Source organism: Haliotis rufescens, unplaced genomic scaffold (assembly GCF_023055435.1).
Source record: "Haliotis rufescens isolate VD_foot unplaced genomic scaffold, xgHalRufe1.0.p SCAF_1, whole genome shotgun sequence".
In the NCBI taxonomy this organism is placed as follows: domain Eukaryota; kingdom Metazoa; phylum Mollusca; class Gastropoda; order Lepetellida; family Haliotidae; genus Haliotis; species Haliotis rufescens.
The window spans coordinates 51,259,766-51,331,854 of NW_025963779.1; the positions used below are offsets into that span (position 1 = coordinate 51,259,766).

Below are 72,089 nucleotides of genomic sequence, written 5' to 3' on the forward strand. Positions count from 1 at the left end.
AGGCATTCATGTTGAAACTCCATTTCATCCTCAACAAAACACTCGAAATCCTATCATTATATGTAGCATGAAGCTGAACTTATCAACATATATGTCTATTATTTAAGCAATTGATGTGGATTTATCACATGGCTGTCCAAGGTACTGAGTTCTCGACTGTTTTCAGGAAGAAATGTCACATGTTATTTAACACCTCCGGGTGATATGTTTTTTAGTAGTCTGATCAGTCTGAACGAGCCAACGTGAATCGGAGTTATCTACCCTTGCTTAGTCATGCATTAATTGTGTGCTTTGGTTTCAACTCAAATGAGTGATGGTCGCATTGAATTGTACTTTCATCGCACGGGATATTTCACAATATCAAGACCTGACACCTGGAAAGATGTGTAATTGTAACGTGTCTGCTCATGACGTGACGATTAATGGTCTCTAATGGGATTATAGAAAAAGACATGGACGCCTGTCGATGAGTATTTGCGAATTGATTAAAACAGTATTTTATTTCCATTAATGTTCAGATTTTACATTAAATAGCATTACAAAATGGAAAAAGGATTAGCAAACAGGCCAAAAAGGCCTATATTAATGCTTCTCCTAATATTGTACATTATACATGTAGATTGTAATAAAGTCTATAGAGCAGACATTAATGAGTAACACAACATGAAATAAAATGGAAAGCAAGATACCAAATGCATTTTATATTCTTAAGTTGACACAAAACTTACGTAAAGCGGTTTGTTTCAATGATGTAATTGTGAACTGATTTTATAATGTATTCATTGTCTGAGGAAGATGAATCTTCATTGCCGTGGAGTATAGTATGTATGCTGAGCTGGTTAACAAAAAAGTATTTATCAATTCTAAACTTGGCATAGCGTGGACAAGATAGAAAAAAGTGGAAAGCATCTTCTCTATTTAGGCCACATGGACAGATGGGATTATCAATCAGAAATCTGTCAAATAAATGTGATTTTAAATCACTACAACCTAGCCTAAGTCTAGATAAAATCACCTGACATTGCCGCTGGCCATAACTAGCAAAAGGCCATTTGCGAATTAACCGTACTTTAAGCAGGTCTTGCTGGTGTTATTTGAGCCTATCCAAGTCTGTACTGAAGTCCATGGATGTTTTGTAATTATATCCTAATAATCGGCAAATCTTGACAAGCGGATACTTACTACGCCAGTTTTTATATTTTTTTAATGATAACTTCTTACCAGAGACCATATAATATCATAATAATCTATGATATGGTCTCTGTTCTTACTATTAAAATATTTTAGCATTTAAGATTTAAACAAATAATCATTTCGTTAGAGACTTGTGCAAGTCTATTTGAGCAACAACTCTCTCTCTCTCTCTCTCTCTCTCTCTCTCTCTCTCTCTCTCTCTCTCACACACACACACACACACACACACACACTCTCTCTCTCTCTGGGATTGAGAATCCAATTTTAACAACGTTTTTAACCAATCTCATTACAGCATACACTCACACTTGTCATCGCCCTCTCATTTATTCCTTTGAATCATTTATTTCTTTGATGCACAGAAACCCCGTTAGTGCATGCTAAGACGTTCAACATAAAAATGCGTTCCATACATTATATTAATTGCCAGTTTATCTGTCGACAACAAAGGCGTAAATACCGCGAAGGAAACCCGAAGTAAACGGGATATAGAAGATAATTTAACATAAGTAAACACATGCATGGGAATTGTCTGGGTGGGTACGTTGCAAGCATCACATCATTTTAAGTACGTTAGTCTATTGTCATGGCAGAGGCTACTCACCCACTTGGTAGAAATGTCCTGCATCCGTGTATATTAACGTGTTTCACACATGATATCATCACTGCTCAGTCGTGCATAGATGAGCGAGAAACATCTACATCAACTGGAGGGTGTGAACTGCAGTCTAATGGGTTCTATTGTGTGTAACTGGCTGTTCGAAAAGTGAAACTACATATGTGAATTTATGTTCACTGTACAGCTGCTATAACAACGACCCCAGTTCCACAATGCGATCGTATTGATACCATTGTCTTAACAACGACATAAACGGCGTTAAACAACAAACAAACAAACAAACAAATCAATTCGAATCCCGAGAACGTGAACATTGTGGTCCATTGGTTGTCCAGAGACAATATATTATTTCGCTCCCAAAGCCTAGTCATGGTTCTTGAACGGCTTGCCCGAAAGAGATGTAGACTAGTTTCACTATTAAACTCATGTTGCCGTCGTAATACACCAGTGTCTATAGGTAAGTTATTACCAAGAGCTATATGAACAGGTTTACTCGAGTGCAGCCTCACGCTTAAGTCGGTGTTCAAGTCCTGGGCGTCACCGTATATAACGTTATAGACTATTAGTACCAATTCGACAATGTGATATTCAGCGACGACCTTGTGGTACTCGCTTTTTCTTGAATGTATATTAAGCCCATTTTTTTAATTGCATCTAATTCTTAAAAGCTTGACAATAACAGGGACATTATGAGCAAATAGTTACAGGGCACGAGAAGACATGCATGTAGGATATATATTTTGAAAGCAATACAAGTGCAAATTAATGTTAATTTATATGTATCAAAGAGCATCATAATCATACACACAAACATCTATTTAGTTTCTGGAACAGGCAGTAGCTGAATGTTAATTTTCTTTTCACTACATCTTTCAAAATTTGCCTGTGCCATACACTGGGCGTTTCTCCGTTATATACGTGCTGTGCCTTTCACTGTTCACTGGTCCGAAACAAACCACGCATCTCTGTCGGTTCGGATTGTTTGTCTGAATCGCAAAATTTAAACAAATCCAGTCAGAGCTCAAGTACTAAAATCTGACAATTAGACTGAATTAACTTATCTTAATTAAAACTTTATATCAACAAAATTAAAAATTAGAAATATCCAAACGGATACCCGTAAAGATCCGGGGTAGAATAGGTCTTCAGCAACCCATGCTTGCCGTAAAAGGCGACTATGCTTGTCGTATCTTGATGCGTTGGCTTGATGTCGGAATGAGTGAGTGAGATTGGTTTACCGCCTCTTTGTACAGTATTTCAGTTTTTCCCGACAAGACAGCTTGATGTTGGATGAACGCTGAGGAGATACATGTCTTAAACGCCCACCGCTTAGATGAAGCCTCGGGACCCCCGACCCGTAAAGATCCGGGTTACAATAGGTCTTCAGCAACCCATGCTTGTCGTAAGAGTCGACTGACGGGATCGGGTGGTCACGCTCGCTGACTTGGTTTATCTATGTATGTCATTGTATCCCAATTGCGTGGATAGATGCTCATGATTGTTTGGTCCAGTCTTGATTTTTTACAGACTGCCATATAGCTGGAATAATGCGGCGTTAAACAACAAACAAACAAACTCAGGACCCCCAACGACTCGCGTCGGGTAGATAATGATACAAATGGTAGTCACAGCAGTGAGTCAGTATGGTTTTACGCTGCTTTTAGCAATATCCCAGCAGTCACAGCAAATACGAATACAAGAAAAACTGTAATAAGTACAATCGGTGGTTTACGCAAGCTTATTGGGTCAACACCGTAGCTAAGAAAATTTAACCGTCGTAATTACGATGTTTTCGAAAAGTCGTTACCAGAATTTAGTCGTTATTACGAGAATATTTGTAAAACTAGTAATATTAAAAACTTGTTTAAAATTACTTAAATGTGAAACTCTTGTAAACCTGGACAGTATTTCTCGAAGCAATAGTGACAGTCATTTATACATGCATGATAAATACTACTCAAAATATGTTAAGGATCACTCGATTGTCACTCGACATGACAGATTAACTATCGTGGTAGTAATATGAAAAAATCGGATAACCTTTAACTTCTTTTGAGAAATATATACCGTATTCGACGTAATAAGCGCCCAGGGCGCTCTCAAAATTAGAAATAGGGGGCTCCTATTAGAATATTATATTTGTGGAAAAACAGAGTTGAAAGATAAATTTCGTGGTTTATGCTGACAGACTAAAATGTTTATATGCGACAGATATATTTTTCCAGAATTTAATTGCCCATAATTAAGAATGCATATAACACACGAGTACGTATTATACGCGAATAAATAAGTTTTGTGTACATTGATCAATCGGAAGGGGTGCTAAATGGGATTGTTCACAAGCCAATATATTAGCAAATATCGCAGTGGGCGCTTATTAGAGCGGGGCGCTTATTACGTCGAATACGGTAACAACAGTAGCACACATTAAAATAAAACTAAATTCATGGTATACAGATCTTACAAATCTCTTTATATATGTTAGGCAACAAATGTTAATGTAGCCAAATAAACACTGATATAAGAGAAAATTTAAAAAAGCAATGAAATCATTTAATAACAGTTTAGATAAATTGAAGTATTTGAAGTAATATTTTATTCGTATTATGATTTTGGTCATACATGAGAATAACATTTACAATTTCTCTTCCTCCCACAGATAATTTAATAGGTTGTGACTGTAATTAGATTGAAAGTTATTGCAGACATAAAATATGTTGCACTTTGTTTTCAGGTTGGTCCAGATGTCACTGAAGTGATGAAAGTTTATCTCACTCCATCTCTGTGTATAATATGGTGGCTGATTAGGGCCATCGCCATATCGCCCTGAGATATCCACGCGATACCGCGACAAAGCGATAACACGACACGAAATTGCGATATTGCGATACAGCCAAAAGCGACATAGCGATAACACGCAACGACATGACGATATGGCGATAACGCGACATGGCGATATTGCGATATGGAAACGCGATATGGCGATATTGCGACGTAGAGATATCGATATGGTAACGCGATACGGCGACATGGCGATATGACGATATTTTCAGTTGTTTTATCTGCGCATGCCCAAACCGAAACCGAGGCCGAGGCGCCATTTGCAAAGAAGTGAAAAACAAATATTGCTTTGTAGGAAGATAGTGATTAGACAATGGACATGAACCAATTTAGGAACAGAATTGACAGTAAGATATAAATATTTTTTTCTGCAGATGACGTTGGAAGAATATTAGAAATGATCAACCACTGTTAACTGTTACGTATTATTGTTCTTGTATAATCCTTCTTATTTTGTTGTTCCGAAAACATTCCACAACACTTTTTTTTTTAATAGTGTTGCATTTGCTGTTAATAGGTGTATGTTTCCGGGACAGGGTGCAGTCAGGCTGTACTTTCCTGCTGGGTACGCGAATAGGGAGATCTGCTTTCTCCTCAGCCGCCATCGTGATATATACACATCAGGCGTGGTTCCTTGTTCGTTATACTAGATTGAACTTGTTACTAAAGTATAAACGAAACACAACATCTTTATATGCGATGTAACACACATGTACTGTTACTTAGTCGAATGGTAGCACTTTAAGTGAATTAATAGATGTTTTTTAAATGTTTCAGCATACGAACACTGAAGGGAACACTCAGCACACTTGACCTAAGACGTTGTTTACCCGATACAGTTCATGAAATAGTTACACACGCAATTCAGGTGAGATGGTTGTTTTCCTTAATCTATTATTCGGTTTTGCTATTCACGGTGCAATTTGCGGGTGAGTTCCCATTCACATTATTTCTTAAGAAGGTGCATGTAGTAATTAGTTCAGTGTAATGGCTCATTTCCTCACAATGTGGTGGCACGGGTGGCCCAGTCGTCAAAGGCGCTGCAATTCGCTGTCATGAGATGCATCCCTTGGGCACCTTAGAAACCTATGATTGTGGGTCCCAAACCCGGTTCGCCCCGATTATATTTTATAGGTTTGTCAGCACCATACCCATGCTTGTTGGTTTCACCGAAGTAGTAAGCGTCTGACACCCGCATTATTTCGCGATTTCCTCCCTCATTAAGCTGACACGCCGTGATATACCTGGAATACCGTTCAAAGATGCATTATATCCGGATCACTCACTCACTCCTTACAATATGACTACATTGTACGTGAAACGTTAATATAAATATCATGAAAGTTATTTTTTTCGATAGATAAACATAATTTCCCAAGTGCAATGTTAAATGCCTTCAAGTAAGTACATGTTTAATGTATGCTTGGTGATAAACATGAATCTATAATAGAAAACAGACATACTCCATATAGTATAAGCAACAGTACTAGATAATTGGGCAACTAACGAGGCCTTTCTCACATAGTAAGATATATTTCAGTGAAGGTGTCTACACATTTTAATATAATTTTTCAGTTTTCAAGACGAATACTATGGCTCAAAGTTGGTCGAAGTAACAAAGATCCATATGTCGTAGCACATTATGTCCCGGAATACGTTGAAAGTATTGGAGGTGATTCAGAGGCGATCGTCTGTATAGTAGGTAATGCATAGGAGAAAAAGGCTTAAGATTTCTGTTTCAAACGCCACAGATTTTCATACACTCAGGATATAATACCTGAAACATCTTAATTGGTATCACAATTATTTAGGATTTGAGCACCGCAGCTTGATTGTAATTGACACGAATGGTATTTTGCATCAGATCAACGTAGTAAATGTTCGACTACGGCAACAATGTTAAGTATGCAACTTGGTGGTTGTCGTTCATTACATTAATGGTGTACTGAACACGAGTTGTTTTCCATTCAGGGGTTCCTCGTTGCATAAGGATGGACCGGGGAACTGAGAACGTGTTTATTGAAGATATACAAAAGGCAACGAGGTGGTCCCACGTGGATGATATGGCAGGCGAAAACAGTGTCTTGTGTGGAAGTTCTCACAGAAATGAGGTAATAATTGATCCTTAATCCTGATCCCTTTTCCGAAGTATGACACATTACCTCACGATAATGTATAGATTTTTAACAAGGTTAATTACATTAACAATGAAATCAATTTCAAATTTCATAGAATTTTTCATATGTCTTTCAGAATTAAGGTGTATTTTCCATATGCTATATACTTAGAAGTGGTTGGACGCCTGACATTCAACACTAAATAAATATATACTATGCCAAAAATGTAGGGGATATTTTGTTTTGAGGTGAAACTAAAGGAAAAAACACCAATGTTTGGCAATGAAAGTGTGTGATTTATGCAAGTATATATCCGCAAAAATCAAGCTTCCAAACACGTGATCTCGGACCACATGCAAGGCGTAGCATGCCTGATTTACCATTGTCACTCAGACTCGGATGTGAGCAAACGCATAATTTTATTGTTTTCTTGGAACTAAACACTCGAAGACATTTCATTAAACACATTTAATCATTAAGGAAGCAACAGCGTCGATCATGCGACGTTTGCCACGGGATGGACGTTTAGGTGTCATATTCGTGTTGCAGGTAGGCACATGTCAGAATATTGTTGCCCAAACGCTGCATGTCTCTCAATCTGTCGTCAGCACATTGTGGCCTAGATACCAACAAACACGTAACGTCGATGGTCGACGCCGCCCTGGACGCCAAGGCCAAGAACTCCAGCCCGGCACACATTAGTCAGAGAGATGGCATCAAGAAATCGGTTGCAAACTGTCACTCAGATAAGGGATTGCTTGCAACAGGCAACTGGTGTAAGAGTACATGCCCTGAGGATGCGAAATCCTTTGCACAGATCGAATTTGCGTGCACGACGTCCAAGTGTCATTCCACAGCTTACTGCACTTCATCGAGTTTAGGGACGTCCTAACGAGAGTGTTATGGACGTTAACGTCGTACAGCATGATTGTTTGGGGGGGGGGGGGGGGTCTGTCCCTAATAGTATGGGGTGGTATCACAATGACTAGCCGAATTGCACTCCATATTGTCCATGGAACTGGTCAATACTATCGGGACATGTCATGCCATGGCCAGTAAGCATGGTTTATTCCTATACATACCACCATTGTTTTTAGGATGAGGTGATGTGAAATGGGGTTTAACGTCGCGTCCAACATTATTGCACTTATATAGCGACGTGCATGTACGTGTGTGTGTTTGTGTGGCTGCTTGTACTAGTCCGAACTGATGCCGATTTATAGTGCTAGCTCAATGAGATACCATGCCGCAGTTTAACATGAATACCCCACTCAGGCACAGTATACTGACTCCGAGCCGACCAGTCCTTGTTTTAGCCCCTTAATGCCAAGCGCCAGAAAGGGTAACAACAAGTACCATCTTTTAACGTCTTTTGATATGACGCGGTTTGGGGTCAAACTCCGGACCTTCCGCTCTCCGGGCGGACGCTCTACCACTAGACCACGGAGGTCTGTTTTTAGGGAGTAATATAACTGATTTAATATTTTGTAAAACAGCATATATTTTAAACTCCATGGTTGGACCAAAAAAGTTTCGTCGAATATTTAAATGTTTTAATAGGCAAATTTTGGTAGGGTGTTCAGGGTAACATTTGTCGTGCTGAATTCTTTACTAATTGCTGCTTAAATAAGTAAATAACGTACAATATATGAACTATAACAAGTGTCGAACAAGTCATGTTCACTTAAAACCCGCCTGAGAATGGCCGGACGTACATGATGAATAAGATTTTTATTTCAGGGTCATTGTAAAGCACAGAAATTGCTTCGGGTAGATATGTACAATGCCCGGTCAGTATGACATATGAGACATTAAAGTCTTTCAAATTAAAAGGAAACGCTACACGTCTGTTTATATTCAATACGGGCCAGTTTGTAATTAAAGCATAACAGACAACCCTCGCACTCTCCATGAATCGGTAATTTGTGTGAGCACGTGTTACTTGTCATAGCACAAAAAGGGGCGTTTGTCACAAAGGGCCCCGATTGGCGGAGGGGGTTGGATTGTCTAAAAGTCGGCCCGGTCGGGCCAACGTGTAATACTAAAAATGGATTGCAGAAAATTAAAACGAAACGTACATATCTGGACAAATATATCTCAAGTGTCTACAAATGTATAGTTTTGCTCAAGGAATTGAGTTATAATATATAACTATAAGTGATAACTATGACTAGATACCGTGAGCCCCCAGAAGAGCCAGTGTGTCTGGTGTGTCTTGATTCTATGTGTTTTCTTTGAGATGTGCATGTGAGAAGGTTTCTCACCGACCTCAGCATATGAGGTGTGATGTCCCGGGCAGGAAGTGCCAGTGTTTTGTCGACTTTCTTTTCTTTAATTAATTAACGTGTTTGGCATCCCTAATTAAAATTTGCTCATTCAACCAGCATTTTATGTTTTTATTCTGGAAGTGGATACCTGCGAATGTCAAACGGACTGACACGGACATTCTACATTCTACCCCGGATCTTCACGGGTTGTTACACATGTGCGACAGATATTACTACATTAACGATATGTGTAAAGCATGATTAAATCATTTGGTACCAAATTAAAATTGTCATTGTTGTAATCACCAAATTACAGCAACGAAGATGCTTAATTCACACATTGTAACCATGTGGGGATTCGAACCCGGGTCTTCGGCGTGACTAGCAAACGCTTTAACCACAAGGCCACCACACCGACCCTGATTGAAAGGAGACAACCCACAGACGGCTGCTGTAGCCAGGATATTCAATGTGTACAGGGCACCTTTGGTATCGGTACCAACACGTGGCATGGTCCATCACCGACCACGGCTGACTCGGACATTTTCATACAACGACATCATTTGCGTTAAATGATACACCACTACCGCAGCACATGTGTCGCAACCTGCGAAGATCCGGGGTAGAATAGGTCTTCATCAACCCATACTTGCCGTAAAAGGCGACAATGCTTGTGGTAAGAGGCGACTAACGGGATAGGGTGGTCAGGCTCGCTGACTCTGTTGATGCATGTCATCGTATCCCAATTGCGTGGATCGATGCTCATGACGTTAATCACTGGATTGTCTGATCCAGACTCGTTTATTTACAGACTGTCGTCATATTGCTGGAATATTGCGTTAAACAACAAACAAACAAACATGTGACGCAGAAGCCATACCAATATCTGCTATAACTCTTAATGATTATTTTTCAAACTTGTAAGACAACCTTTAGGAATATGGGCCATATTTATCAAGTAAGCTTGAGTCCAGGACATTATAGCATGTATTGCAAGTATGCACTTATAAACAGTAGTAACGCTTCCAGCACCTCAGGGGCAATGGGTTGACCCAGTGGTTAAAGCGTCCGCTCGTCTCGCCGAAGACCCGGGTTCGATTCCCTACTTTGGAACAATGTGTGAAGCCATTCTGGTGTCCGAAACGTGATATTGCGATGTAAAAACATACTCACTCATTCACTCAGCATTACATATGCGAAATAACTTGAGTAGATAAGTAGATATAATTGATTTATGCACCTTGTTTGAACATGAATGATTTCTTTCTCAGAAAACTGAGTTCGAGTACAACTGGAATGGGTCCAATCTTGGCTAAAGGATAATGGCCCTGACTTGGACCAGTTTGGGGACAGTACAAGCATTGGGTATTGTCGTGAAGGACATTAAGTAGTCAATCACCTGTATAGTGTGCCCGGCAATACAGAGCCTCTAACAGCTGAACACATTGTTCTCATACAGTACTCTCCACACGGCAAAAACTGACTTTTATTGTCATTATTTTATGATATTCCTTATTGCGACATTCATGCTATTTTCGTATTATATAATGCAAGTCTTTCAAAGACCGATGTTTCGTATCCCCTGGCAATGGTATGGGTTACTGAGTGTATGTCGAGCCCCCGATCACACCACCTGCCTGCTCGGGACTTTCTCTAAGAGTACATGGCGCTGAATTCTAAACCGATTAAACGCTGTGACCTGACGGGTACATTTAGCCATGACAGCAGTGGTTGTAATCAGATACACTGGAGTGAGTATGGTCTTAAGCCGCTTTTAGCAATATTCCAGCAACTTCCAGACCGCCTCCGTGGTCTAGTGGTAGAGCGTCTGCCCGGAGAGGTTCGATCCCCAGAAAATCCAGTCATTGATATCACGAGCATCGATCCACGCAATTGGAATTCGATGACATGCATCGACCAAGTCAGCGAGCCTGACCACCCGATCCCGTTAGTCGCCTCTTACGACAAACATTGTCGCCTTTTACGGCAAGCATGGGTTGCTGAAGACCTATTCTACCCCGGATCTTCAGGGGTCTCTTCTCATTTGAACCAACTTGTCGTGGAAGTGGATAAATACAATATTCAGAAAATACACATTGCAAAAAGCCACATACTTTGTCCGAGTTCAACGGGTATGCAATGTTTAATAAAATATCAAACTGCGGGGCAGATCGCTGGACAGTATTCATTACTATATCCCTTCCTGACTTCGTGACAGGGGTCATGAGGGCCAAATGGGATGCCGCATTCACCCGGCGAAGGGATGAGGATGTGTCGTCCTCAAAGCGTTATCCACTTAGAATCTGTACCTCATTACTCCCAACACTGACGCAATCAACTTTATCAGATGTGTTGGACCACGGATTAAATTAAATCTTGGTTGCCCCACAATTAAGGTCAGGTACCGAGTGGATGTTGAATAAATATGGCCTCTGCTTAATTGCAATTATGCATGGGAAATTAAGTCGATCATGAAAGGTGTAGAGTTAAATTAGAGAAGGGGTGATTGTGTAGTTAATACTGTCTCAACGCGATCAGTTGAATCTGTTTATGAAGCAGAAGGGCAAGCTGACTGAATCTGTTTCTGATACTCTAGGGCAAGCTGACTGAATCTGTTTTTGATACTCTAGGGCAAGCTGACTGAATCGGTTTATGATACACTAGGACAAGCTGACTGAATCTGTTTATAGTACTCTAGGGCAAGCTGACTGAATCTGTTTATGATTCTCTAGGGCAAGCTGACTGAATCTGTTTATGAGACACTAGGACAAGCCCACTGAATCTGTTTATGACGCACTAGGGCAAGCTGATTGATTATGTTTATAGTACTCTAGGGCAAGCTGACTGAATCGGTTTACGATACACTAGGCCAAGCTGACTGAATCTGTTTATGACGCACTAGGGCAAGCTGATTGAATCTGTTTATAGTACTCTAGGGCAAGCTGACTGAATCTGTTTCTGATACACTAGGCCAAGCTGACTGAATCTGTTTATAGTACTCTAGGGCAAGCTGACTGAATATGTTTATGATTCTCTAGGGCAAGCTGACTGAATCTGTTTATGAGACACTAGGGCAAGCCCACTGAATCTGTTTATGACGCACTAGGGCAAGCTGATTAACTCGTTTATAGTACTCTAGGGCAAGCTGACTGAATCGGTTTATGATACACTAGGCCAAGCTGACTGAATCTGTTTATGACGCACTAGGGCAAGCTGATTGAATCTGTTTATAGTACTCTAGGGCAAGCTGACTGAATCTGTTTCTGATACACTAGGCCAAGCTGACTGAATCGGTTTATGATACTCTAGGGCAAGCTGGCTGAATCTGTTAATGATACTCTAGGGCAAGTCCACTGAACCGTTTTATGATATACAAAGGCAAGCTGACTGAATCTGTTTATGGCAAACAATATACTGGAAAGATCTGTCCTCTTTGTTCGTTATTTCCTTCTTGATATGGAATAAATATAAATGGAGAATAGACATTCATATCACTAAGTGGTGAAAACTTGTATTTGTGTAGAAATTGACACACTTTTGTGGTATTGTGGTCTGACTGCGACACAAACATGTATAACAGTGCCTCCTCACAGGTGGGCGTTTTGACACAGGTTTAAATGTCATCACAATAAATGAGATAATAACACTTCCTAAATGGTAGATTGATGAATTCTGTTAAACAGGGTTTAACAAGAGTTTAACAATTTAACAACAAAAAGTTTCGAAGTGATTTTAAAAAAGGTTAAACAATAAAGATTATATAGAATAGAATGTTTATATCAAATATAATACACTTGAGTGAGTGCTGCTTATTGAATAATGCTGATACAGTAAACATTTATTGTATTTATGTATATGATAAGCTAGGGCATCGGCTGTAATTTGAATATTGTAGTCTGAAGCAATTTGTATATTTTGAAAACTACCTGCCATCATAACATTTGACTCAAGTACCGTACACATTACAAAATTGTGTTCCAAGTGTACAAAGTGTAAACAAGATTGTATATCACCACTTTTTGTCCTGTGTTAATAGGGACCGCGTTTAAATTTGTTAGTTGTTTAACGCATCACTCAGCAATATTCCAGCTATATGATGGCGGTCAGTAAATAATCGAATCTGGACCAGACAATCCAGTGATTGACATCATGAGCATCGATCTACGCAATTCGGATACGATGACATGCATCAACCAAGTCAGTGAGCCTGACCAATCGATCCCGTCAGTCGACTCTTACGACAAGCATGGGTTGCTGAAGACCTATTCTGACCCGGATCTTTACGGGTCGGGGGTCCCGAGGCTTCATCTAAGCGGTGGGCGTTTAAGCCATGTATCTCCTCAGCGTTCATCCAACATCAAGCTGTCTTGTCGGGAAAAAACTGAAATACTGTTCAAAGAGGCGGTAAACCAATCTCACTCACTCATTCCGACATCAAGCCAACGAATCAAGATACGACAAGCATAGTCGCCTTTTACGGCTGACCGCGTTTAAAGAGGAATTACCTTGTAAACAAACATGTTGTACTTATTCTGACACAAAGGAAAGGTGGTTATCCTCTCTGGTTAGATTTTGCACGTCATTGTACGTTCAGTTAGTGAGTTTGCACCGACCCCAAACAGTGTTTCAGTTGTGTTGCAGTGTGGGAAGGGACACGTGTTAAAAGACCTTTGCCACTCTGGTCAAACCCACAAACATGGCGTGGTGCTGACCGAGCATGGATCATAATCAGAGTGAATCTTGGAACTTTTTCCAAGATCTGCAGGTCCTGGCACTGGTAAAAGTGGCCACTTTCCACAACTAATGGCTGCACCTTAACAATTGTGGCACCTGTGTAGAGAATGGGCCTCGTTGGCTAACGGGCGACTCGTGACCTCTGCAGTGATTGTGATCTGGGCGAGTACAGGTTGCCTCTCAGCTGAAAGTGCAGCACTGCATGTTGCACCTTAACAGTGCATGAGAACACCAGGTATTTACCCTGGGACTTTTCAAGGATTCCCTTTCTGGACTGTTTTCTCAGGCATCCAAAAAAGGATGAGTGTTTACGTAAGAATTTGTGTCGCTGTGGTCTGTAATTATTCAAGTCTTGGAAAAAAGCTTCCAAATCTCCAAGATTCACATGATTTTCCAAAAGAGTTCACCTTTTTTAGCTCCCACCTGCAATTTCTGTTTTCTGCAGCCAAAAGGTTGACAGAGCAAATGGAATCAATTTTTGTTCATTCTCTGTAAACAAGGCACTACCGACTTAAATTTCTGGGAGGGAAACTGGGATTTTGGTGGGAGAAAAAATGTCCCAGGCATCCCCACCCAGTGAGAATATCAACAGGACCCTAAAAGAGTTTTTACTGTGTTGTTTTTCATATATCCCAGCAGCTGGAAACCAAATCAGTCATTGACACACTGAACGACTAATCCTCATATATTGGTCACCCTACGCTATGACAGGCATTGAGCCACGGGTGTGCAGTGGGGATATTTAGCAGTGCTACTTTAAGCTGTTACATGTCTCACATGTGCATACCTCACATTACTTCAACATGTGTTATTCAAAGGGTGACACACCTTATCTTCTTCCTGGTTCTTTTCTTCCTTTTGTGTTCAAGGTAGGCTGCATTTGAGTAGTGTAAGAAACATGAGAAGCTGGGTGTGTCTGACATAGAGGACACATCACAATAACGGTGGTAATAGCATGACCACCATGGGGTACTGGGTGTGTCTGACATAGAGGACACCCAGTACCCTATGCTGGTCATACTATTACCACCGTTATTGTGGAGTGTCCTCTATGTCAGACACACCCAGTACCCCATGCTGGTCATACTATCACCACCGTTATTGTGGAGTGTCCTCTATGTCAGACACACCCAGTACCCCATGCTGGTCATACTATTACCACCGTTATTGTGATGTGTCCTCTATGTCAGACACACCAAGCTTCTCATGTTTCTTACACTACTTAAATGCAGCCTACCTTGAACACAAAAGGAAGAAAAGAACCAGGAAGAAGATAAGGTGTGTCACCCTTTGAATAACACATGTTGAAGTAATGTGAGGTATGCACATGTGAGACATGTAACAGCTTAAAGTAGCACTGCTAAATATCCCCACTGCACACCCGTGGCTCAATGCCTGTCATAGCGTAGGGTGACCAATATATGAGGATTAGTCGTTCAGTGTGTCAATGACTGATTTGGTTTCCAGCTGCTGGGATATATGAAAAACAACACAGTAAAAACTCTTTTAGGGTCCTGTTGATATTCTCACTGGGTGGGGATGCCTGGGACATTTTTTCTCCCACCAAAATCCCAGTTTCCCTCCCAGAAATTTAAGTCGGTAGTGCCTTGTTTACAGAGAATGAACAAAATTGATTCCATTTGCTCTGTCAACCTTTTGACTACCAGTACCCTATGCTGGTCATACTATTACCACCGTTATTGTGATGTGTCCTCTATGTCAGACACACCCAGTACCCCATGCTGGTCATACTATTACCACCGTTATTGTGGAGTGTCCTCTATGGCAGACACACCCAGTACCCCATGCTGGTCGTACTATTACCTCCACAATAACGGTGGTGATAGTATGACCAGCATGGGGTACTGGGTGTGTCTGACATAGAGGACACATCACAATAACGGTGGTAATAGTACGACCAGCATGGGGTACTGGTAGTCTCTGACATAGAGGACACTCCACAATAACGGTGGTAATAGTCTGACCAGCATGGGGTACTGGTAGTCTCTGACATAGAGGACACTCCACAATAACGGTGGTAATAGTACGACCAGCATGGGGTACTGGTAGTCTCTGACATAGAGGACACTCCAGAATAACGGTGGTAATAGTAGGACCAGCATGGGGTACTGGTAGTCTCTGACATAGAGGACACTCCAGAATAACGGTGGTAATAGTACGACCAGCATAGGGTACTGGTAGTCTCTGACATAGAGGACACACCAGAATAACGGTGGTAATAGTATGACCAGCATGGGGTACTGGGTTTCTCTGACATAGAGGACACATCACAATAACGGTGGTAATAGTATGACCAGCATAGGGTACTGGTAGTCTCTGACATAGAGAACACTCCACAATAACGGTGGTAATAGTACGACCAGCATGGGGTACTGGTAGTCTCTGACATAGAGGACGCTCCACAATAACGGTGGTAATAGTAGGACCAGCATGGGGTACTGGTAGTCTCTGACATAGAGGACACTCCACAATAACGGTGGTAATAGTACGACCAGCATGGGGTACTGGTAGTCTCTGACATAGAGGACACTCCAGAATAACGGTGGTAATAGTAGGACCAGCATGGGGTACTGGTAGTCTCTGACATAGAGGACACTCCAGAATAACGGTGGTAATAGTACGACCAGCATAGGGTACTGGTAGTCTCTGACATAGAGGACACACCAGAATAACGGTGGTAATAGTATGACCAGCATGGGGTACTGGTAGTCTCTGACATAGAGGACGCTCCACAATAACGGTGGTAATAGTACGACCAGCATAGGGTACTGGTAGTCTCTGACATAGAGGACACTCCAGAATAACGGTGGTAATAGTAGGACCAGCATGGGGTACTGGTAGTCTCTGACATAGAGGACACTCCAGAATAACGGTGGTAATAGTACGACCAGCATAGGGTACTGGTAGTCTCTGACATAGAGGACACACCAGAATAACGGTGGTAATAGTATGACCAGCATGGGGTACTGGTAGTCTCTGACATAGAGGACGCTCCACAATAACGGTGGTAATAGTATGACCAGCATGGGGTACTGGTAGTCTCTGACATAGAGGACACACCAGAATAACGGTGGTAATAGTATGACCAGCATGGGGTACTGGGTTTCTCTGACATAGAGGACACATCACAATAACGGTGGTAATAGTATGACCAGCATGGGGTACTGGTAGTCTCTGACATAGAGAACACTCCACAATAACGGTGGTAATAGTACGACCAGCATGGGGTACTGGTAGTCTCTGACATAGAGGACACTCCAGAATAACGGTGGTAATAGTCTGACCAGCATGGGGTACTGGTAGTCTCTGACATAGAGGACGCTCCACAATAACGGTGGTAATAGTCTGACCAGCATGGGGTACTGGGTTTCTCTGACATAGAGGACACTCCACAATAACGGTGGTAATAGTATGACCAGCATGGGGTACTGGTAGTCTCTGACATAGAGGACACTTCACAATAACGGTGGTAATAGTACGACCAGCATGGGGTACTGGGTGTCTCTGACATAGAGAACACTCCACAAAAGTGGTGGTAATAGTAGGACCAGCATGGGGTACTGGTAGTCTCTGACATAGAGAACACTCCACAAAAGTGGTGGTAATAGTAGGACCAGCATGGGGTACTGGTAGTCTCTGACATAGAGGACACATCACAATAACGGTGGTGATAGTATGACCAGCATGGGGTATCTGGATTATCTGGATTATCATGGACACTCCACAATAATGGCAGTTTAAGCAAAAGATGATTCTATTCAGTAGAAAACAAAACTCAACAAATATCTCAAGACTTTTATTGCCAAACAATAAATTACCTATATTCGCCAGCACTCGTCTGATGTTTCTATGCAAAGAATCAGAAAAAAACTCTCATGGCTGACACCGAATTCACAAAAGTCAGTTTAGAAGAGTGAAATGTTAATTCATGCCAGACTATTTCTTTTAAAGAGTTATTTACCACAATTAATAATAATTTTGTATAAGAAAAACCTGCATTCTCAATACCTCAAGTTATATTTCTTTCCACGTGAAGTGCTACATAAAATATATCTCATGTTTCTGAGTTTACAAATTTCAAAACTAGCACAAGTTGGTTTGACATTTTGCTCACATGTATTTCAAAAACATCTTTGAAAGTGATCTGAAGTCAACTGAGGACAAAGCCAGTTGGGAAAGAGGGTCCAACATGACAATACAGTTTTCTGTCTAACCAAAGACTATTTCTGATATTCCGTAGTTTTTTTATCATTTGATAAACTCTTAACAGTCACAACGGAGTTTCCAGGACAAAAGACCATGGTACTGTGTATTTGACGCTCTGTTTGAAAGAATATTTAAAACCTATCCAACACTGCACGAGCAATCTGGTAGATCGGTCACTTACAATGTCCTAACATCTTATTAATGATCTAAAGAATGGACTCATCATTGCAGTAGCATGTGTCCAAAGATGGAAGTGACACAAGGTGAACAGCCCATGTCTTACTCTTACAAATGAAAGCCAAACTCGCCAGTTTACACGAACAGATCATATGTATGTAGGGTTGTATTCCAGCACCAAGATGACACGTGAATATCTACACTTAATGTATGAGTGAATGAGTGAGTCAGTGAGTACAGTTTTTCGCCACTTTTAGCCATATTCCAGCAATATCATGCCAGGGGAACCAGAATTGGGCTTCACACATTGTATGGAATGGAATCCGGGTCTTTGGCATGACAAGTGAACACTTTAACTAGTAGGCTACCCCAGCGCATCACTTTATCAGAGACCATATAATAGAGGGACGGCCCTCTAGCCTATGCGCGAAACCATCAGTGCTACGGCTTGTACTGCGCAGCCTGTCCGGAAGCGAGCAGAAACGCGTTAACTGCAGTCATCGCTGTCGCCTTTTTTTCCCATGCAAAAGATATATTTTACAAAACAAAATTACACTCATGTATTTCTTAACATTGTTAACATTACAACTGAGATTTGTTGGTGCCCTAAAGCATGTCGTTGTCACTGTATTTGATGACTGTGATCACGCTTTGTCTTTGTCCGAGAGAACAAAATGGCGCACATGTAAAATCGGCAAAAGTGCAGATATTGATTTTCAATAACGGCCTCTAATTCGCAATGAAAGTCCTTGGTTACCAAGGTGTATAAAAAGGATATATGTTAAAAATTGGCTTAGTGCCATTTACAAATTTAGGGCGGATGCGATATTTCAGATTTTGACTCCAGAAATGGGACTAAATCTGACTTTTCCCGAAATAATTACACCACAACTCTTAATTTCCGCATGCTTTCAGACGAATGTGTTCCTATCATCGGTCCTGAATTAAATAGTTTTACATTCATCACGATTTCCCCTTTGGCTTGGTACCAAAGTTATTTAGGTACGATCGGTAGTTTTTTTTGTATGATTTTTGGCGCAAGGCCATATTTTACGTCACATATTTTAAATTAAATTACCATATATAGCAGACGAAATAACATGCATTTTGTCTGTGATTATCATCCGCATATATCTTTTGAAACATTATACAAAGTGACATATTGTATGATATTAGAATTGTTTTTGTAAGACACGTATTTTTTTTACCTTTGCTTTCGCCATTTTTTCGTAAGTTTAACTTTGTTTCAGTTAGGCTTCTATCACATATCGCGCATATACTATATACTACAATACTACATATTTGTTATCTTCTGAAGATTTTGTCTGTATTAATCATGACTACATTTAATCAATTATTTATTTTATGCCGTGTAAATATTGATTATGAGCAAAATGATCTTGGCCTAAACCCAATCATAATAATGTAAATATGATGAAGGTACTACTTACTTTGTGTATTTACACAACAATAAAAACATCATACAAAAATAAAAACCCGTTTCATGAAATATTTGTATTATACAATTATCATTTGCTTTGTAAATGCCAAGAAAAAAGAAGGATTATATCGGCAGTCGTCGGGAGAGAAGTTCCAGACAACAAGGTCGAAGGTGTCAAACTTATCTCGCTCCGGCAAACCCTATTATCACTGCTAGCCCCAAACTGGCATTAACCAATAACATTTGATTCTTTCGAAGCCCATTGTCAGACACATCGAAAATTCATTTAACAACGCTCGTAGTTTAATGTGTATTTTTAATTCATTGGAATTATTAGCATTATAAAATAGTAGCGAATTTACATGAAATAAAAACATTAATATGGCGTCATTTTTTTCTGGCTAATAGTAAAGCATTTACACCAGTCGGTGATCATGCATTTTTGCAAGTAAATCTAGTCTGGACTTAATATAAGATATGAAGTTAATCTGGAGATATATTTTGTGAACATCGGGAATAGGGTGATATGTTACAAGTGTCTTCCCTGCTTCTGAATGAGTTTTATTTACACTTCCTGAGTTCCTGTGCAATTTACCGGATCGTAGTTTTCTGTGGCGTTCGTAGTAGATTTGGTATATTTGTTTATTTATAATAGTTAACAATTGCAGCATAAAATGAGATATGTAAATTGAAATAAATGTCCCGGAAGACACACATGTTCAGCAAATAATTTGCAGCCAACTGACATGTGCTAATGAGAGATATCATACAAAAATCTTTGTAATCCGCTAAGAGACGTCCTTTTATTGGATTGTCGCTGGTCGTAGTCGGAGAAATCTCGGCTAAGGGAATTAACTCTTACCCCGGATATTATGTAATATTGTTTACGTGGTTACCAGAATGGTCAGTCGTGAATGTCTGCGCATCTATTGCGCATCTGCAGCGGTACAGGGAGGTTAACAGCAGGGTGTCGGGGTGTATCAGTTACATGCCAGACCGTAGCGCTGATGGTTAGTGATAAACTGTTGGTGAGGGCCGTCCCTCTATTATATGGTCTCTGACTTTATGTATCAAAAACCAGATGATACAAATAGTCAAGTCTAGCTAGCTATTCCATTCAAATGAAATCAGATGTAGGCAAACAAGTTTTCTTAAACAGAGAAATATAGATGTAAGAAAAGATATAAAAGACTATGAGTTATTTAAGTAACCATTATTTTGTTGTTGATTCAACACTGCAGCAGCTGACCAAGGGAGATAACTCTAAAATCTGACACCCTACTTCCACAACCTCATATTTTACTCCACTGATTTAGTTAGATTCCACTTTATTTACATATAAAAGATAGCTATGTGATAATTCTCAAAGAACAAAGAAGAACGAAATGTGGTTTATTTCACAATAAAACATTGTTCTATCATGACGTTATTTCTGGAGATTCAAACAAATACTCGCAACCTGATGACGTCATGAATTGGACAACATTATTTTGGAGTGAGAAGCATCAAGTGAGTTGTTCCCAATAGATGTACCTAGCTGGGTAGCTGGGTAATACTGATGAATGCAATGGTCACATTAAAATTGTGAGAGATATGACAATCAGTATTGGGAGACAATTGGGAGAATATCCGTGAAATACCAAACTTAACTCTCCTGTTCACTAAATTTTATTTAGTGAGTCATCATTATATAAATATGGGTAATATTTGAACAAAGCTTGGACATTTTATGCACATCCTTAAAGTGTCTGTACAGAATGTTGATATCTGATATAAAAAATAAACAACAGCGCCCCTCATGGTTTATTCTCCCTGCAGTGTTTTATAGTATGATACTCCCACTCAACGTTTATTTCTTAAATATTCTTTCATCTCTTAACAATACAAAAACCACAACTAAGGAACCCATTTCCCCTGAAGATCATAACAAATACAAGCATTTGGCAACTATTTCATCTTTGTGAGGGTCCTCTGTTTTTCTCCATGTTCCACTATCTTCTCATCGACTTTCAGCCCTTTACGTTTGCGGACCTTGTTCATATACATGCGGGCTCGGTTGTCGGAGTCGGCCTTCTCCCCGAAGTGAGTGTACTCTTCTTCTGTTGTAGGTGTCCAAAACGGGTCGATGTCGAGCGTCTGAAAGGGAGAAAAATAAATAATAAACCTGTCACTGTATTACCCTATGTTGCATTAGGGTCCTGACAACCTCAGGTAAACCAAGTAACCAGCTCAACTTCAAAACCTAGGTTTTGAAATGGGTGACTTTTAAACCTGCTTTGAGGTTTTACATTTTAATTTTAATACATGTATGTAGGTTTAACAATTTACGTTTTATATACTTGCCTCTCGATATGAACACAATTGTATTTGATGATTGGTAAAAAGTCCCAAATCTTTTCTTTTCATGAAAATTCCATAACATAAATCAAACCTGCAACCTCACATACCATGTTAAGTTTTGTAACACACTGTTTTCCCACTGAGCTTCTGGGGCAGGTGATGAGAGGTTGTTCAATTTTACATGTCATGACTCTAGCTGGTCCATGCTGCACATGGTTTTTGTCTTGCACGCTTTGATCGAATTCCTTTTATACCGCGACACATTGTATTGTTTCAATAAAAAGTATGTCGATATTTTCTCATTTTTCTGGTATTTCTTGCATTTTGACGGTTCATAAGTCAGATATAACACACCTCCTTGGTTTTGGTTGAAATTGTAATACTGCACAGCAATAAACAATTGAAGGCAATTTCATTTACTCTGTACTGACACCTTGTCCTCAAATTACAACCTCATTTAACAATAGATGATATTTTTAATGCTGATGAGTTTTATAGAAAATCCCAGATTTCCTGAATGAAGGCAAGTGACTCTTGGGTTTGTATGTCATTAACACAGGCATTTACTTACATTATGTATGATGAATAAACACAGTACATGTACAGTGCACACTTTGGATGTGGCCACATGACTTGATCCAAGATGTCAGACAGTAGAAATGCTTATAACAAACTATTGATATAACAAACAAAAAACAGTGGTCCCTTTGAGTTTGTTATAACTGTAGTTTACTGTAAACAGGCAAATAATATGACTGACTAACTAGAACATAGTAAATCCAGAGTGGTTTGCATGGTCAAGCATGCCTTCCATCTTCCATTAGCCTTAAGAAACTAAATATCAGATTTTCATCCCTGCATTGATCCCAAATACCAACACACAAAATATATCTCTATGTGGACTTCCCTTTCCAGTTAACTTGATACACTCCAGGCATATGCTCTGTGTGACATGTTGACAATTATTGGAATTGATGAATTTGAAAAGCAACAAAAACAACAACAACAAAACAACACAGAACATTTTTGCAAAGATTACATGTAACTCTAATAATTAATTTACTGTGGTCATATGACTATCACATAATCCATGACATATACACATAGAAACAATCCCGTTGTTGGCAAGACTGCCATGGTAGATGCACCTACCTCCCAGTGACTGAAGGTCAGCTGTGGACTGGCTAGACCGCTGGTCTTCTTGCGGATGTCCTGAGCAAACCCAAAACTTTCAATGATGGGGAGCGTGGCTTCTACGCTGAAAATCTGTGTCCCTTCCCTCATCTCTTCGGACATCACTCGACCATTCCTCTTGCCCAGGACTGCATAGAGTTTACCTGGTGGTGGAAAATAAGGATGGGTTGTCATCATGGTCATGGAGACCACACCAACACTTCTTGTATGTTCAACACAAGTTAGAGCAGCTGATGTGCTTTTGGAGGGAATGGCTAGTTATTATGTAAACATTTTCGAGAGGACAAACATCCCAGGATTAAACCAGGACCTACTCTCACACAAGTTTGTATTTTGCATACTTTCTACCATGTTATTTGGGAGCTTATTTACTATGTATGTTAAGTATGTAAATATTTATATGTGATTATGATAATATTGATATGACCTGGCACATTCCAAGTATGGCCTTAAAGGAACATAGCACAACTACTTAACGTTGGTAATCTGTGTCAATACTTCATGGGCTTGTATATGTTCCTCCATCCAAGTGACTACACAAGTCGGCTATACTGTGTATATGGTGTAGTGCACTTCATGACCAACAAATCAACATAACCAGCTTCCAGCAAGAGGAAAGCCAGTGCCAGCTGATGGGATGCCAATGGGAGGGATATAAGAGGGAAGGCTACCAGCAAGATGGATGCCAGATAGAGGGATACCAGATAGAGGGATACTAGAGAGAGGGATGCCAGAGAGAGGGGTGCCAGATAGAGGGATGCCAGAGAGAGGGTTGCCAGCGAGAGGGTTGCCAGATAGAGGGGTGCCAGATAAAGGGGTGCCAGCGAGAGGGAAGTCAGCGAGAGGGGTGCCAGAGAGAGGGGTTCCAGATAGAGGGATGCCAGATAGAGGGGTGCCAGAGAGAAGGGTGCCAGTGGGAGGGATGCCAGCGAGAGGGGTGCCATATAGAGGGATGCCAGAGAGAGGGATGCAAGCGAGAGGGATGCCAGAGAGAGGGGTGCCAGAGAGAGGGATGCAAGCGAGAGGGATGCCAGAGAGATGCCAGAGAGAGGGGTGCTAGAGAGAAGGGTGCCAGCGAGAGGGGTGCCAGTGAGAGGGATGCCAGTGGGAGGGATGCCAGAGAGAAGGGTGCCAGAGAGAGGGGTGCCAGCAAGAGGGGTGCCAGTGAGAGGGAAGCCAGTGTGAGGGATGCCAAAGAGAATGGTGCCAGCGAGAGGGATGCCAGAGAGAGGGGTGCCAGCGAGAGGGATGCCAGAGAGAGGGGTGCCAGTGGGAGGGATGCCAGAGAGAAGGGTGCCAGCGAGAGGAACGCCAGCAAGAGGGGTGCCAGTGGGAAGCCAGATAGAGGGAAGCCAGTGGGAGGGATGCCAGAGAGAAAGGTGCCAGTAAGAGGGGTGCCATTGGGAGGGATGCCAGAGAGAGGGATGCCAGCGAGAGGGATGCCAGTGGGAGGGATGCCAGAGAGAAGGGTGCCAGTAAGAGGGGTGCCATTGGGAGGGATGCCAGAGAGAGGGATGCCAGCGAGAGGGATGCCAGTGGGAGGGATGCCAGAGAGAAGGGTGCCAGTAAGAGGGGTGCCATTGGGAGGGATGCCAGAGAGAGGGATGCCAGCGAGAGGGATGCCAGTGGGAGGGATGCCAGAGAGAAGGGTGCCAGTAAGAGGGGTGCCATTGGGAGGGATGCCAGCGAGAGGGATGCCAGTGGGAGGGATGCCAGAGAGAAGGGTGCCAGTAAGAGGGGTGCCATTGGGAGGGATGCCAGAGAGAGGGGTGCCAGTGGGAGGGATGCCAGTGGGAGGGATGCCAGAGAGAAGGGTGCGAATGGGAAGCCAGATAGAGGGAAGCCAGTGGGAGGGATGCCCGAGAGAAGGGTGCCAGAGAGAGGGGTGCCAGCAAGAGGGGTGCCAGTGAGAGGGAAGCCAGTGGGAGGGATGCCCGAGAGAAGGGTGCCAGTAAGAGGGGTGCCATTGGGAGGGATGCCAGCGAGAGGGATGCCAGTGGGAGGGATGCCAGAGAGAAGGGTGCCAGTAAGAGGGGTGCCATTGGGAGGGATGCCAGAGAGAGGGGTGCCAGTGGGAGGGATGCCAGTGGGAGGGGTGCCAGAGAGAGGGGTGCCAGAGAGAAGGGTGCCAGCGAGAGGGGTGCCAGCGAGAGGGATGCCAGAGAGAGGGGTGCCAGTGGGAGGGATGCCAGAGAGAAGGGTGTCAGCGAGAGGAACGCCAGCAAGAGGGGTGCCAGTGGGAAGCCAGATAGAGGGAAGCCAGTGGGAGGGATGCCAGAGAGAAAGGTGCCAGTAAGAGGGGTGCCATTGGGAGGGATGCCAGAGAGAGGGATGCCAGCGAGAGGGATGCCAGTGGGAGGGATGCCAGAGAGAAGGGTGCCAGTAAGAGGGGTGCCATTGGGAGGGATGCCAGAGAGAGGGATGCCAGCGAGAGGGATGCCAGTGGGAGGGATGCCAGAGAGAAGGGTGCCAGTAAGAGGGGTGCCATTGGGAGGGATGCCAGAGAGAGGGATGCCAGCGAGAGGGATGCCAGTGGGAGGGATGCCAGAGAGAAGGGTGCCAGTAAGAGGGGTGCCATTGGGAGGGATGCCAGCGAGAGGGATGCCAGTGGGAGGGATGCCAGAGAGAAGGGTGCCAGTAAGAGGGGTGCCATTGGGAGGGATGCCAGAGAGAGGGGTGCCAGTGGGAGGGATGCCATTGGGAGGGATGCCAGAGAGAAGGGTGCCAGTGGGAAGCCAGATAGAGGGAAGCCAGTGGGAGGGATGCCAGAGAGAAGGGTGCCAGAGAGAGGGGTGCCAGCAAGAGGGGTGCCAGTGAGAGGGAAGCCAGTGGGAGGGATGCCCGAGAGAAGGGTGCCAGTAAGAGGGGTGCCATTGGGAGGGATGCCAGCGAGAGGGATGCCAGTGGGAGGGATGCCAGAGAGAAGGGTGCCAGTAAGAGGGGTGCCATTGGGAGGGATGCCAGTGGGAGGGATGCCAGAGAGAAGGGTGCGAGTGGCAAGCCAGATAGAGGGAAGCCAGTGGGAGGGATGCCAGCGAGAAGGGTGCCAGAGAGAGGGGTGCCAGCAAGAGGGGTGCCAGTGAGAGGGAAGCCAGTGGGAGGGATGCCCGAGAGAAGGGTGCCAGTAAGAGGGGTGCCATTGGGAGGGATGCCAGAGAGAGGGATGCCAGCGAGAGGGATGCCAGTGGGAGGGATGCCAGAGAGAAGGGTGCCAGTAAGAGGGGTGCCATTGGGAGGGATGCCAGAGAGAGGGATGCCAGCGAGAGGGATGCCAGTGGGAGGGATGCCAGAGAGAAGGGTGCCAGTGGGAAGCCAGATAGAGGGAAGCCAGTGGGAGGGATGCCAGAGAGAAGGGTGCCAGTGGGAAGCCAGATAGAGGGAAGCCAGTGGGAGGGATGCCAGAGAGAAGGGTGCCAGTAAGAGGGGTGCCATTGGGAGGGATGCCAGAGAGAGGGATGCCAGCGAGAGGGATGCCAGTGGGAGGGATGCCAGAGAGAGGGATGCCAGAGAGAGGGGTGCCAGTGGGAGGGATGCCAGAGAGAAGGGTGCCAGTAAGAGGGGTGCCATTGGGAGGGATGCCAGAGAGAGGGATGCCAGCGAGAGGGGTGCCAGTGGGAGGGATGCCAGAGAGAGGGATGCCAGAGAGAGGGATGCCAGAGAGAGGGGTGCCAGTGGGAAGCCAGATAGAGGGAAGCCAGTGGGAGGGATGCCAGAGAGAAGGGTGCCAGTAAGAGGGGTGCGATTGGGAGGGATGCCAGAGAGAGGGGTGCCAGCTAGAGGGGTGCCAGTGGGAGGGATGCCAGAGAGAAGGGTGCCAGTAAGAGGGGTGCCATTGGGAGGGATGCCAGAGAGAGGGGTGCCAGTGGGAGGGATGCCAGTAGGAGGGATGCCAGAGAGAGGGATGCCAGAGAGAGGGGTGCCAGCGGGAGGGGTGCCAGTGGGAGGGATGCCAGTGGGAGGGATGCCAGAGAGAGGGATGCCAGAGAGAGGGGTGCCAGCGGGAGGGGTGCCAGCGGGAGGGGTGCCAGAGAGAGGGATGCCAGCGAGGGGGGTGCCAGTGGGAGAGATGCCAGAGAGAGGGATGCCAGAGAGAAGGGTGCCAGCAAGAGGGGTGCCAGTTGGAGGGGTGCCATCGAGAGGGGTGCCAATGGGAGGGATGCCAGAGAGAAGGGTGCCAGCAAGAGGTATGCTAGTGGGAGGGATGTCAGTTGGTGAGATGCCAGTTGGTGAGATGCCAGTTGGAAGGATGCCAGTGGGAGGGATGCTAGTGGGAGGGAGGCCAGCAAGAGGGGTGCCAGTTGGTGGGATGCCAGCAAGAGGGGTGCCAGTTGGTGAGATGCCAGCAAGAGGGGTGCCAGTTGGTGAGATGCCAGCAAGAGGGGTGCCAGTTGGTGGGATGCCAGCAAGAGGTGTGCCAGTTGGTGAGATGCCAGCAAGAGGGGTGCCAGTTGGTGGGATACCTGTTGGTGGGATGCCAGTGGGAGGGATGCTAGTGGGAGGGATGCCAGCAAGAGGGATGCCAGTTGGTGGGAGGGATGCAAGCAAGGGGGATGCTAGTGGAAGGGATGCCAGCTGTAAGGATGCCAGAGAGAGGGGTGAGTTGTGAATTGTGTATTGACATTAGCTGAAGACTTGGGCTGGTCACCACCACTGACAGCATGTATGTGTTCACTGGAGACGAAGGAACACAGTGCAGCCCGTGAAGTACTGACGACTGTTTATAAGGATACACAAAATGCTACGTCTCAGACAATCTCACATGGAGAACATATTGGTGTAGGCATGGTAACGAGGATGTTTCAGTTGGAAAGAAATGACTGGTGATCTAAATTTTATTTTTTATCTCCAGTTAGAAATAAAATTATTTCATGCTGGATGTTGTACTGATGTGAGAGGGCCTGACAAGCAAGTGTGTATGTTCTTGTGCCTTAGCTTACCGAGCACCTCTGTTGTGGCCTGTATCGTGCACTTGTACATGGCGACTGACAGCCTCTGTGGCTGAGCCTGGTATGCCCGGCGGCACCCATCTCTCATGCAAGACATCAGCTGACCAGAGAAGGGACCAAATGCGACTTGCTTCTGTTTGGATACATGAGAATCCTCCTCAGTTGAATCACAGTCTAGAGTTTCATCACAGTCTACAGCAGTCCTTGACCTAGAATTGACCTTGACCTCCCCATTGACCTGAGGTTGAGCTGAACGCTTAGTCCTAGATTTTAACGAGGTACCCTCCACAGTGACATAGTCCCACTTCTTCACCACAAAACACACGCCCACCATTGGCTCATCACACAGTGGCCCTGACAACGTAGCCATCTGGAACCCATTGACTACAGAACTGTCAAAGTTCCGACACTGCATGGAGCTCGTGGATTTCTCTATACTGCTCCAAACTGACGGTCTCTGGTAGCCTGGAATTCGGTTCAACAAAATATTGGGTCCATTCCTGCGAGGTCCAAAACTCCACATCTGATCAACAGCATCCTTCCAGAAGTCTCCGGCATGTTCAAATTCCTTTTTCAACTTTGCCTTCAAATCATTCAATGCTTCAATCGTTGCCGTGTTCATCTTAACTTCATTTTCGCATTCTGATTTATCATTGATTCTTGCAGTTGTGTTCTGGTCGAGAGTTTTTATGATTGTTGGGTGGTTATTCAAGAGACAGGTAACTGATTCCGGGAGGGGTGCAGCACGTACATGAAGCACACATTTCCTGTTGGATGTATAAACTTCTATCAAACCTTCCTCCAATGCATCTTCCTCCTTTTTTTCACTCTCTCTTGTAACAACAGATTTGATTGGCTGGTTTTGGTCCTGAATAGCCTCATTGACCCTGTCAATTTTGGGGGGTTCAATTATTGTCTCTCGAAAAGGAACAATGGGAGCAGACGCAGACACTTCAACCTTGGCATATCTGAAAGAGATGGGAATTCATCTCAGAGGTCACGGTACTTGATATACATAGTCCCCAAGACAAACAACAGCTTCTACTCCAAGAATTCTCAGTTATATATGAAAAGTACGTCTAAATTGAAAATTATTAAAAAAATGCTTTTCGACACTATTTTCTCAGATGGAACTTTGAAGCACTCTTGATGAGTTATCTCCCCTTAACCATACATACTGGCTGCTGGTTGAGGCAGTGTCCCTATGATACTGAAACATTTCCAACAAACTCCTCGACTCCACTCAAACTCACAATCCCAACTATAGATTCCTGTTTTTTTCCAATTACTTCAGGAGGACAACAATATGAACAAGCATGAAATACTCACACCCCCCGCCAGTATGACATGTCCGGTTGTGTGCAATGCATAGTTCACAGGGCCTTTTTGTAATGGCCTAATTGCAGCACTAAAAAAAGTTATTACTGGTGTTGTTTTTCCATCTGCAGTTTATGATAGAATATGTCACTGTATTTGGAATGAGTAAGGATGAGACAAATGGACAAACAACTTCTTCTAACAACAATTAGGAGCGATGGTTTCGGTGAAGGTTCTAACACCGTTATCAAGCAAGTGAGTATGGTTGACAAGAATATATAGTGTTTATACAGTTGAGTAGGTTTAAGATCAGTTACACTGTTGTATTTGTAATGAGTTGTGTTTCTGCATGAAGTTAGTCAGTGAATGCAACAACTGTGTCCATGACGCTTTTGGAGGATCATACACTCAAGCAATGCAGAACTTACCAACAAGAGAGGAAATGTATTCAATACTGTGAGATGACATTATGTGCCAAGTTTGGTGAAGAAATATGATAGTTTTCAAGATCTGCTCCGGAAACAATGACTACCGCCATTTTCAGCCCAAGTTAAAGTCGTTGCCATGGAAACTCAAAAAAATTATTTTTTAAAATCCCAAACTATCAAAAGGCACCAGTCCACCACAAGATCTATCTATGTGCAAAGTTTGGTGAAGAAATATGGTACAGTTTTCAAGATCTGGTCCGGAAACAAGGACTACCGCCATTTTCAGTCTAAATCAAAGTCGTTGCCATGGAAACTCACCTTTTTATTTTTTTAAAATCCCAAACTATCAAAAGGCACCAGTTCACAACTAGACCTATCTATGCACCAAGTTTGGTGAGGAAATATGGTACGGTTTTCAAGATGTGCTCCGGAAACGAAAAGTGACGGACGCAAGGACGGCACCCATTCCTATATCCCCCTTCCACTTCGTGGCGGGGAATAATAAATGCAGGCCTACGCCCAAGTCAGCAGCATTCCAGCTACATCCCAATGGCCTGTACACACATATAATCACATATGGAACAGACAAACCTGTGGCATGATCAGTAATCTGTTTCATATGGTGTAATCACTTGATCACTGAAATACGTTCAAGTATTACTTTTGAAAAATAAAATGGCACAGAAAGATTTGTAGGATTTGTACCAATCAATGAGTTTGACCTTGCGGACATCGATATCCATCTGTGCATGACTGTCTCACCTCTCTTGTGGGGCGGTCGGGTAGCCTAGTGGTTAAAGCGTTTGCTCGTCACGTCAAAGACCCAGGTTCGATTCCCGACATGGGTACAATATGTGAAGCCCATTTCTGGTGTCCCCCGCTGTGATATTGCTGGAATATTGCTAAAAGCGGTGTAAAACCATATTCACTCACTCACTCACTCACCTCTCTTGTAAATCCTCGATACACCGGTGCAGATGCACCTCCCCCGCGGTGATGATGACATGCTCCCCGGTCTCCTGAACCAGGACTTGAACACATGGGTCAGCCTGGTTCAACAGCTTCAGACCCTGTATCACAGCTGCCATGTCACCTACAGCAGCACAATACACACGTCATGTCACCTACAGCAGCACAATACACATGTCATGTCACCTACAGCAGCACAATACACATGTCATGTCACCTACAGCAGCACAATACACATGTCATGTCACCTACAGCAGCACAATACTCATGTCACCTACAGCAGCACAATACACATGTCATGTCACCTACAGCAGCACAATACACATGTCATGTCACCTACAGCAGCACAATACACGCATACACAATACAAACGTCATGTCACCTACAGCAGCACAATACACATGTCATGTCACCTACAGCAGCACAATACACACGTCATGTCACCTACAGCAGCACAATACACACGTCATGTCACCTACAGCAGCACAATACACATGTCATGTCACCTACAGCAGCACAATACACATGTCATGTCACCTACTGCAGCACAATACACACGTCATGTCACCTACAGCAGCACAATACACATGGCATGTCACCTACAGCAGCACAATACACATGGCATGTCACCTACAGCAGCACAATACTCATGTCACCTACAGCAGCACAATACACATGTCATGTCACCTACAGCAGCACAATACACACGTCATGTCACCTACAGCAGCACAATACACACGTCATGTCACCTACAGCAGCACAATACACATGTCATGTCACCTACAGCAGCACAATACACATGTCATGTCACCTACAGCAGCACAATACACATGGCATGTCACCTACAGCAGCACAATACACATGGCATGTCACCTACAGCAACACAATACACACGTCATGTCACCTACAGCAGCACAATACACATGGCATGTCACCTACAGCAGCACAATACACATGTCATGTCACCTACAGCAGCACAATACACACGCCATGTCACCTACAGCAGCACAATACACATGTCATGTCACCTACAGCAGCACAATACACACGCCATGTCACCTACAGCAGCACAGCACAATACACACGCCATGTCACCTACAGCAGCACAATACACATGTCATGTCACCTACAGCAGCACAATACACACGCCATGTCACCTACAGCAGCACAGCACAATACACACGCCATGTCACCTACAGCAGCACAATACACATGTCATGTCACCTACAGCAGCACAATACACACGTCATGTCACCTACAGCAACACAATACTCATGTCATGTCACCTACAGCACAATACACATGTCATGTCACCTACAGCAGCACAATACACATGTCATGTCACCTACAGCAGCACAATACACACGTCATGTCACCTACAGCAGCACAATACACATGTCATGTCACCTACAGCAGCACAATACACACGTCATGTCACCTACAGCAGCACAATACACACGTCATGTCACCTACAGCAGCACAATACACACGCCATGTCACCTACAGCAGCACAATACACATGTCATGTCACCTACAGCAGCACAATACACATGTCATGTCACCTACAGCAGCACAGCACCATACACACGCCATGTCACCTACAGCAGCACAATACACACGTCATGTCACCTACAGCAGCACAATACACATGTCATGTCACCTACAGCAGCACAATACACATGTCATGTCACCTACAGCAGCACAATACACACGTCATGTCACCTACAGCAGCACAATACTCATGTCACCTACAGCAGCACAATACACATGTCATGTCACCTACAGCAGCACAATACACATGTCATGTCACCTACAGCAGCACAATACACGCATACACAATACACATGGCATGTCACCTACAGCAGCACAATACACATGTCATGTCACCTACAGCAGCACAATACTCATGTCACCTACAGCAGCACAATACACATGTCATGTCACCTGCAGCAGCACAATACACATGTCATGTCACCTACAGCAGCACAATACACGCATACACAATACACACGTCATGTCACCTACAGCAGCACAATACACATGTCATGTCACCTACAGCAGCACAATACACACGTCATGTCACCTACAGCAGCACAATACACACGTCATGTCACCTACAGCAGCACAATACACATGTCATGTCACCTACAGCAGCACAATACACATGTCATGTCACCTACTGCAGCACAATACACACGTCATGTCACCTACAGCAGCACAATACACATGGCATGTCACCTACAGCAGCACAATACACACGTCATGTCACCTACAGCAGCACAATACACATGGCATGTCACCTACAGCAGCACAATACTCATGTCACCTACAGCAGCACAATACACATGTCATGTCACCTACAGCAGCACAATACACACGTCATGTCACCTACAGCAGCACAATACACATGGCATGTCACCTACAGCAGCACAATACACACGTCATGTCACCTACAGCAGCACAATACACACGTCATGTCACCTACAGCAGCACAATACACATGTCATGTCACCTACAGCAGCACAATACACATGTCATGTCACCTACAGCAGCACAATACACATGGCATGTCACCTACAGCAGCACAATACACATGGCATGTCACCTACAGCAACACAATACACACGTCATGTCACCTACAGCAGCACAATACACATGGCATGTCACCTACAGCAGCACAATACACATGTCATGTCACCTACAGCAGCACAATACACACGCCATGTCACCTACAGCAGCACAGCACAATACACACGCCATGTCACCTACAGCAGCACAATACACATGTCATGTCACCTACAGCAGCACAATACACACGTCATGTCACCTACAGCAGCATAGCACAATACACACGCCATGTCACCTACAGCAGCACAATACACATGTCATGTCACCTACAGCAGCACAATACACACGTCATGTCACCTACAGCAACACAATACTCATGTCATGTCACCTACAGCAGCACAATACACATGTCATGTCACCTACAGCAGCACAATACACACGCCATGTCACCTACAGCAGCACAGCACAATACACACGCCATGTCACCTACAGCAGCACAATACACATGTCATGTCACCTACAGCAGCACAATACACACGCCATGTCACCTACAGCAGCACAGCACAATACACACGCCATGTCACCTACAGCAGCACAATACACATGTCATGTCACCTACAGCAGCACAATACACACGTCATGTCACCTACAGCAACACAATACTCATGTCATGTCACCTACAGCACAATACACATGTCATGTCACCTACAGCAGCACAATACACATGTCATGTCACCTACAGCAGCACAATACACACGTCATGTCACCTACAGCAGCACAATACACATGTCATGTCACCTACAGCAGCACAATACACACGTCATGTCACCTACAGCAGCACAATACACACGTCATGTCACCTACAGCAGCACAATACACACGCCATGTCACCTACAGCAGCACAATACACATGTCATGTCACCTACAGCAGCACAATACACATGTCATGTCACCTACAGCAGCACAGCACCATACACACGCCATGTCACCTACAGCAGCACAATACACACGTCATGTCACCTACAGCAGCACAATACACATGTCATGTCACCTACAGCAGCACAATACACATGTCATGTCACCTACAGCAGCACAATACACACGTCATGTCACCTACAGCAGCACAATACTCATGTCACCTACAGCAGCACAATACACATGTCATGTCACCTACAGCAGCACAATACACATGTCATGTCACCTACAGCAGCACAATACACGCATACACAATACACATGGCATGTCACCTACAGCAGCACAATACACATGTCATGTCACCTACAGCAGCACAATACTCATGTCACCTACAGCAGCACAATACACATGTCATGTCACCTACAGCAGCACAATACACATGTCATGTCACCTACAGCAGCACAATACACGCATACACAATACACACGTCATGTCACCTACAGCAGCACAATACACATGTCATGTCACCTACAGCAGCACAATACACACGTCATGTCACCTACAGCAGCACAATACACACGTCATGTCACCTACAGCAGCACAATACACATGTCATGTCACCTACAGCAGCACAATACACATGTCATGTCACCTACTGCAGCACAATACACACGTCATGTCACCTACAGCAGCACAATACACATGGCATGTCACCTACAGCAGCACAATACACACGTCATGTCACCTACAGCAGCACAATACACATGGCATGTCACCTACAGCAGCACAATACTCATGTCACCTACAGCAGCACAATACACATGTCATGTCACCTACAGCAGCACAATACACACGTCATGTCACCTACAGCAGCACAATACACATGGCATGTCACCTACAGCAGCACAATACACACGTCATGTCACCTACAGCAGCACAATACACACGTCATGTCACCTACAGCAGCACAATACACATGTCATGTCACCTACAGCAGCACAATACACATGTCATGTCACCTACAGCAGCACAATACACATGGCATGTCACCTACAGCAGCACAATACACATGGCATGTCACCTACAGCAACACAATACACACGTCATGTCACCTACAGCAGCACAATACACATGGCATGTCACCTACAGCAGCACAATACACATGTCATGTCACCTACAGCAGCACAATACACACGCCATGTCACCTACAGCAGCACAGCACAATACACACGCCATGTCACCTACAGCAGCACAATACACATGTCATGTCACCTACAGCAGCACAATACACACGTCATGTCACCTACAGCAGCATAGCACAATACACACGCCATGTCACCTACAGCAGCACAATACACATGTCATGTCACCTACAGCAGCACAATACACACGTGATGTCACCTACAGCAACACAATACTCATGTCATGTCACCTACAGCAGCACAATACACATGTCATGTCACCTACAGCAGCACAATACACATGTCATGTCACCTACAGCAGCACAATACACACGTCATGTCACCTACAGCAGCACAATACACATGTCATGTCACCTACAGCAGCACAATACACACGTCATGTCACCTACAGCAGCACAATACACACGTCATGTCACCTACAGCAGCACAATACACACGCCATGTCACCTACAGCAGCACAATACACATGTCATGTCACCTACAGCAGCACAATACACATGTCATGTCACCTACAGCAGCACAGCACAATACACACGCCATGTCACCTACAGCAGCACAATACACACGTCATGTCACCTACAGCAGCACAATACACATGTCATGTCACCTACAGCAGCACAATACACATGTCATGTCACCTACAGCAGCACAATACACACGCCATGTCACCTACAGCAGCACAGCACAATACACACGCCATGTCACCTACAGCAGCACAATACACATGTCATGTCACCTACAGCAGCACAATACACACGTCATGTCACCTACAGCAACACAATACTCATGTCATGTCACCTACAGCAGCACAATACACATGTCATGTCACCTACAGCAGCACAATACACATGTCATGTCACCTACAGCAGCACAATACACACGTCATGTCACCTACAGCAGCACAATACACATGTCATGTCACCTACAGCAGCACAATACACACGTCATGTCACCTACAGCAGCACAATACACACGTCATGTCACCTACAGCAGCACAATACACACGCCATGTCACCTACAGCAGCACAATACACATGTCATGTCACCTACAGCAGCACAATACACATGTCATGTCACCTACAGCAGCACAGCACAATACACACGCCATGTCACCTACAGCAGCACAATACACACGTCATGTCACCTACAGCAGCACAATACACATGTCATGTCACCTACAGCAGCACAATACACATGTCATGTCACCTACAGCAGCACAATACACACGTCATGTCACCTACAGCAACACAATACTCATGTCATGTCACCTACAGCAGCACAATACACATGTCATGTCACCTACAGCAGCACAATACACACGTCATGTCACCTACAGCAGCACAATACACATGTCATGTCACCTACAGATCCTAAAGACCCGGGCTAGAATAGGTCTTCAGTAACCAATGCTTGACGAACTCGTGACTATGCATGTCGCAAGAGGCGACTAACGGGATAGGGTGGTCAGGCTCACTGACTTTTGGTTGATACATGTTATCGTATCCCAACTGCATTGATCGATGCGCATGATATCAATTACTGTATTGACGATTATTTACAGACTGACGTCATATAGCTGGAATGTTTCTTTAATCCTAATGCCTCCTAGTTTCCCAGCAGTCAGAGCTGACCTGGGTGAGCTGGTTCAATGGCCACTCTGACGATGGGATCGGCATCAAAGAACATCTCTGTGAAGGAAGGGCAAGCCACGGTCGATGAAATGGTGCCGGACTTCAAGATGTGGTCATCCAATCCCCCAATACCTGCAACACAGATACCACCAACTTACATTTAATACCTGAAAATTTCATTATGGAGCCAAATGGATTTGAAATGTAAGTTTCAGAATAACTAAAACTAACCCCAAATCCACTAAATCTGAAACTTTGAGTTCAAGAAATGACATATGATATATGAATACTTAAGCCATGTTTCATGTTTATAGGCAGAGTTGCCTGATAGGCCTTGCATGACCTGTAGAGATTGAATGACCTAGAGTGTTGCCCGTAGGGGCCATGCATGACCTGTAACTACAGACTAACCTAGAATGTTGCCCGTAGGGGTCATGCATGACCTGTAACTACAGACTGACCTAGAATGTTGCCCGTAGGGGTCATGCATGACCTGTAACTACAGACTGACCTAGAATGTTGCCTGTGAGTGTCATGCATGGCCTGTAACTACAGACTGACCTAGAATATTGCCTGTGGGATCTATGCATGACCTGTGACTACAGACTGACCTAGAATGTTGGCTGTTGGGGCCATGCATGATCTGTAAATACAGACTGACCTAGAATGTTGCCTGTGAGTGTCATGCATGACCTGTAGCTACTGACTGACCTAGAATGTTGCCTGTGAGTGTCATGCATGACCTGTAGCTACTGACTGACCTAGAATGTTGCCTGTGATGGCCATGCATGACCTGTGACTACAGACTGACCTAGAATGTTGCCTGCAGGGATCTCCTCCATCTCTTCCAGCTCGCGTCCCATGAACAGGTAGAGATCCTGGACTGTAAACCTGGTGATGTGCTGGCTGCTGGACAGGTCTCGCACTGTCATCCCTGGGGTTATCTCCCCTTCAAGGTCGGGCTGCAACATTCACACAGCTATACTGTACTCAACACTAGAGGTTTCATCTGATATATTCTTGAACTGAGTTATGGAGACAACTGAAGGTACATCTTAAATGTATTTTCAGTGAAAAGAAATCAGTATTCCAAAAAAATGTGTGACTTTTATCATCCTCCATGATAATACAAGAGATAGTACAAATCAAAAAAGGGAATTCCTAAGAGGGTGTGAGTGAGTTGGGTTTAACGCCGCTTTTAACAGTATTCCAGTTATATCACGGCGTGTCAGCTTAATGTGGGAGAAAAGCCTGAAGCGATGCAGGTCTCAGACTTTTACCACTTCGGTGAAACCCACGAGCACAGATATGGTGCTGACAAACCTAGAAACATAATTGGGGAGAACCAGGATTCGAACCCACAATCATAGGTTTCTGGTGTGCCCAAGGGACGCAACTCTGCACAGCGAATTGCGGCACCTTAGATGACTGGGCCACCCGTGCCCCTAATTCCTAAGAGGAAAGTTAATATTAACCAATAGCATGAAGTGAACACAGACCATATAGCACAAGCTGAATCAGCTTAGTTCCATGCACTTCTGTTTGCTTGGAAGCAGATGCTTGCCTCTAGCTTAAGTCATTGAGAAAGTGACACACACTTCCTGCTTTTAAAACAGGCAACCCCATTTTTCATGGCAGCCAAATTGATAACTCTTGACCAAATGGAGGTGTCACCATTGATGGGAACAAACCAGTGAAGTTACAGATGGTCCAGAGGTTTCTAGAGGAGATGATGTTTACAGATGCTGCTGATGCTGCCACGGGACAAGCAGACAAGGACATAAACTCCTTTAACTTTCAGTTAGGTGAGACGAACAGTATTAAGCAAACCATCTACAACTATAAAAGCATGAGCATGTGGAACTGGAAGCAACCCCTATCACTGTTTGTTCGCGAATTCCTCAAACCTTGTAACTCAGGAAATACATACGCCTCATGCAGAACCACTTTGAAAGAGCCCCATGGCTCAAGTATGCTTCTTATTATGCAGTGCAAATAAAACATTCTACAATAACAAGGCCCGAAGGAGAAGAAATTCAAAATGCTGCGCAACTTGCTGCTGAGTTCTATACCTTGTCAAGCACCTTCTCTGGGTCATGTTTTGGCCCCAGGACATACAATGTGCAGCCTTTCTTCACTGTGCCACTGAACACGCGAGCAAAGGCGACGAACACATGTCCATCCAGATCACTTGATGCCTCGACGTCATCAATGGCTACACCATTTGTAGCAGCTTCTGGAACTACAAAATGGAAATCCTAATTGAAGGAAAATCAGTAAAATCAGATCTCTACTTAAAATGCACAAATACATTCACCATTACCTAAATAAATTTTGAGTTGCTTTTATACAAGTAAGTTTTACACGAGGAACCTGTTACAATGTCTACACCTAGATCTGACATTGGCACCAGACCATGGATCATATTAACTCTTTAGGCTGGCCCAGCATTAGTAACACACTCTCTCTGATAGCTCTAAATGGTCTCCAAAAATGAGATTAAATTGTCCACCTTCTTCCAACGGTGTGTCCGTTGTCTTCTCTGACTCCTCTGTGCTGCAGTCTTCGGCAGATGCCATCTTCTCTGCATGTCTTTTCCTCGCGATGTCTCTCCTTATCTGCAGCTCTTCCTCTGTCAGAGGTCTGAAATATTATAAGACATATGAAGTCGACCCTCATTATCTTAAACGCTGTTATCTCGAATGTAATGATATCTCGAACCTGTTCTCGGCCTTACTTTGTTTGTTGTTTAACGCCACACTCAGCAATATTCCAATTATATGACGGTGGTCTGTAAATAATCAAGTCTGGACCAAACAATCCAGTGATCCACATCATGAACATTGATTACACAATTGGGATACCATGACATGCATCAACCAAGTCAGCGAGCCTGACCACCCAATCCTGTTAATCACATCTTACCACAAGCATTGTCGCCTTTTACGGTCCCACTAGGTTCAAGATAACAGGGTTTGACTGTACAATGCCTTGTTTATTTAAGGCACGATAAAGTTAAGAGTTAACTCTCATATTCATAAAAGCACACAGAAATTATCATCTTCAGTGTGGCTACAAAAAAACCAACCTGGTTCTAGAAAATAATAATTAAAATTATATGATAAATCACTTGTGACTGTGTGGCGATGCGTGACTGTGTGTGACTGTGTATGATGGTACGTGACTGTGTGTGATGATGAGACAGTGTGTGACAACGTGACTGTGTGTGACTGTGTGTGACGATGGTGTGACTGACCTCTGTTTGTTGTGTGGCAGCTGCCGCCTCTCTACAGGGAACATCTTGGACACAAACACGATCACAGGAGTGTCTGTCGTCGGGTTACATGACAAGAAATCTGAACAGAGAAAGACGAGTTCTGTTGACATAATAACTACACAAAGTCCACTGCTGTATTGTGAGAACCACTGAATACCTTACACAGAAATAGTCAATATCAATATGTAGTTCACATAAAAGGGACCTCTCAGTATCAAGCTGAATCAATCTGGTCCACAAATTCAAATAAATATTCAACCAAGTCAAATATCTTACAATCCAAATAGAATGTCCCCGTAAAAAAAAAAGTACAACCACCATTCAGAGCTGTTAGAGTGACACAGTTAATAGACATGTACCACATAAACCAAGAAACCTATGACCTTGGCCCTGGAATGGCAAAGGGACACAACTGTGCACCTTTACCCACTAGCCACCCACTCTCTTCTGAGTGAATGTTGTGTGGTCCTGCTGTCTGCTATAATCCAGCTATATCAGAAAAGCCTAAACACAATCAGCGCACAATGGCGTACAAACAGCCAGGTCACAATCTGTTACCACCTTATTCTCAATGGTTTGGGGTAGATGGAGCTATTCGACCAAGTTATCTCCCCTTGCTGACTGACCACAGCTGGCCCTTGACTTTGTTCACACGACTCACGTGGCTTCAGATGTTGGGTCTGCTCTGGCAGGGAGTCAAATCTCTGTGAGTGGCTGCACATGAGTTTCTCCACTCGCTCCTCCGTCATCTGTAGCGGGGACGGCAGTGTGTCCACTACCACAGCTGCAACAGGGACATCAGTGCTACTCAGCAAGGAAGCACACTTGGTTTAAGCAGGTAAAATGATATCTAACCAGTTTCTGTGCAGTGTTGACAGTGAAGATGACATTGAAATGTCTTCTTTGAAATGCCCCACGTAAAATGTATCAACTCAAATGGACTGTTATGAAAACAAAATTTGTCAGACAAAAGACCATTATAAGATTAACTTCTACTTGTCAATACTTGTTTGTGATAACTTTTCACATCCCCCCCTCAACCCCTCTACAATAAATGACCAGTCCATAAGTTAAATTGTAAATTTTCTAACAACAAAACAAACAAAAAATTCTCTGTTCAAGAATAACGTCCGAACACCATAGCGATAGAATTGAGAATGAGGGTGCTGGATATGTCAGGTGAGGTCGCTGGGGTTGTGTCGCACGGGATTTTGGTGGTGCTTGAGCCATGATCACAGTGATATGTGGGATGTGTTTGGGTGAGTGGTGTTTTTGAAGTTGGAAACTTTGTTCTAGGACGTTTCCACACCAAGATCGAAGAATTAGAGGAAATGCATAGTGTGAGATAGGATAAGTTTAAAAATTTATATTCTTAGCTGAATCATGGGGTTTAGGAGAGTTAATTTTAGCGCCCCACCTGAAAAATGACCCCCTTTCAAAGTCAAATGACACAAATTAAATTCAAAGGACTTTTGTCTCAATAAAGCAGAATACCAAGTTTATGTTAAACACAGTGTAAGTACTGGGTGCTGTTGTACAAAGCGATCTTAGCGCTAAGGTGATCAGAACTCCCATACCTTAACACTGACTTACGACAGTCATAGTGCTAAGGTTGTTTTGTACAACGGCACCCTGGTCTTACAGGGGTCATGGTATGAGTGCACATCCATATTTCTGAACCAGTAACAAACAATGGGGACCGAAAGCATGTGATTGAGACATACCTAGAACTGCTGATGAGACAGGAAGCCACTGAGATGTGACTGCCTGTAGATGTACGCGAGGGTCGTTGTGTTTGGCATCTCGGGCCAACACCTTCAGTTTCAAAGATTTCACAATCTTGTCCGTCTTCTCCTTGTCCCTGGAATCAAATACATATCCACTAGTATTTAAAGACTATGTCACAGTCATATGCTTCTTTTACAGTTCTGACGAGAGTATGGAAGGTTTGACACTAGAGCTAGAGATGTCATGATACAGGTGTCACATGAAATGATACATATCTTGATACAGAAGCCACGATATGACAAGAATCTTGATACTGCATCTACAGCATTTTGTGTGGAAAACCCAGTTATTAGACTGAGAATAGAGTCCATAGACTTGCTCATGAAGGAAAAGACAGACAATATAATACTAATACCCATCGACATGAGACTGAATCAAATCAACTATTCTGTATGAGAAAATAATAAGAAACAAGCAAGTTTATGTACTGTATTGTGACAGGGAGGAAGGAAAAGCTGGTCAGTCTAATTATCGGACGGGTTTCGTATCCAAAAATTGACCAAGAAAGTTTAATTAAAGGAATTAAGAAAATTGTTTATACTTGCTTATAGATATTGATGTGAGATCACCATGGACAATCGATATGGGGTTAAACGATCATTGATGCCAAATTAAGTGTATTGGGTATCGTATTATGCAAAGTTAGCCGATGATGCACCAGTGGCCCGGTGAATCGCGACATCACTACTAAGTGCCTCCTCCACCAGTGTACCAGGGAATCGCGACATCACTACTAAGTGTCTTCTCCACCAGTGTACCAGGGAATCGCGACATCACTACTAAGTGCCTCCTCCAGCAGTGGCCCGGTGAAAAGCGACATCACTACTAAGTGCCTCCTCCACCAGTGGCCCGGTGAATCACGACATCACTACTAAGTGTCTTCTCCCCCAGTGTACCAGGGAATCGCGACATCACCACTAAGTGCCTCCTCCACCAGTGGCCCCATGAATCCCGACATCACTACTAAGTGCTTCCTCCACCACGGTACCGGTGAAACGCAACATCACCACTAAGTGCCTCCTCCACCAGTGTACCGGAGAATCGAGACATCACTACTAAGTGCCTCCTCCACCAGTGGCTCGGAGAAACGCGACATCACCACTAAGTGCCTCCTCCACCACGGTACCGATAAATCGCGACATCACTACTAAGTGCTTCCTCTACCAGTGTACCGGTGAAACACGACATCACCCCTAAGTGCCTCCTCCACCACGGTACCGATAAATCGCGACATCATTACTAAGTGCCTCCTCCACCAGTGGCCCGGGGAATCGCGACATCACTACTAAGTGCCTTCTCCACCAGTGGCCCCATGAATCCCGACATCACTACTAAGTGCTTCCTCCACCAGTGTACCGGTGAAACGCAACATCACCACTAAGTGCCTCCTCCACCAGTGTACCGAAAAATCGAGACATCACTACTAAGTGCCTCCTCCACCACGGTACCGATAAATCGCGACATCACCACTAAGTGCCTCCTCCACCAGTGGCCCGGGGAAACGCGACATCACCACTAAGTGCCTCCTCCACCACGGTACCGATAAATCGCGACATCACCACTAAGTGCCTCCTCCACCACGGTACCGATAAATCGCGACATCACCACTAAGTGCCTCCTCCACCAGTGGCCCGGGGAAACGCGACATCACCACTAAGTGCCTCCTCCACCACGGTACCGATAAATCGCGACATCACCACTAAGTGCCTCCTCCACCACGGTACCGATAAATCGCGACATCACTACTAAGTGCCTCCTCCACCAGTGGTCCGGTGAATCACGACATCACTACTTAGTGCCTCCTCACCTTGAGATGACTATGGAATCATACACAGCCCAGATCTGTTCCAACACAAACTGTACAAACAATGGCTTCTTCCCTTTAGACTGAAATACAAGAAAGATCCATTTGGTGCAAATCCATGTAATTTTCTCACAAAGTACAGCAACAGGCATCACACACATCTGCTTGAAGCATAAATTTCATTTGAACCATAGCGTTTCTTTGCTGCTTGTTCCACCATAAATAGGTACTACAGCTGTCCCATAATCTTAGTACATATCTCATGTTGAAATGTCTCACAATCTGAGTACATATCTCATGTTGAAATGTCTCACAATCTGAGTACATATCTCATGTTGAAATGTCTCACAATCTGAGTACATATCTCATGTTGAAATGTCTCACAATCTAAGTACTTATCTCGTGTTGAAATGTCTTACAATCTGAGAACATATCTCATGTTGAAATATCTCACAATCTGAGTACAAATCTCATGTTGAAATGTCTCACAATCTTAGTACATTTCTCATGCTGAAAAGTCCCACAATACACTGTATTAGTACATATCTCATGTTGAAATGTCTCACAATCTTAGTACATTTCTCATGCTGAAAAGTCCCACAATACACTGTATTAGTACATATCTCATGTTGAAATGTCTCACAATCTTAGTACACATCTCATGCTGAAATGTCCCACAATATTAGTACACATCTCATGCTGAAATGTCCTACAAAGGGAATCATCTGTTACACCATAGTCAGCTTATTACAGCTACATCATGGCGGCCTATAAACAAACAAATCTGGACCAGGCAGAACAAAGCTTGACTGAACAAGGACTGATCGACACCTTATTAACCACCTGATCACCCCAGGGGTCCGGAAAATTTAAAATCCCAATCGGACATTTGCATTTAGGCCACGCCCCCTTCAAATAGCGTATTTTAGTACGACTTTTCACACACATTACAATTTTACGTATTCATAATGATGAATTATGAATTGTTTCAATTTAAATTGTTTAATTCACTGGACAATTAATAACAAATAATATCATTTTAGATTTACATGGAAAACATACGTTTGTTTCTGTTATAATAACGATCTGTTAACGTAGTGAACGGTCTAATTAATATTCATGAGTTATATTCATGAGTCTGCTCAAGTGTACGCGTTGTAACATTTGGATCGAGACTATTATCCCATATTTGGTTATCACGTGACCTCACGGGAAAAGTTTTTTTTTAAACTAAAGATTTTTTTAAAAAACAAGACAGATAATTTAATCACAAATACTAAAATATTGTTGATAGCAATAGTTATTTGAATACTTTTTTCATCTGTACTTAATTATTGACCATAAAAAAATTGGATATCGATCGTCCGAGAAAGCAAAATGGCGGTCAATCAAGATTCAATATACGACTAGCTACTGAAAACAATAAAATCTGCAAATCCTCATTGTATGTCAACCAAGTGAAAGTCCTTAGCCACGACTTACAAAATGATCGTCCAGACTTTGAGGGTTTGGCAGATCCGCTCGACTGATCTGCATCGGTCGACTGGCTGTTGTCACGCTTTCGCTTCTTGTCTGAGGTTATGTATCGTAGCATTGTGAGGATAATGAGGTACATCGATGATGCAAGGTATTAATGTACAGTTGTAAACACCTTTCACTCAAATTAACAAGATGTTCTCAGTAATTAATCCTCGATTAATCAGTGTCAACTCAGTTTATTGCCTATTACAGTGATTGACCGATTGGACTATCATGTAGGTACGATGTATTTACAGCAATCAAAACAAACAAAGCTTGTCAGTGTAGTTAATCTTCATTGTGTTGCAACTGCAGACAGAAACTGCTCAGTCCTAACTGTTGATCATGTCCGGTCAAAATTTAAGAATGTCTGGACAATACTTTTTAAAATGTCCGGTAAGCAATATTTTAAAACGGACATTTGAGATTCCCAATCAGACATGTACGGTGCATATGACGGTTTCCGGACCCCTGGATCACACATTGTAACCATGGTAACCACCCAAATCTCATTGGTTAAACAAGTACATGGGACCTATCTTTTCTATGAACTCTTATGAGGCCCACTCACAAAGACTAAACTTGAAATCCCCATCTTCCCGAGGCAAGGGCGTTAACTGACCATAAAAGTCCAGTTTCCACCCTTGCTGAACTAGGCTGGAATTCCAGAGTCCATGCATAGTCCAATCAAATTCGTGTAAGAAACTAGACATCTGGTTTTTAAACAACATGGATGTGCAGATTTTGGTACATCGCCGTATTTGTAGAATTTTCCTATTCGGAATATTCTATAAGTAATACGTTACCACTGTTATACCGAGGCTGTTGTCTCCCACAACTGCTGCTATAGCGAAATCTACCACAGAGATCTCAATTACCTCATGCAGCACGTGCGTAGCCACCCAGCTGCCATGTGACACATGGCGAGAGCAAGTGCTCGGGGGACGGACGGACGGGCAGCAGCCCAGTGGTAACGTATTACTTATAGAATATTCCGAATAGGAAAATTCTACAAATTACATTAAGTAATACGTTACCACTGTTATACCGAGGCTGACTACCACAGTAGGCGGTGGGGAGCACCTACAACCCGAATCCTGACTGCTAGCGTTCCTTCCGACCAGCGGAAGTAAACACCAAGGCGGAAGCACTCGATGCGCATGCACCTAGCTAGGCGTTACCCTATAGGAATACCAAAGCACTGTCAAGCGCATACCGTAAGGCTCAATCGTCATTGCCAAAACGATTGGTGACTCCAAACGGCCCCACTGGATAGGTATTTCATCGCCGCAGCGGATGAGAACACTGTATCCGCGTGAGCTTAATCTTAGATCAGGTTAAACAGTCGAAAAGAGGGAAATTAATTTCATTCAGACCGTATATCCCAGAGCAAGCCTACTTAAAGTATGCATTAGGCGCGTGACCTAATTCCAGTATTTGTAAGCATGCATCACAAGGTTGGGATACACGACAGACAATTAAAGACATAATTGTCAAAATACAAATAAGGACAAAGCACACAAAAAGCCGCCCTCACCTGTGGTGTGAGTGCGCTGGTTTGCGGGACCCCAACTCCTGTACCCACGGCAGTGGGAACATTGGAGTAGACCCAGATTGACCACCGTGCAAGGTCAGACGCCTGAGGAGTTCGGAATTGCGCTGGGCACACCCCTTAGGTGCCCGCTTGCGCCGCGATCCGCGGGCCAAGACGGTGCACACTCTCCACGACGGCATCAGCGACCTGTTTGAGGTAATGATTGGCAAAAACCGAGTCAGAACGCCAGTAACAACCTCGTAATATTCTGCGAACAGAGATATTCGAGTGTAGGGCAAATGTTGCCGCTAGCGCCCTGATCTCGTGCGGGTTTGACCCCGCTACCGGTAACCCCCGAGACCGGTACGCCAGATTGATGACAGAACGAAGCCACAACGCAATCGAGTTGCGAGGTATGTCAACCGTGCGATTAGGGTTACACGATATGAACAGACGGTCACGCCCTTGTCTACGTTCATTCGAAGCCTTAAGATAATACTTAAGGGCCCTAACCGGACACAGCGCTCTGTCCTCAGTATCAGCAGGATGTAAGATTTCTTTGAGTGATCTTACAGTGAATTCTCTCTCCGTTTGCCCGACTCTCTGATTCTTGGCGACGAAGCCCATGAGCAGGCCCAGGCGGACCGCTCCTTCGTCACCCCTATCGAATCGTACCTTGGCGACATCGAGTGCATGAATTTCGGATACACGTGCCGCCGTGGCAAAGGAGAGGAGAAATGCTGTTTTCCAAGTCACATGCCGGAACGAAGCACTATGCAAGGGTTCATACGGAGCTTCCGTAAGTGATTGCAACACTAGGGAAAGATCCCAGGCCGGTGCCCGAAGGCGGCCCTTCTTAAGATCGTGCTGTTTGAAACCCTTGATAATACCCCGTATCACCGGCTCTTTGGAGAGACTGGTACCCATAGCAACGTCCCGTACCGTAGCAACGGACGAGACATAGTTGGCAATGGAACCCCCGGAGAGTTTCCGGGTCTCTCACAAGTGAGACATGAAACGAGCAATATCCTGCACAGATACCTTATCTGGCGAATGAATGTGATGTTTACAACACCACTTCGTGAAAATAACCCAACGTGCATTATACACCTTCTGGGTAGAATCACGATGCATACTAACGTATGCCCGAGACGCCCGGCGAGAAAAAACTTTACTCCTCAGACGCTCGGTGACAACATCCACGCGTGCAGATTGAACTGCCCTGCGTTTGGATGAAGCTGACGGGTGTGAGGGTGGATCAAGAGATCCGGTCTCACAGGCAGTGGAAGTGGCGACTGCGTGACCTGGGTCAGCAAGTCGGGGTACCACGATCTGTTCGGCCACATGGGCGCGATCAGTAACATTCGACAGCGAACTCCTCGGAGCCGGCTTAGAATGTGTGGTATCAACGCTGTCGGCGGGTAAGCATAAGCGACCAAGCCCGTCCAGTCTAACGCGAGAGCATCGTGATCGATGGCCCTCGGGACCGGGACATGTGATACAAACAACGGGAGTTGATTGTTGAACCGCGTTGCGAACAGGTCGACCATCGGACGACCCAAACGTTCGCACAGCCACTGAAACACTACTGGGTTCAGCATCCACTCTGTGGGGCTTGGATCCTGAGGCCTCGATAGAGCATCGGCCAGTACGTTCCGCACACCTGGGATGTGACGGGCGCGTATCTGGCACGGGACACTGTCCACCAGAGCGTAAAACTCGAACGTGAGATCGAGTAGCGAGTGACTGTGGGTTCCCCCCAGTTTGTTCACATAGGACACTACCGTCGTGTTGTCGGTCGCCAGCATGAGCCGGGCGTCGACGAGACGATGCTTCCAGTGATTGACTGCGTTGATCACTGCCTTGAACTCGAGACAAGTGATGTGAAGACCTAGTTCGTCTAAGCACCACAGCCCCGAGCTCACCTCCCCCTTTAGATTGGCGCCCCAGCCCACTAGAGAGGCGTCTGTATACAGGGTCAACGTGGCCCGGTAGGGCCGCATAGAGACTCCTGATAAGACAATGTAAGGGACCGTCCACCACTCCAGATGCGGTCGGAGCCGATCCGGGAGGGCGATGGTCGCACTGTTCACCTCCGTTGCTAACAACTGGATTAAAAACCGTTGCAGCGGGCGGAGTTGGAGACGACCCCGTGCGGTGCAGTCCTGGGCTGATACAAGTAGCCCTAACAGCTGTTCCCAAAAGTGAACAGTCTGTTGCACCGCTAAGACTTTGGCAATCATCGCCTGAATTTTGTGCCACCGGTCTGGGGGGACAAAGAGGCGATGGGACACCGTGTTGAACCGACCTCCGATGAACAGCAAGTTCTGAGAAGGGGTTAACTCGCTCTTGGGGAGATTGATAATCCACCCAAATTGCTCCAAGAGCCAACGTGCGAAATCGAGATGGCGTGACAGGGTGTCCGTCATTCGATTTGCTACTAGCGAGTCGTCCAGGTACGCGAAGTACCGGACACCCCTCCTGTGGAGGAACCCCACTATGGGGGTGGTTAACCGGGTGAACAGCCAGGGAGCGGACGTGTGAATCATTCTGAGTTCGGCACTGTCCTACTTGGGAACGAGAAATATCCTGGAGTAAAACCCCGGTGTTATTTCTGGTAGAGCTAACTCCCGTACTGCCCCTTCTCCACCAACCTGCCGATGGCATCGGCGAGGATGGGAAGATCGGTTTCCGAATCGAAACCTGCCAACGGGGCAACGGTGAGCGGCGGATTCGCTTTGAGATCAAGCCGATAGCCGTACCGAATCGTGTTGACCACCCACGGGTCGTCGAACACTTGTTCCCAATTCTCCCAGTAAGTCTGGAGTCTGGCTCCCACTGGGGAAGGAGAGGGGGCCCTGACAGGTTGCGACAGGCGCAACTGTCCAGGGCCAAGTGACTCGGGTTCGCCTAAGGGCCAACCGAAGTTGGCATACGAACCCCTCCAATGAGAGTCACCTGGAGGGGCCTTGCCGTCCGTCGACGACTTGGGCTTCCCCCAGTTCCCCGTCTTCCCGCGAAAGGGCAGCTGATTGCCCATACCAGAGCCCTCAGGGCGGGGCTACTTCCCAGAGGAAGAAGAACCCGACCCCTTAGACCTACCGGCCGCAGCAGCCTGGGGCGCGCTCCGGTTAGGAGCGGCACCCAGGCGCCTATGCAGGGACCCAACAAGAGCAAGTGTGTGCCGAGAGTCCTCGGCAACGTACTCCAGGGAAGCATTTAAACTGAGCAGGCAGTTGTAAATGCGCTGGTCACGGTCCGTGGGAGAACCTTCGACCAGACGGGCCGCTGCAGCCAAGTAAGTGTCTCCGTGAGACATGGAGTGCCGAGCGAGGGCGTCCAGCTGGTGCAAGGTAGCTTGCGTTACCGTAGCAGCCGGTGGGGCACGGACACCCAACCGCTCAACATGGGCCTCCGCGGTAGGACCAGCCTCGGGAAAGGCAAGGTCATGTACCGGGAATAAACCCTTTCTCCACGACGTCGGAGGCAACGGGAGACCCCGACCGGAGGCCGCCGCGAAGGCGTTCTCCAAGGAAGGCTTGAAACCGCGCAGCAAGGTTGATGCGGGGAAAGCCGTGTCGGAAGACTCATCGTATACCTCGGAGGAACCCACAGTCGTGGATTCCCCGCGGTACCGGCCGGGGCATGTCCTCAAAGAGGTCATAAACCATGGCCACGCGGTCCTAAACCGATAGCGGGAGCAACGGTTCGGGGGAAGGACCGGTGACCACGGGAGCCGCCGCCGTACCGGTGGACCCCGCGTCCGACCCCGCGGCCACCGAAGTGGCCGGGGACGGAACAGCCAGCGGCCTATCCTGAGATAACGCCGCCAGCTTGGAGTCCACAAGTTATGCAAGTAATGCAGCGACGGAATCCCCGGACAGCACACGGGCCGCCAAGAGATCCGCCGCTTTACCGGTGGACCCCGCGTCCGACCCCGCGGCCACCGAAGAGGCCGGGGACGGAACAGCCAGCGACCTATCTTGCGATAAGGCCGCCAGCTTGGAATCCACAAGTTTCGACAACAATGCGGCGACGGAATCCCCAGACAGCCCAAGGGCCGCAAGGGGATCCGCCGCAGCCGAGGAGGTGGTACCCGCACGGGGACCCCGACCGGACGAACCGGCCACCACAGGGGTGGAGACGGACTGTACGTACAGCCGGTACCGCTCAAAATCCGCAGGCCCCAGACCTTCGCACAGGATGCACCGGGTGTCCCCGCAAGGAACCCTGCACCGCGGGCAACGATCGTGGGGATCCCGGGACGACAAAAACTTTCTGCACACCCCATAACTCCGAGGAGCAGGGGTAGAGGGGGTGGATACTGGGGACATATCCATGTCAGACATTGATTGTTTGCTATAAACAAAGAACAAAACATGGTTACAACGCACGCACCACAATGATTCACAAACGAACATTTTCACAAGAAAATAAACGAGCAATGTGAACATATAACATACACATATAACTTTTATTAAAGAAATAAGTTATGTTAACCCCCAAAACATACAAGAACAGGGGAAACGTAAAACACAACGTGCATACGCGAACCCCGCAAGTATATAGAAAAAAGGGCGGGAAAATTATAACCAAGCGTAGCTACCGCAACGCCCCATAAAAGCACAGTTTATTAGAGAATAAACTATAATAAATATCACCAAATCTTCAAGGAACGCTTCAGCAGGAGAAAACACGTCTTGCTAAGCAGACGAAGGAGACAAGAGTGAAGGGTGTCACATGGCAGCTGGGTGGCTACGCACGTGCTGCATGAGGTAATTGAGATCTCTGTGGTAGATTTCGCTATAGCAGCAGTTGTGGGAGACAACAGCCTCGGTATAATAGTGGTAACGTATTACTTAATGTAATTTGCAAAGTATGTGTACCACAAACTGGAAGTAGACAGATATTTTTTCCAAATCTTTTCTTGTTTTTAATCATGGTGCTCAAGTGATTTGATGCACTCCACGCTATAAGACCCGTTTTATTAAAATACAGATCTTCATTATAAAACAGATCATCTTGACCGCCATTTTGTTTAGAGCAAATGCAAGTGATATGAGAGATGAAATCTGATTGGTCCACAGAAAGAACATGGAAGGGTCATAACTCGTAAATGCTATTGGTGGCGCTACGATCAAGCCTGGAAATATCAGCCTAGTTTGGCAAGGGTGGAAACTGGAATCAGTTAACACCCTTGCCTCAGGAAGATGGAAATCTCCAGCAACACTCAAATAATCATAAAATGTACACATTTCCCACGTGACCACATACCTGAGCACCTTTCATGACTCTCTTGTTCTTCACATTGAGATAGTAGTCCCCCCAGAGCGTCTTCTGTAGAACTTTGTGGCTCATCCCCAACTTCTGGGCCCACAGCTCAGCAAAGTGAGAGATTCTGAAAGATGGATTCCCTCTACAGTCAACTCCTACACAACAGACTGGTAGCTAGTATTATTCATACTGGTGCAACACAATCCACACTACAGGATTTAACTATTTTGCAATAATACTAGTAAAGATCTTTGAAAAGATCTGTTTGATTGCCACTATTAACACTGCTGCCCAACACATGTGATTAGTTTTGAGTGAATGAGTGAGTGAGTTGGGTTCAATGCCGCTTTGAACAGTATTTCAGTTATCGATGGTTATATCACGGCATGTTAGCTTAATGTGTGAGGAAAGCCCAAAGTCATGTAGGTATCAGACATTTATGAAACTCATGAGAATGGGTATGGAGCTGACAAAGCTAGAAACAGAACTGGGATTTGAACCCTTGATCATAGGTTTTGGGCGTGCCCAAGGGACACAACCATGCACAGCGTCGACTTGGCCACCCATGCAACCTGATTAGTTTTGAGAGTTCAATTGAAACCTACAACTTGAGACAAGCATCCCTACCTAAATCCCCAGCCGTCTAGTGCGCTGGCGAACACAACGTTGTCCTGGTCCGGGGAGAAGTAGATGTTCTTGTTCTCCATATTCTCATCTTCATCTTCCAGCGTGGTCCAGTCGTAACACTGAAAATATAGGGAGGGATGTTACCAAGGTTATTCCAGTTGTAACACTGAAAATATAGGGAGGGACGTTACAAGAGTGGTCCAGTCTGAACACTGAAAATATAGGGAGGTACGTTAACAAGGGTGGTCCAGTCATAACACTGAAATATAGGGAGGACAGTTGACAAGGGTGGTCCGGTTGTAACACTGAAATATAGGGAGGACAGTTAACAAGGGTGGTCCAGTCATAACACTGAAATATAGGGAGGACAGTTGACAAGGGTGGTCCACTTGTAACACTGAAAATATCTGGAGAAATGTTCACAAGGGTGGTCCAGTCAAAACACTGAAATATAGTGAGGGCCAGTAAAAAGGGTGGTCCATTCATAACACTGAAATATAGTGAGGGCCAGTAACAAGGGTGGTCCAGTCAAAACACTGAAATAAAGTGAGGGCCAGTAACAACGGTGGTCCAGTCATAACACTGTAATATAGGGAGGACAGTTGACAAGGGTGGTCCAGTTGTAACACTGAAATATAGGGAGGACCGTTATCAAGGGTGGTCTAGTCAAAACACTGAAATAAAGTGAGGGCCAGTAACAAGGGTGGTCCAGTCATAACACTGAAATAAAGTGAGGGCCAGTAACAAGGGTGGTCCAGTCATAACACTGAAATAAAGTGAGGGCCAGTAACAAGGGTGGTCCAGTCAAAACACTGAAATAAAGTGAGGGCCAGTAACAAGGGTGGTCCAGTCATAACACTGTAATATAGGGAGGACAGTTGACAAGGGTGGTCCAGTTGTAACACTGAAATAAAGTGAGGGCCAGTAACAAGGGTGGTCCAGTCAAAACACTGAAATAAAGTGAGGGCCAGTAACAACGGTGGTCCAGTCATAACACTGTAATATAGGGAGGACAGTTGACAAGGGTGGTCCAGTTGTAACACTGAAATATAGGGAGGACCGTTATCAAGGGTGGTCCAGTCATAACACTGAAATATAGTGAGGGACAGTAACAAGGGTGGTCCAGTCAAAACACTGAAATAAAGTGAGGGCCAGTAACAAGGGTGGTCCAGTCATAACACTGTAATATAGTGAGGGCCAGTAACAAGGGTGGTCCAGTCATAACACTGAAATATAGAGAGGGCCAGTAACAAGGGTGGTCCAGTCAAAACACTGAAATAAAGTGAGGGTCAGTAACAAGGGTGGTCCAGTCAAAACACTGAAATATAGTGAGGGCCAGTAACAAGGGTGGTCCAGTCATAACACTGAAATATAGGGAGGACCATTATCAAGGGTGGTCCCGTCAAAACACTAAAGAAACACTGGAGGATAACACTTCAGTTAAATCCTATGCTATCAAGATAAAACTAAAAAAAAATAATATTTTATTCCTAAACTCTGAGACTGGGCTTAACTCTAAAAAGACATCAACAGATGTGCCCACTGACTCACCTGTGGGTCAGCCTCTCTGGATGTGGAGCGCTGCAGTTTGTCAATTTCCTATTGATGGAAAAAATACCACATATCAAAATGACTATGCCACCATGCACAAAGTTTATCTAGCATGCGATCTTTTGTGAAATACACACTTAAAACACATGACAAAATAACTGTAACCTTGATCTCTGATATCAAAATATACCAAACTTACTGTGGATGTTTTCTCCATGGCCTCAGATGTAAACAGCTCATTGGTTAAGAGATTCACCTGAAACAAACATAATACAAGGCTTAAAAATATTAAAGAATTGGTTCTCAGATATTGGCTTTTGAACGTGTGGGCGGGCGGTGTTCTTCTTTTTTCTTTTTCTTAATTCTTCAAACTACAGTGGTCCCTCGCTACAACGCTACCACTGGGGTCCAAATAATTGGTGGGCGATATAGACGATGAGCCTTTTAACCGAGGCCGAGGCGGGGGAGCGCGCTCGGCAAATCTCAAATCATCAATATGTGTTTATCTCACGTCACGTCAAAATAGTATATATGTTTATGGACCTAGATCTACCTGTAATATCATTCATTTATTAAATCTGTCATATTTCACAATGTCTGAAATACGTATTCCATTCTAATTTATCATTTTTTATCGATAAATTAAAAAATTATTCACCATTTCCTGCGATGTTATTGAAAATAAAATTCTCCGACACACATTACAACAACAGGTCTGCATCGAACATGTCAAAGAGCAAAATAAAGACGTTTTAAGCAAATCTTTAAATATATTATACAAAGTGATAAATAAAATCAACAAAAATATATCTAAAAGTAATCAAACTTACATCTAAGTTATTATTTCCATCGTTTCGTGCGATCGCGTGTAATGTAAGTCAAATGACATCTCGGCTTTCGTCGCCTTGAATTCTCGGCTCGGACACAACATTTAATACAAAAATATATGCATGAAAAATCTTTGTCACAGCTCGTAACCTAGCACGATACATTCGCGAAGTTCCATATTTTTAATATATATCGTGATTTCCTGCTTAATACGTTCAGAATAACACGATTTAACAAAAAATCTTTCGCCAACTTCTGAAATTTATCAAACACGAGCTTGGTATCACAGCTATAATTTGATTGGCTGCCTGAGGTCACGTGCTCAAAATTGACCAATCACGAAACTTGTAGCAGATTTCGGCAAGAAAGCGTCATTAGAAACAAATTTTAATCCAATGAAATCGCTTGTTATAACTACGGAAAAATACCAGGCGATGTTACGAAAGCGCGATTACGAAATGAATGACCGCCGTGTTGTGACAGCAACTACATGTGTGTGACAGTGTCGCCTCAAATTGGATTGCCCACTAATTAAGAATATAAACTCCGCTTTTGGTTCTCTTTTATTGCATGCATGCGCTTCTAAGATCAAAGGATGTATAGTGTGAAAAGTTAATTAGTTGAACAATCGTATTTCCAGGACTTGCCGCGGATGTTTTCAAACAGATTATCAGAACTCCATTCAGCGATAAACGGTTGATTATGCAATGAGAAGCGTTATGTGCAAATGAACAACGAATAACAATACAATTATGTCTGTGTAAAACTCTCAGTAATATAAGCGTACATAAATTTTGGGAGCCATGCGTTACCGCGCGTAGTAACCGAGGTTGTGCTTTATCGAAGAGCACAATAGCGAGGGATCACTGTAGTATGTAACCATATAAACAGTTGTGTACAATCAACCTGGGAAAGAGCCTCCTTACATAAATGTATTCCTTGATAAGTAAATTACTGGAATACAGTATTTGACTACCATGAACTTACCATGATGCAGGCGGTGCCTGAGAACCAAGATTATTATTTTTTTAGCCTAACATAATTATTTTAAACGTATACTGAGAAACAATGATCTGTTCCAATGATTTGGGGATTGATGGCTGATATAGTTAATGGAAATGGAAGGAATGCAATTTGTAAGACAGGCTACAGAACACCGTGCCCCACCTGCTCCAGTATCTGCTGCAGATGCATGTGAGCCTCTAGAGGAGACATCTTCAGCTCCAGCACAAGTCGGTCAATCTTGTTGAGAACCAGGACAGGTTTGATATTCTCCAGCCATGCCTGCCGCAGCACTGCATGTGTCTGTATTGACAATCAGGGAACATCAGCTATCACATCATACATGGCAATCTAGTAGTTTATATCAGAATGCCAACTTTATAGAGTTACCTCCCCTAGTTTGAACAATGAAAAGACAAGATATTGTTAATTATATTTATTCCTGGCTTATGTAGGATACCATAACAAGACCAACATGATCTGGTCAATTGTGGTACCTGCGGACAGACTCCCTCGACAACATCCACCAGCACCACTGCCCCATCACACAGCCGCACCGCCGTCGACACCTCACTGGAGAAGTCTACATGGCCCGGTGAGTCAATCAGGTTAATCAGGTACCTCGCCTCGTCTGCAACACAGACAGGAGAATCTTGACATCTTGTGCGTTCAACATTGCTTTGAACAACAGCTGAACACTGTTCGTCATATTAAAAAATGTTATAGGAAAGCCCAAAATGATACAGGTCTTACTCATTTACTATCGAGACAAAACATTGGATTTTGCTGACAAAAGGATGATCATAAACAGTCGATCCTGGCAAAGGTAATGGTTGCAAACATTGCAAGTAAGAGATTAGGATTACTTCATCTTAATTACTGCCCACACTAGTGGTAAACATGGCCTGGGAACACCCCGGCAAAGCCAAAGAAACACACTTTTAACTGACACTCACCTTTCTGATAGAAGAGAGAAATGGCACTGGACTTCATGGTGATGCCTCTCTCCTGCTCATCCTCCCGACTGTCCATGTACCGCAGCTTTCCAGCCATGCGCTGAGAGATGATGCCATTACTGGCAACCAGTGCATCAGCCAGAGTTGTCTTCCCTGTCAATAACAACAAAATGGAATGCCTGGAGCCACACATGGGTAGTCCACAGCAGGACTGACAGTAGTGTGTGAGTGAGTATGGTTTTATGCCACTTTTAGCAATTTTCCAGCAATATCACGGGGGGGGGGGGGGGGGGGGGGAGGGACACCAGAAATGGGTTTCATAAATTGTACCCATGTTGTGAATTGAACCCGGGTCTTCGGCGAGACAAGCGAATGCTTTAACCACTAGGCTACCCGACTGACAGCAGTGAAATGTACACGTTTCATATATTTTCATAACAAGAGACAAACATAAATTCATGAAATTATATGCTGGACAAGGTAACAAGTCTTGTACATGTTGCATGAAAATGTAAGGAGGATATTTTCATGTTAGGTGTGACATGTATTATGCGATAAAATAATCATGTTTCTGTTTACCATGTTTACTATACATGTTTAATAGTCTATTATGCACACAAAATTAAAGCTAGTCAAATAGCAAGCATCTCAGGTAATAAACGTGTCTATAAACATGAAAGATATAAAAAGAATGCCAGGCTAATTGTGTATAAAACTGTTCATGTTCAAGTGAACTAGAAGTTTACACGTCATCCCTGGCCACATAAACCTACTTTGATATTTTCAGTACTAAACAGTGCTAAAACAAAATCCATGGCTGCATAATTTAAGTATGTTCAGAACTGAATGAGAAGCAGTTTTTGTCTTTTTCATCACATCCATGCTCATGAAATTCACCTGACGACCGATGGAAGGTTTGGGAGATCTTGAAGGAGAGAAGTTTTCATTTTCATTTTAATAAGATTGTAGAAGAACGGGTACCTCTGAAGTTAACATGCAACTGTAGATAGTTTACTTCACCATGTTCACTTTTACCATTGTTTTCTCTAGTGTTAACATATATGATATGAATACAGATGTAACACAGAATCCAACTACATACTCACCATGATCTACATGGGCAAGAATACAGATGTTGCGAACATTGCTCGGATTTTTCTGAAGTGACGCTAACTGATCCAGCGTCTTGGTCCTCATACTGATGATGTATACTTGAAAAATTAAAATACTCTAAAACTGAAACAGACGATAAACAAATATTGCTTAAGCCTTTATATGTAAATCGGACTAAATATGTCATAATAATTTATACAAACTGATAAGTAATCATGTGTTCATTTAGCTACTGCATTTTGGTGGGAGTTTGTGTCAGTACAGACCTGTGAAGATCCGGGGTAGGATAGGTCTTCAGCAACCCATGCTTGCCGTAAAAGGTGAATAACAGGATCGGTGGTCAGGCTTGCTGACTTGATTGATGGATGTCATCGATCCCAATTGCGTGGATCGATGCTCATGATAGTAATCACTGGATTGTCTGGTCCAGATTCGATTATTTACAAACCGCCGTCATATAGCTGGAATAGTGCTGGGTGCGGCGTTGGACAACAAACCAAACCAACAGATGCAAATCAGAGATATTGGTAAATATAAATTGCTGGCACGTGATATAGAATGTTCTTTTTCTATACGACGGATAAATAAAATAGTTTTGTACTCCAAACGCAGAAAGTCAACAATGAACATAAGCTTACAGATTATTGCGATGGAGCTGTTTAGGGAACACTTTCAGGGTGTCAAATAGTTTTCAGAATCTCAATATAGGTTGCTGAAAATGAGAAATTTTACAAAGTGTGGTTTGAAGGACATTAATAACACAACTGTCAAGACAATACTCACCGATGGTTAAATCATTTCTGTTTCAATATCGATATGATCAAGTTTATACAACTGTTATTTTACACAATATGTCATTACGAGTGGCAATAACAACTATTGCACATGTGCTTCCGGAAAGCGCCGCCTATAGGATTACAACACTTCCGTTAAAAGGGAAACAACTCTCCCAGTTAAATGCATTCATAACAGGGGCATCTCTTCCTGGTGCAAGTTCGGCCCAAATCCAAATACTACTCCTACTCGATTCTACCACTGCAGTCGAAACTACCTCAAGACGAAATATAATTATAAGACATGCCTAATATTTTCATTGTGCTTTTGGTTTGGAAATTATCGTGGCTTTTCGTTCAAACTTATGACAAGGAAATCCTTATTTTCCTCATAAAGGAGTGAGTGAGTATGATTTTACGCCGCAATATTCTCGCAATATCACGTCGGGGGACACCAGAAATGGGCTTCACGCATTGTATTCATGTGGGGAATCGAACATGGGCCTTCGGCGTGAAGAGCGGGCGCTTTAACCACTAGGATACCCCACCTCTACTGATAAAGGAATTTCCTTTTCTGTCATGATTGTTTGGTAAGACGCGTTTATCTGGCACCATAGATTTAAAATCTAAACCGCTCAGACGCTCATGAGTTGGATATGGGTGTGCCTGTTTTATTAGTGAGTATGGTTTTACGACTCTTTTAGCAATATTCCAGCGGGGGACACCAGAAATGGCTTCACACATTGTACACATGTTGGGAATCGAACCCGGGTCTTCGAACTCTTTAACCATTAGGCTACCCGACCGCCCCCTGTTTTATGAGAACGGTCGACGTACTAACCCTTGAAATAGACAGATTACTTTGCAGAGACAGTAGGCAGGGAATGGTCTCTTAGTTTTAGATATAGATCGGCATGCAAACAAACTTCTTCATAAAAACATAGCACTCCGCCCCCCAACAAAAATAAATAAAACAAAATAATGATGATAATTATAAAGTCATCAAAATTTAGTTAGGTTTCTTACCTTTGAGGTACGTATTATGGGATTGCCTATCAGTCGGACCCTTGTGGGGACACAGGGTTAGGAAAGGTCCCAGGCAATCTATGTTAGTCATAGAGGCGACAATATGGATCGAGTGCTCAGACTTGGTGACTTGGTTTATTGCCTGTAATATCGCACCCCGAGTGGGTGTGGCGTTGCTAATTATATCAGTGACTGGTTTGTCTGGACCAGATTCGGTTACTTAAAGGCCGAGTGTCTGAAACAGGCCCGAGACAGTTCAAGGTTGTCATAATGACAAATTACTCAATTATCGACGATCACACCCACATGATTAATATATACACATAATTAATTATCAACCACTCTCCAAAACTGTGCAACAAGGGAACTGATAAGAAAATCAGGATTTCGAGAGGCCAAGGGGCCTTTTCTTTCACCAGTTATAGTGCAGTGAGACGTATTCAATCTCACTTAACATGCACAATTCACCCTGATGAAAACATCTTGTTTCTGCACAAACTGGTTGTATGAAACTATATGTATGTCACACTATAATATTGCAAAACATTATATAAAATACTTACGAAGTGAAGACGCGTATTTTTCTCTTCACTCAACATCAAAATTAACTGATCGACTCCGTGGTCTATTGGAGAGGGAAAGGTCGGGGGTTTCGATACAAAAAGACGTTAAAAGATGGTCTTGTTGTTACCCTGTCTGGTGCTCGGCATTAAGGGGCTAAAACAAGGACTGGTCGACTCGGAATAAGTATACTGTGTCTGAGTGGGGTATTCATGTTAAACTGCGACATGGTATCTCAGTGTGCTAGCACTATAAAATCGGCATCAGTTCGGACCAGTACATATGTAGCCACACACACACACACGTGCATGCAGGACACCATATAAGTACAATAATCTTAAACGAGACGTTATACCCCATTTCACCTGACTCAAAATTAACTATATGTTCGACGGATGTACCATATAATGTGTTTAGAAAGACTACACTTTACACTATCTTCCATAATACTTTTTTTTTTTATGTCAAAGTACATCGTATATAAAGGAAACATGTTCATTGAAGTGAAGCCCATACGCTGAATGGTCTAGGTTTACTTTTCACTGTTTTCCGTTTCGAACATTCAGGGAAAACAAACACGACGTTCTCCATAATATAAATATGTTTAAAAAATTATTTTTTTACAGTTGATTTAGATATAATATAAATATATCGTTTATGAATATTACGCCGATTAATTAATACATTACGTCTCTCTTTGAAACAGTGTCTTCATTAATCTGAATGTGAGGAGGGGGCACGGGTGGCCTAAGGCGCCGCGATTCGCTATGCAGAGTTGCGTCCCTTGGGTACGCCAGAAACCTATGATTGTGGGTTCGAATCCCGGTTCGCCCCGATTATGTTCCTAGGTTATATCACGGCGTGCCAACTTAATGTGGGAGGAAAGCCCGAAGTGATGCAGGTCTCAGACGTTTACCACTTCAGTGAAACCCACGAGCACGGGTATGGTGCTGACACGCGGCGTTTAACCAAACTCACTCGCTCAATGTGAGGATGCTTAAATTGGCCGTAGCCACACGTATACAAAAACGTCCAGCAAGAGTCCCTAAAAGATGGAAATGTGTAGCATGTTATTTATTGAATTTGTTCAACAAATAGTGTAACTCAGCACCACCACATGGTCAAGCCAGTGTTGTGACGTCACGGGCGGCACAATAGCAATGACGTCATAGAACAGTTCCATGACGACGTTCCTAGTCCAATCCCCCAGTTCTAAGCACATTGTCTTTGTGTTCACACGTACACTTGCTGCGTGTCATAAAGATCAGAGTGTTACTGTTCAGGATCGCCGATTATTTGATACCCGTGACCATCATCTACTGCTGATGAGGTAAGCAAATCTGTTGGAATTAATATAGGTGTTTTAATCATGTATTTCCGTAATAAAAGCTTGTCGTTTAATACATCTTGATCTCGTTCCTCGGCTACACTAGCTTCAGATTCTTTCTGAAATTGGAAAAATCGGAATTGCATATGAAAAGTGCCCATATCGATTAACAATGTATACGGTAATTCTTCATATTCCGAAATTCAAAAAGAAAATGTATATGTTTATCTATCAACAGATGGCTTTGTGCACACAAGGGCGTTTGAAAGAACGAAAACTTCTCTCTCCCATTCTCGAGGCGGAAGACGAGGCGTCTAAATTGTCTAGTCCAAGAGCCATGGAACAACACAATAATTTACTGGGTAGGTCATCATTCTGTTGGGTTTCAAGTATTTTGGATTTGTACGGAGTGATATCAGAAAAAAAACACACAGAAGGAAAGCTTAGAATGTGTTGCATAAGAGTCACCCATCAATTTGATAACTCTTGTGGGTAAGTGGATGTAGAGTCCTTATCACCATGCTAAACATCTGAAGAGAATTGGTGTTGCGTACAGTCAACTTTGCCCACGTGCTAATGTGGAACTTGTTCCGATGTTAAACACGATTCGCATTTTGTTTTCAGCTCAATATATGGACTTGAAATCGCAAGTTGGAGATATGGAGGAGAGGTAAGCAGAAGCCATGAGTAGACATCTCTATATTTTCCAGTGGCAAGAAAGACAGAAATATACTTGTGGTACACCAGGTGGTCTCGGATCAAATATAGTAAATTTTCCGCAGAAGTATAAACCTACATTTTTCATTCATTTGACAGTCATTTTGGAAAGAAAAGTTGTTAATATATACTCTTTATAATCTTTATATTTTGATACAATATATTTCTCTTCTTCAGTCTTCTTGACCATCTTCTCAAGGAAAACCAGAAACTGCGCCAGGTCAATGAGCGACAGAGCCGCGAGCTCCGACAAGAATATGAACTGAGACTGAAGGCAGAAAAGGACAGGGCCGAGTTTAGAGTAGAATATCTGAATTACAAGCTCAGTTTAACAATGGAGCATGCCGAACTCCAGGAACTGAAACAGACGCTGGAGGAGCTCGCCAGCAGCCGGGAGATGGAGAAACAGGCGGAGGTGGAGCAGAGGAAGAAGCTGGAGGAAGAGCTCGAGCAGCTGAAATCCATCCATCAGTTTGCAACCCTCCAGCGCCAGGCTTTACCTCTGACCTTCCATAGTCCAGGCAAGACACAGGCCAGTCTCCCGGTCATAGCTCCCCCAGCCCACCCAAAGAAGGCACAAAGGCCGTACACTGGAAAGACCAATCGAAAAGTTCCATGCAAGATCCAACCTGCGCAGAACACACCCTCTGCTTGTGGGGACAGCACGATGAAGACCATAGCTGACAGCAAGGTCAAGGTCACTCCTGGCACAGAACTAACACCGAAGGACACTAAGAGAGGTCAACATGTACCTAAACAGACACTTAGATACTCAAGAAGAGTTCGCCAGATTCACTGAGATATGTTGACAATGTTATGTGTGTACTACTTACATGTATAAATTTGTAAATATTTTCGCTTTTAATTGATGGTCATAACTTGTTTGTAAGAACAACTGTGCAGCACCAGTTTCCTTTGCGAGATAAGAACGGCACATATATGTAAATTTTCAATTAATTTGTAAATAGAGAATTTAGTCTGACAATGATTAAAATTTCTTACTGTTTCAACAATTGTTTTTTGTTGATGTCACAACTGTCCTTAAAATGTTCCACGTCGTATTATGTTATTTGTCAATGGCGGACCGAATCAGCATGGGGTACTTACTGAAGTGAATCTACTGATCATGTTGTGGTACTGCTGAAGCGAGTCTACTGAATATGTAGTGGTAGTGCTGAAGTGAGTCTACTGATCATGTAGTGGTACTGCTGTAGTCAGTCTACTGATCATGTAGTGGTACTGCTGAAGTGTGTCTACGGATCATGTTGTGGTACTGCTGAAGTGAATCTACTGATCAGGTTGTGGTACTGCTGAAGTGAATCTACTGATCACTGTTGTGGTACTGCTGAAGCGAGACTACTGATCATGTAGTGGTACTGCTGAAGTGAGTCTATGGATCATGTTGTGGTAGTGCTGAAGCGGTTGTACTGATCATGTGGTTCTGCTGAAGTGGGTCTACTGATGATGTTGTGGTACTGGTGAAGCGGGTCTACTGATCATGTTGTGGTTCTGGTGAAGCCAGTCTACTGATTATGTAGTGGTACTGGTGAAGTGGGTCTACTGATCATGTAGTGGTACTGGTGAAGAGGGTCTACTGATCATGTTTTTTTACTGGTGAAGCCGGTCTACTGATTATGTTGTGGTACTGCTGAAGTGGTCTACTGATGATGTTGTGGTACTGCTGAAGCGAGTCTACTGATCATGTAGTGGTACTGGTGAAGCGGGTCTACTGATCGTGTTGTGGTAGTGCTGAAGCGAGTCTACTGATCATGTAGTGGTACTGGTGAAGCGGGTCTACTGATTAGGTTGTGGTACTGCTGAAGTGAATCTACTGATCAGGTTGTGGTACTGCTGAAGTGAATCTACTGTTCATGTTGTGGTACTGCTGAAGCGAGTCTACGGATCATGTTGTGGTACTGCTGAAGTGAATCTACTGATCAGGTTGTGGTACTGCTGAAGTGAATCTACTGATCAAATTGTGGTACTGCTGAAGCAAGTCTACGGATCATGTTGTGGTACTGCTGGAGTGAATCTACTGATCAGGTTGTGGTACTGCTGAAGTGAATCTACTGATCATGTAGTGGTACTGCTGAAGCGAGTCTACGGATCATGTAGTGGTACTGCTGAAGTGAGTCTACGGATCATGTTGTGGTACTGCTGAAGTGAGTCTACGGATCATGTTGTGGTAGTGCTGAAGCAGTTGTATTGATCATGTGGTTCTGCTGAAGTGGGTCTACTGATCACGTTGTGGTACTGCTGAAGTAAATCTACTGATTAGGTTGTGGTACTGCTGAAGTGAACCTACTGATCAGGTTGTGGTACTGCTGAAGTGAATCTACTGTTCATGTTGTGGTACTGCTGAAGCGAGTCTACGGATCATGTTGTGGTACTGGTGAAGTGAATCTACTGATCATGTAGTGGTACTGCTGAAGTGGGTGTACTGATCATGTAGTTGTACTGCTGAAGCGAGTCTTCTGATCATGTAGTGGTACTGCTGAAGTGAGTCTACTGATCATATTGTGGTAGTGCTGAAGCGGTTGTACTGATCATGTGGTTCTGCTAAAATGAATCTAATGATCAGGTTGTGGTACTGCTGAAGTGAATCTACTGATCATGTAGTGGTACTGCTGAAGTGAATCTACTGATCATGTTTTGGTACTGCTGAAGCGAGGCTACTGATTATGTTGTGGTACTGCTGAAGCGGGTCTACTGATTATGTTGTGGTACTGGTGAAGCGGGTCTACTGATCATGTAGTGGGACTTGTGAAGTGGGTCTACTGATCATGTAGTGGTACTGGTGAAGCGGGTCTACTGATCATGTTGTGGTTCTGGTGAAGCCAGTCTACTAATTATGTAGTGGTACTGGTGAAGTGGGTCTACTGATCATGTAGTGGTACTGGTGAAGAGGGTCTACTGATCATGTTTTTTTACTGGTGAAGCCGGTCTACTGATTATGTTGTGGTACTGCTGAAGTGGGTCTACTGATGATGTTGTGGTACTGCTGAAGCGAGTCTACTGATCATGTAGTGGTACTGGTGAAGCGGGTCTACTGATCGTGTTGTGGTAGTGCTGAAGCGAGTCTACTGATCATGTAGTGGTACTGGTGAAGCGGGTCTACTGATTAGGTTGTGGTACTGCTGAAGTGAATCTACTGATCAGGTTGTGGTACTGCTGAAGTGAATCTACTGTTCATGTTGTGGTACTGCTGAAGCGAGTCTACGGATCATGTTGTGGTACTGGTGAAGTGAATCTACTGATCATGTAGTGGTACTGCTGAAGTGGGTGTACTGATCATGTAGTGGTACTGCTGAAGCGAGACTACTGATCATGTAGTGGTATTGCTGAAGTGAGTCTACGGATCATGTTGTGGTAGTGCTGAAGCGGTTGTACTGATCATGTGGTTCTGCTGAAGTGAATCTACTGATCAGGTTGTGGTACTGCTGAAGTGAATCTACTGATCATGTAGTGATACTGCTGACGTGAATCTACTGATCATGTTTTGGTACTACTGAAGCGGGTCTACTGATTATGTTGTGGTACTGGTGAAGCGGGTCTACTGATCATGTAGTGGTACTGGTGAAGTGGGTCTACTGATCATGTAGTGGTACTGGTGAAGCGGGTCTACTGATCATGTTGTGGTACTGGTGAAGCCAGTCTACTGATTATGTAGTGGTACTGGTGAAGTGGGTCTACTGATCATGTAGTGGTACTGGTGAAGAGGGTCTACTGATGATGTTGTGGTACTGCTGAAGCGAGTCTACTGATCATGTAGTGGTACTGGTGAAGCGGGTCTACTGATTAGGTTGTGGTACTGGCGAAGTGAGTCTATGGATCATGTTGTGGTACTGCGGAAGTGAGTCTACGGATCATGTTGTGGTACCGCTGAAGTGAAACTACTGATCATATTGTGGTGGTGCTGAAGTCAGTATACTGATCATGTAGTGGTACTGCTGAAGCGAATCTACTGATCATGTGGTACTGTTGAAGTCAGTCTACTGATCATATTGTGGTACTGATGAAGTGAGTCTATGGATCATGTTGTGGTACTGCTGAAGTGAGTCTACTGATCATGTAAAGGTACCGCTGAAGTGAAACTACCGACCATATCGTGGTACTGCTGAAGTGAATCTACTGATCACATTGTGGTAGTGCTGAAGTGAGTCTTCTGATCATGTGGTACTGCTTATGTCGGTCTACTGATCATGTAGTGGTACTGCTGAAGTCAGTCTACTGATCATGTTGTGGTACTGCCGAAGTGGGTCTACTGATCATAGTGTGGTACTGCTGAAGTCAGTCTACTGATCATGTAGTGGTACTGCCGAAGTGGGTCTACTGATCATGTAGTGGTACTGGTGAATCGAGTCTACTGATCATGTAGTGGCACTGCTGAAGTGGGTCTACTGATCATGTTGTTGTACTTCTGAAGTGAGTCTACTGATCATGTGCACAGCAAAAAAAATGCAGTTTCCGGTATCCGGATACCTGCCGGATACCACCGGACACTTACCCAAAACGCGTCCGGGTATCCGGTGGCAGATACCTTGCCGGATACCAGATCCGTGGTATCCGGCATGGACACCTCACCTGAAAGTATGCCACCTGGAATCCGGGTATCCGGCACCGGATACCTCACCGGATACCTCAATCTGGGTGTCCAAGGATCCGCACCGGATACCAAGAATCCGGCACCGGATACCTCATTCTGAGTTTCAAAAAACATGTCACAATTTGGGGGTGCATTTTGTTCCATTAAGTGTGAAACACCTAAATATATATTGGAAACTAACCATGAAAATTGAACATTGCTGAAGGTATCCGGCAGGTATCCGGCAGGTATCCGGATGCAATTTTTCGAGATATCTTATTTCTGGTAAATAATGTTAGCCTGGGCATATCAGATAGCTGTAGTAATACTCTGTGTCATTTTAGTTGTAAATATCCCCTTAAAGTTGAGATCTATGGGCATGTACTTTTGGAGAAGACAATTGTTTTCAATTTCATCTATAATTCTTTTTAGATGTTAAGCTGTTTAATGAACAAACATCAGTTCTAATACATGTATGAGGATATCCTTAAATTTCATGTTCAGACTTCCAGAATATTCTGAGTGAAAGTATAAACTCATAGACTGTGTGCTCACTTGGACCTTTGGTCCTAGTGAGATGATAATATGATTATTTGTAAAGGTACAAGTACTTGTTATGAGCATACCAGCTTCATTTAAGTTTGAAACACAATATGCCTCACTCTGAGGGTGACAGATTTCATCACACTACAGAGAGCTGTTCCTCAGTTACTGAACATTTTTACTGAAAGACATTGAAAGCTAATTTGACCTTCAATATCAGTTGCGACTATTTCAAAAACAATTGTAAAGTGCTTCATTCAGTGTAATATTGACAAACATATGACAATGAAATACAAATATATGTATAAGAGTTATTTAGACTTCTGCAGGAAAAGGCACATTAGAGAACAAGAGTCATCAGAAAGATGACATATCCCCCCGGCAGCTGTCTGTCAAGTAACCACTAGTGCAATTCTGTATGTAATGAGTCAACAGTTGAATGTTCTTTAAGAAGCATACATTGTTTACCCACAAAAGAACCACCATAGTCGCATCCATATGAATGCCAAGTTTCGATCAAATACATTGAATGTTTTTCGAATTCTGCCCCAGAAATGAACCTCATCCCGAATTGAGTCTATGTCCAACTTCATTCCATAAAAAATAAAAAAATAAAAATTAGAAAAATCCCAAATTTGAAAGGCACCACTTCAGTATGTGCATGATAGCTTTGCCAAGTTTCGATCAAATACACTGAATGGTTTTCAAATTCTGCCCCGGAAACGAACCCCATCCCCAATTGAGTCTATGTCCAACTTCATTCCATAAAAATTTAAAAAAATAAAAATTAGAAAAATCCCAAAATATCAAAAGGCACCACAAGTTTCGATCAAATACACTGAATGGTTTGGGAATCCTGCCCCGGAAAAGGAAATGATTACGGACGGACAGACGGACAGACAGGCTGATCACTATATCCCCTGTATTGTATGCCGGGGGATAAAAAGTAAGTGTATGACCTGTTGCCAACTTCTATCCCTGCCCTAAGGAAGAGTTTGGCCATTAACAATTTTTTTGTCTGGCTGTGACATTGACCTTTGACATAGCAGATCAATGTGTTATTCCAAAGATGTCCAAGCAATGCATGGTTTTATACGATAACTGTGGCTATCAAACTGAGGCAAAATATTGGAAAATCCCCATTTACACAGCTGGCTAAAGAAACAAACAACAAACAAATTATCAATTTCTTTTATTTTTATGCATATATCACACATTGAACAGTGTTCACATAATGGTTCCTGATGCAGTATGCACTTTCCTCCTATTCTTCAATACTCATAACAGAGCGGGATAACTGTTCGCTTGAAAGCATCAGCAGACCATGCTCACCAGTTCAGAGTTACTAGCCCTCAAACATCCTTTTCCTTCTATATTGGTATGGAAAAACAGGAACCAGGATGAGGGGAGGCCAGATGGGCTCTATCCCTGTTGCATTGTGTTAGTAGAATTGGGAACATTCTATTTGGTGTTTGGGTTCACATTTATAGACAAGTAGTCGCAAACATCATTCCTTGATTACCACATGGCCAAAGACAATAATTTCTTCAACGTCCTTGAAGGGTCCCACTCCGACTTGGCATTGGTTGGTCTTCTCACATTAGCCTGACCACCCTTTGTGAGTGTGTCCCAGTGTCAATTGGCATATTACTTCTCGGAAGGCTCCCATTGAAATAACAGGACTCTCCTCATCGCTGTCTGCCAATCACTTCGGATATCTGGAAGGGTCCTTCCAGACTGTCAACCTGTCATCCGGGTATCTCAAGCTGGATTTCAGTTTCTGCAAAATTATGTATAAAGATTGTAGCAAAAGAAAAGAATTGTTGCAACATTTACTTACAGATAAAGGCAGCAAATTCACTTAATTTATCATCTTTGAGTTTTGTTATATACCAAACATTTGAGATATATATTGTTCCATGCTGATGAGTTGAAACAATCATTAACTGACATCTCTTAAAAATGTTCCTAGCAATCTATGCTTGCCATACAAGCCAAAGTAAGAGATGGGGTAGCAAGTGGGCTCATTGAAAGCTCGTAATCGTACCCAATAACGTGGGATGTTGTCCATAACAGTCATCATCGGTGCGTCTGGATTGAGCTCATAACATTAATCTCTGGTTTGTCTAGTTGAGAAGTGAGATTTGATTAATTTATAATCCTTGTCATTTAGCCGAACTATTGCTGGATGTGGTGTTAAATGAGTGAATTGGGTTTAACGCCTCTTTGAACAGTATTCCAGTTATATCACGGCATGTAAGCTTGATGTGGGAAGAAAGCCCGAAGTGATGCAGGTCTTACATGTTTACCACTTTGATGAAACCCACAAGCAAGTGTATGATGCTACCCTCGATTCAAACCCTCGATTCAAACCCACGACCATCGGTTTCTGTCAAGCCCAAGAGATGCAACTATGCACAGCAAGTTGTAGTGCCTTTGATAATTAGGCCATCCATGCCAACAGGTGATAAAGAACAAGCAAACTGAAGAAATATTTGCAGAATAGCTACATGAACATGATGAACCAAACAGAATAATTTCAAATATTTACCACTCACTGCTACTCTTCTCTTGTTCCTCATTGCTTCCCCTTTTCCATTGATGCCGTGCAGATGACTGACTCATTCATTCATCCAGACATTCTGCAAACATAAGTAGCATTCACATTACAGAAATGTCCAAACTGTACATGCTGTACATTGAATTCAATTAAAAAGGCCCCAGTTGAGTTTCCAACTTAGAACTGTCCTTATTAAAATATTTCATCCCAAACATTCAGAGATAAAATATAACCCCATATTTAACAACTGTCAAACAATTATTTGACAACAAAGCCAGGGTCATTCAACATACACTTTACATAAGGAATCACTTGTTGCAAAAAAGATCCTCGCCAAGGTCAGAGTCATTCCATGAAATATTGAATGATTAAGTTATGAAGCTTATACAAAACAAGGACATAACAGTGTAATTATAACAATATCCTAAGCGTAAAAAAAATAAAGTCTTTGGTGGCCATTATTGTAAATGATAATCAGTATTAGCATCCCACGAAAGTTTAGAGTTAATAATCGTTCCTAGATCTTGATATTTTTCTTCATTATCTATAAAAAAGCGGATCTAATTTGGATCATCTTGTTTTGACCACAAATCCATTACGCCCCTTATGCTAACAAACAGTTGACCATAATACTAAAAAAAGGACCCTTGGCGTTTACGGTAAAGTATGTAGAGCAGGAAAATATCTACATCAATCCGTTCCATAAGATCTCTGCACAGAAATCATAAGGCCTCGAAGCCCTGCTACGTACCTGGCAATGCCAATCGCCTTTCCAAATACTGTTGACTTCCGCGTTGTGGATGGCTGAGAGGAACTTCGGCCGGCATTTCCGTGGTGAAGGTCAATGAGAACAGTGTATCGATACACGAGGTAAGCTTATCGTAATCAAGCATCACAGTGTATATCGATACACGAGGTTTGTTTACATCCATGTTCTAAAATGGCGCCCTGGACCGTAGGGGAATATGGGTAAAATGGCTTGTTCCGGGTTAACACTAAGCTGGGCCCCGTCTCTAATATCACATTATTGTTTGGCGCAAGTTGACGACGCGCATAGGGAGCCGGGAACCAGGTTAACACGACATAAGCTGGTTCCCGGCTCCCTATGCGCGTCGTCAACTTGCGCCAAGTTATATTAGAGACGAGGCCCAGCTTATACACTGAACACGATCGGTCATTTCGTCAAAACTGGCCAAATATTGAGATTGCAGCTGAGGTCATGCTGGCAGCTGAAGTGACACATTAAGGTAAGGAATATGTGAATGTTACAATGATCACGTATTAAAGTAATTTACCACATGTAAGCCTGTCACATGTGACACATTAACTTTTATAGCCAACATGTAAGTAAATTTATAATTATATTTATATATGACAAGTAGCCTGTCTATCATATGTTAGTATTTGCTTATGTATATAATGTAGAAATATGTTTACTTCAACTGGATACTTTGTATGCTAATGTGACTCACTGTCTTATTTCATATACTCCCTGTACTCTGTGAGAATGATTAATAGCCTCAACATATTTTTCCAGATGTGAAGAATCAAGAACAGCTTTAATAACAGGGAAGTTTTGCATCAGAGATCATCGTGAA

The 72,089-nt window shown here is 43.8% G+C and overlaps 2 protein-coding genes and 2 long non-coding RNA genes across 7 annotated transcripts; 2 read left to right on the plus strand and 2 right to left on the minus strand.

Annotated features, from left to right (window-relative positions):
* The first annotated feature begins 4,791 nt into the window (after nt 1–4,791).
* Nucleotides 4,792–22,254, plus strand: LOC124131363. Of its 4 annotated transcripts, none has more exons than XR_006860645.2 (5): nt 4,792–5,001; nt 5,432–5,522; nt 6,230–6,356; nt 6,626–6,765; nt 7,380–7,705. It is a non-coding gene; the product is annotated as an uncharacterized LOC124131363 (long non-coding RNA). The 4 variants fall into 4 exon arrangements; XR_006860644.2 differs by having other exon boundaries at nt 4,794–5,001; nt 6,230–6,352; nt 7,321–7,705; XR_006860643.2 differs by lacking the exon at nt 7,380–7,705 and adding an exon at nt 21,726–22,254 and having other exon boundaries at nt 4,798–5,001.
* On the minus strand, nt 17,575–59,310 carry LOC124131362 (elongation factor-like GTPase 1). The gene is made up of 21 exons (XM_046494599.2): nt 59,183–59,310; nt 58,393–58,522; nt 57,287–57,439; nt 56,828–56,961; nt 56,496–56,633; nt 54,700–54,756; nt 54,501–54,548; nt 52,950–53,068; nt 52,323–52,446; nt 44,000–44,079; nt 42,129–42,265; nt 41,066–41,188; nt 40,384–40,483; nt 39,640–39,770; nt 39,200–39,369; nt 37,939–38,089; nt 37,128–37,259; nt 30,788–30,935; nt 28,089–29,065; nt 23,110–23,294; nt 17,575–21,753 (listed from the first exon to the last, which is right to left on the minus strand). The coding sequence occupies exons 2-21, from the start codon at nt 58,481–58,483 to the stop codon at nt 21,565–21,567; spliced, it is 3,387 nt and encodes a 1,128-aa protein (XP_046350555.2). The 5' UTR covers nt 58,484–58,522; nt 59,183–59,310; the 3' UTR covers nt 17,575–21,564.
* Nucleotides 59,311–61,668: 2,358 nt separating this feature from the next.
* On the plus strand, nt 61,669–63,756 carry LOC124131443. Its single transcript, XM_046494727.2, has 4 exons — nt 61,669–62,089; nt 62,325–62,448; nt 62,711–62,756; nt 62,981–63,756. The coding sequence occupies exons 2-4, from the start codon at nt 62,325–62,327 to the stop codon at nt 63,600–63,602; spliced, it is 792 nt and encodes a 263-aa protein (XP_046350683.2). The 5' UTR covers nt 61,669–62,089; the 3' UTR covers nt 63,603–63,756.
* A 5,918-nt stretch (nt 63,757–69,674) lies between these two features.
* LOC125372368 lies at nt 69,675–71,306 on the minus strand. The gene is made up of 3 exons (XR_007218097.1): nt 71,243–71,306; nt 70,483–70,573; nt 69,675–69,711 (listed from the first exon to the last, which is right to left on the minus strand). It is a non-coding gene; the product is annotated as an uncharacterized LOC125372368 (long non-coding RNA).
* Between the last annotated feature and the right edge of the window lie 783 nt (nt 71,307–72,089).

Bases quoted from the DNA above. Each gene is read 5' to 3' on its own strand.
- LOC124131362 (XM_046494599.2), bottom strand. From the start codon at position 58,483: ATGAGGACCAAGACGCTGGATCAGTTAGCGTCACTTCAGAAAAATCCG. The intron at 57,440-58,392 runs GTGAGTATGTAG...TGTTATTGACAG, and splicing joins TCTTGCCCATGTAGATCATG to GGAAGACAACTCTGGCTGAT. The intron at 38,090-39,199 runs GTATAGAACTCA...TGAATGTTGCAG, and splicing joins CAGAGAAGGTGCTTGACAAG to CCCGACCTTGAAGGGGAGAT.
- LOC124131443 (XM_046494727.2), top strand. From the start codon at position 62,325: ATGGCTTTGTGCACACAAGGGCGTTTGAAAGAACGAAAACTTCTCTCT. The intron at 62,449-62,710 runs GTAGGTCATCAT...TTTTGTTTTCAG, and splicing joins ACAACACAATAATTTACTGG to CTCAATATATGGACTTGAAA. The intron at 62,757-62,980 runs GTAAGCAGAAGC...TCTCTTCTTCAG, and splicing joins GTTGGAGATATGGAGGAGAG to TCTTCTTGACCATCTTCTCA.